General features: G+C 29.5%; 4 protein-coding genes across 4 annotated transcripts; all 4 read right to left on the bottom strand.

The window, feature by feature from the left end:
- Positions 1-15989: 15989 nt before the first annotated feature.
- Positions 15990-16541, bottom strand: LOC147804070 (uncharacterized). Its single transcript, XM_087151407.1, has one exon. The coding sequence runs from the start codon at positions 16539-16541 to the stop codon at positions 15990-15992; it is 552 nt and encodes a 183-aa protein (XP_087007533.1).
- A 2881-nt stretch (positions 16542-19422) lies between these two features.
- On the bottom strand, positions 19423-19926 carry LOC147804069 (uncharacterized). The gene has a single exon (XM_087151406.1). It carries the CDS (start codon positions 19924-19926, stop codon positions 19423-19425), a length of 504 nt encoding a protein of 167 aa, XP_087007532.1.
- An 18756-nt stretch (positions 19927-38682) lies between these two features.
- Positions 38683-39489, bottom strand: LOC147804068 (SCAN domain-containing protein 3-like). Its single transcript, XM_087151405.1, has one exon. The coding sequence runs from the start codon at positions 39487-39489 to the stop codon at positions 38683-38685; it is 807 nt and encodes a 268-aa protein (XP_087007531.1).
- Positions 39490-39737: 248 nt separating this feature from the next.
- Positions 39738-40319, bottom strand: LOC139426443 (zinc finger BED domain-containing protein 5-like). Its single transcript, XM_071185341.2, has one exon. The coding sequence runs from the start codon at positions 40317-40319 to the stop codon at positions 39738-39740; it is 582 nt and encodes a 193-aa protein (XP_071041442.2).
- Positions 40320-72089: the final 31770 nt, after the last annotated feature.

Below are 72089 nucleotides of genomic sequence, written 5' to 3'. Positions count from 1 at the left end.
ACCTAGTTTTGAAAAGATGTATTCGTATAATAAAAATAATTTTCCTGATAAGGATATTTTACTTTAAAACGCCCCAAATTTGAAGTTTACGACAATTAATGTTCAACTCCGTAGCCTTGAACCCAATCCAGAAGACAGGGAAACTCCTGGATTAAACATTATGACAAACTAGCTTTCGATGAGGATCTTGAATGAAAACTCACTTTTGCATTACATGGAGAAGAAAACGATGAAAACCACCCATGGTTAGCTTGGTGGAAGGGAATTTTAACCTTTGATCTGTCTACCACTGAGGATATTTTATATCAGCACTGTGTTCTGTGCGAGCCGGGAGCAGAATTCGTATCGACCAGCTAATGCTGGGATATGAACCTGGGTCGCCTCATTGGGAGGCAAAAGCCCTATCCATTGAGCCCCCACGGCTCTCTGAGAAGGATGGGGATTTTTTTGGTGTTCATGACAGCATTAATATTTTACCAACTTGTAATGTACATCATATTCAGTCCAAAGAGTGAAATATAAGCTAGTTATTTGAATCACCAGTACTTTTCTTGCCACCTAAATTCAGCTTTAGTTATAACAATTACTTCAGGTGTAATTAGGTATACCACGTCAAGAATAATAGATATAAGAAGCTCATTTGAAACCTATATTTAATTCAACAATCCAGAATAAAATAATTAAAATAACAGGTATTTGAGGGGAAAAAGTTCATGGCAAAGATTGGAAAATTTCGGACATTACTGCTTCTTGAGCATATGTAGGATTGCCGCTGTTAGCTGGTGTCTGAGCAAGTCAGATAAAAGTTTGAGGGATCAAAAAACTGGTTGACACATATTTCATGCAATCATGTCACTTGAAAGATTTTTTAAAACTTCTCGAATCATTTGTTTGGATAATAAATCAACTCTACAAAGAAGAAACGCAGAGATAAACTTGCTGCTGTTCGAAGTAAGAAAGGAAAAATGGTTCGAAATCCTGCCAAAACAGTACTATCTTGACAAAATCATGAAACTAGACAAACAAATAGTTTTGTTTAGTTAGGTTTTTCGATAAGACGATGTCCATTTAAGTTAAGCATGCCAAGTAAACCAGCCATATGGAATAAATGTGAAATAACGATTTGAACTTTAAGTGATAGTTCTTTTGTTAAAAGAATCAGGCCCAAAGACACGAGACTTGTAAGTGACCTGACATATGAACTTAAAGAACATCAATGTTACATGGGATAACTTTTTCACTTCATACAACTTAAAGACAACTTCTTCTAAAACACTACGCTTGGAGTTCTTAGAAACGAAAGCTGGAACTCTCCAAACACGAAACAAATAAAGACGGTTACAGTTCAAACTTTTACTGATGATTCCACTATTGTGAATTTCTGAACGAAAAAAAAAAACATTATTCTTTTAAGTACTAAGCATCACGGTGAATCAATTAGTAATGGACCAGACAAGAAGCGGGATATGATATTGGATTATATTACCAATACAAGATCTGAGGATACTTTTGATCGACTTTTGAATGTCTATGCTTGTAAAAGAAAAACAATAGCTGGCCGATGATTATATTTCATAATGTGCTTGATTGGTCAGCTTAAAATGGATTTATTTTTTGAACAAGATCAACTATCAATTGGAATTAAAACAAATTGACAAAAAGAAGGCTCCTTTTAAAACAAATAGGCAAAGAGTTAGTTTGGCAGTAAATTCAAGCTAAGGCAGTGCCACCCCAGAAATATAAATTTAAAAAAAAAAAAAAAGAAAAAAAAACCCTACAAGATAAAGGGAAAAGTGAATCAATATCCAATCCCAATGCAACCTTCAGTTATAAGCGAGCTTTGTGTAGATTTTGTTCCTCCATTAATGATCATAAAAGAAATGTAATTTAGACAAAAATTTCATTTTATAATGCAGCCGCCGTTGAACAGCTGACCCGAATTTGAGTTTACGACTACAAAGGTTCAACTCCGTAACCTTGTAATTTTGAACCTAATACACTAGACAAGGGAACTCCTGAATCAATCTTCTCAGAGGTATTGATTTGCTTCGAGAACTCAAAGGACTTTGTGATCCCGACAGATTTAACGTGCGCCAGTCACTATTTAATACACGGGTATTCTTCGGCTGGTAGGATTAGAATTCCTGTTTCCAATGCCCTACCAACCAGGCTATTCTGGCCTCTTTATACATAGATTGTGAAAAAACACAGATTTTTTACATTGTAAAGTTATAAAAAAATATTTATCAAATGCATTTGAAAGAACTTTAATGCATGTTTTTATCGCCCAAATTGTAAATAAAAAGAGATGAGATTTTAAACTTTGTCGTTATCATATTTATACTCCTTATAATATATTTCTATAATTAAAGTGATTTTTGATTAACAAAAAATGCTCTTTACATGTCTATATATTAAATATGATAAAACGAAGGAAAATATTAACTCCTGTTTTCCTCATTCTCTCTTCGGGTCACATTAACCTGAACAGACAAGTGCGTAATAAATATGCGAACAGAACAGCAAGTTTAAAGATCGTAATGCATAGATAGTTTTTACAGTCTTCCTACTAAGACTTTTTGACTTTTTGAAAGGATACTTCTTATGCGACTTCCAACAAGGTTGCGTTAAAGGTTTAACGCTACATTTTTATTGGCCGGGAAATCACGTGGTAGGATCCAGTTTTCCCTCATTCATTTCCGTATTGTTTTGGTTCTCACTAGTATAAAAGTCATAAAAGTATTGTTTTTCTATAAATATTTTAGTTTGATTTGATACACATATAATTTAATAGGGTAGTATTTTTTATTTTCAAACTTAGTGGATAACATGTGTAAAAAATGAGTGAAAACAATCCCACGGACAATGCGACGGATTTAAGGTTATGTCAAGGTACGTCTCTTGTGAATGTCAATTGATTGTTAGGTTTTCTCTTTTGTAATTGTCATTTATATTTCCCCAAATGCAGCCATGAGGGATATTAAATTATTTATTGCAAAATCTTTATTGCCACTATCCACTGCAGGTTCACAAGCTCTGGCAGACGTTACTGGTGAAGAAATTGATTATTGTGAGCGGCCTGTGATCCTAGCAGGAGATCTTAATGTGAATTTCTCGTTACCCGAAGCTGAAACCTTCCTTAAAGACAAATTTGGATTGGAAATGATAAATGGTAGGAATGATCCAACAACCAAAGGGGGAACTACCATTGATGCTGTTTTTGCAAGAAATATTGAAAAAATAGAACTTAAGCACTTCGTATCTTACTTTAGTTATCATAATACCATTGTAAATGTTATAGATTTGGACATTTCTCCACTCGAAAATGATAATTAAAAGATGCGATCAATTGTGAATTGTAAGCAATGTTAATAAAGTTTGTCTTAAAGAAACAATATGATTTCACTAAAAATCAATTTCTACCCCTTCCTATTTTCATTTCCACATTACGAAATTTCATTTCTTCCGCGCGGAGGGACTCCACACATTATTTTTTTCTTTATTAAGAGTTTTGGACAAGAGTTCGAATCTCAGTGACAGAAAAACAAAAGTGTAGCAGAAAGAAATATATTTTTGCCGGTTGAAGGGAGCTGATTGTCATATCAACGTCTAGTACAGGAGACAGAGATTTGAATACCAGTGAACAAACAGCGCAATTTAAAGTTTGCTGTGTAAAACTTTTTTTTATTACTGTATCCTGGGATGGTCATCACCATCGATTTTTGGCGATATATCTCGTATCATGTATTGGTTAGGGCGTCACTGATGAGTTTCTGTGACATGATGAGTTTCTCGTACCATGTTCTGGTTAGGACGTTGTTGATGAGTTTCTGTGATATGTTTCGTACCATGTACTGGTTACGACGTCGTTGACGAGAATTGGTAATCTGTATAGTTTAAAGTATTGGTCAGGACATTTCCGAGTTTCAGTGATGTGCTGATTAAGATATCGCTGACGAGTTTCGGCGGTATGTCTTGCACCATGTACTGGTTAGGATATCGCCATCGAGTTAAGGTGATATGTCTCATGCCATTCACTGGTAAGGACGTCGCTGCTGAGTTTAAGAGAGAGAATACGAACACAATGTAAAAGTGGGATATTCATTTATCAATTTAGCATGATTCGACGTTTCATAAATGGAATGTAGTTATAAGTTTAATCGTAATTTAAACATTTCTTACGAATAATTGATTAAAATTTTTGAATGAAAGTTTTTTGAATAAAATAAAAGGTCGAGGAATATTGGTTTTAAAAAAACTAATAAATTGTATATTGTAAGACATAGATAAAAAAGACGTTTACATGCAGAAAAAATTCTGGTAAAATTAGAATTATATATAGTTATAACTTTTCTGGTAAACATAATTATGGTTGATAAAACTATAACATGCGATATTTGAATAACTCATTTAGTAATTTTTTCTTTCATATGATAATGGTATACTGGAAAATCTGGTTTTTAAAATTACAGATCTCATTGCCCCTCATTTAGTAAAAAATACAAAACTGAAAATTAAATTTAATCATATGAGTGATTTTTATGCTATGATTTAAGCTATCATAATAAAATTACCAAATTTTAACATGTTTACGGAATTTTATCATGTCAAATTTTATCACACATTATAAAACCATATTTTCTTGTTCATTTCACTAAAATCATTGCTTAAGCTCTCCGATAAAAATTACCGAGTTTTTTGGTGTTCTCATTGAGGTATAAACATTGTAAATTTCACCATATTCTGGTAGCTTGGACCATATTTTCTTTATCAACGTCGAAATACTTTTTTGCATTAAAAATAGTATAAATATATATTTTTTGCGATTCAGATATCATTTCAGATGCGACGAATTACTCAGTGTTGACAAAAGAAATCAAATTAAAGTAGTTTTGTAAGTCAACAACCTACATTTCATTAAATTTAAATTAATTTACCTTTTAATGAATTTTATGATTGAAAAATCACTAGACTTTCATTAAAAAAAATTTTAAATGCGAAAACAGACGCTTGATTAAAGTTTGAGTTCATTGAAAACGTCGAATAGTTAAATAATCTGATGTAAATTTAATTAAAAATATCATGATATATGAAGATTCGCACTTAAAGTTTCTATAGTGGGCATAAAATGCAACAGAAAACTTAACAGTTCTTATTAAACGAGTGTCCTTATATTGCAAAATAAATGATTTTATAATAATGGGTTCTCAAAATATCCAAGAGGTTTTACCAAGTGTTTAACATGGAAGTTTTATTAAGTCTCCCTCAAGGGTATAAAGGAATACAAATTACTAAAATAAAGACGTAATTGCAAGAATAACGAAAGGCGTAGATTTTATTATAAACACATAAACAATAACTTTTAAAAGGAATTTAATTAAGGTTTTTTCATTTAAAAGCATCCCAGAGGAAATTTTATTGAAGTATTATAACACTACATGGAAATAGAAGAATTTGACATTAACAACAGGAAAATAGCTTATCAGTTGAGCTATTAAATATGTCAGAATTACAAAATATATCTGAAAGTAATCATATAATATATATGCTATCAGAATTACATTAAAGTGACTTTATTATAATTGCATCAATATACAGTGTTATAATGATTAAAAATATTGGAATCAAAAAAATTTATTATTATGAAAAATGAATTGGTTTTTATGTTTAAAAACGAAATAAAAATCAATTAAAATATACGGAATGTCGAATATTTTTTTGCTGTAATAAATGCTTCATGTTTATTAAATATTTTTGCAAGGAGTAACATGAAGTTCCGATACAGTCCTCTATGCATAATTCATTTGTTTTTATACATAAATTTAATTGCAATAGAATTTTTGCATTTTCTGTATTTTATAATAAAACTAAATTTTGATGAAAAAAATGAGAATAATATAAAAGTAAATAAAAATCTTAAGCATTATGTTTTTTAATTGGAATAAGAGGAGCAAAATAATTACATTTTTGTCTTTCCTGAAAGGAAGATTGGCTGTAACAACTCTCAAGGTTTTGATTACAACATTTCACCGTCACAAACACATAATAAAAATTTAAACATTATGATTTTTAAGTGGAATAAGTGGGTCAAAATAATTACATTTTCGTTGTACTTAAAGGAAAGACTGTGCTCTAAGAACGCTCAACATTTTGATTACAAAATTTCATCGTCACAAACACTTAAAGTTAACAATAACGTAGTTGTTGAAGTGCTAACAAGTTAACATAACTTACAGCTCTTGAAGTGCTCTTTATGGAAGTAAGCTTAACTATTCACCGAGTAATGAATTTTTTGTTGTTTTTTATTTATCATTTTTCATTAAATTTATGAAATTCATTTATTTATGTCACTGACTTATGAATCACATGAGTTATGATAGTGAAATGCTTATACGCAATAGCAAAAAAAAAATGAATAATATGTGCTAAAAATAAATTCTGTCTGAACGAAAACTTAAAACTTTAAAATATCCCATTTAGCTTTTAAATCTCACCCATGTCTCTTATGTTGATATAAACATAATATTAAAAACTAACTGTTTAGATTTGTTCCTTTATGAGTTTAATTTTCAGCTACACTGTGAAAAACAGTTCAGATAACTTAGTTATTTCCACTATTTTAGAATAATAATTGATTCTAAGCGATTCCGTTACAATTTAATGTTTTTTTGAATTTGCAACTTAAAGTTAAATTTGACTTGAAATCAATAGCTTAAACTTATTTAAAAGCAATTTATTTCACTGAAAGATTTGAATATTTTCCTGTAAGCATTAGATAAAGATAAGAACGTAAATTCTACAGAAATTTCTCCTTTTATTTTTCCCATTATATATTTAATGAGTTTTAAAATAAATTTCGTTTCTCTTTAGAGAATCGTCGTAAAATATTTAATGACCATTGTAGAGTGAGTTTTGGAAAATTCAAAGCAAAAGATTTATCCAAAGAAAATAAAGATATCTTTAATTAACATGCTTCACATATTAAACTTAAAACTCAAAAATATCCAACTATGGTTTTGATCCTCACCCATGTCCTTTATGTTGATATAAACATAATATAACAAACCAACTGTTTAGTTTTGTTCCCTTATGAGTTCAATTTTCAGTTGCATTGTGAAAAACAGCTTAGATAGCTTTGTTATTTCCACTAATTTAAAATAATAATTGATTCTAAGCGATTCTGTTACAATTAAATATTTTTTTTTAAAAATTTACAACTTAAAGTAAAATTTTACTTGAAATATATAGTTTAAACTTATTTAAAAGCAATTTATTTAACTGGAAGATTTGAATATTTTCCTGTAAGCATTAGATAAAGATAAGAACCTAAAATATTACGGAAATTTCTCCTTTTGTTTTTCCCATTATATATTTAATGAGTTTTAAAATAAGTTTCGTTTCTTTTTAGAGAATCGTCGTAAAATATTTAATGACCATTGTAGAGTGAGTTTTGGAAAATTCAAAGCAAAAGATTTATCCAAAGGAAATAAAGATATCTTTAATTAACACGCTTCACATATTTCCTCAGAAATAAATATGCTTACGAAAGTTATAATCTAGTGTTTAGTTAACAATTTTATAAATTAACTCATAAACATTTAAAACAGATTATTTAACAAATTTTCAGTTAATCAAGTTTAATATTTTTAGTTGATCTTTAATTAGACTTCGAAAAGAGTAATTTTGAGTTCTTTTATTTTAATATATGGTTAAATTTACGATTGTAGAATTTAAGGTATGATCAGTTTATAGTCAAAATTAGTTTTTTTGAATTAGTTTCAAATTATTTAAATGGTTTAGAACAACTAATAAATCTTTCAGCTAAACTATAATGGTCTCATTTAATTAAAGGATAATTCTTTACTTTTTGAAAAATGGTTTTGTACGACCAATAAACCTTTCAGCTAAACTATAACGGTCTCATTTAATTAAAGGATAATTCTTCTTTTCTTTGAAAAATGGTTTTGAACAACCAATTAACCTTTCAGCTAAACAATAACGGTCTCATTTAATTATAGGATAATTCTTCACTTTTTGAAAAATGGTTTTGTACAACCAATAAACCTTTCAGCTAAATTAAAAAGGTCTCAGTTAATTAGAGGATAATTCTTCACTTTTTTAATCGCAGACAAATCCTAAATAAGCGTTTTTTTATTCACAACAGCTAAACTCTTAAATATATTGCATTTTTAATTATAAAAGTAAAGGAATTTTCTATGTTGTGTAAATTTAAAAAAGAAAATTGTAATTAATGTCAGATGGTATTTTTTTAAAAACATTTTAGTATGCAATAAGACAACACACGGAAGTAAAAAAAAATATACGCGTCATATAAGAATTTTTTTGCCTGATTGTTTTCAAAAAATATTGGTATTAAATTTTAAATACAAAAATTAAAACATGTAATTTTGAATCAAATCTTTTTGAAATTAGCCATTTGTTTAAATATTCTATCTAAAGTATTTAAACACAATTCATTGTAGTATTTTTTATTATGTATTTATGTAACCGTTAATATAAGAAATGCCGACATTTTAGACAATGCCATGTCATTGCATGAAATGCGTGATATTTTCATGCAATGTAGGAAATACCACAAATATTATAATAAGCATGGAGCTTCTAGAAAAGCCAAGTGCTCATAGGGCAAAATATGAAATACGAAAATTATTATATATTAGCTGAATGCCGCTTCTTCGCAAGGCCGAATAAATTAAAAAGAAGAAAGAAATCAATAAATAAGTACTGAGCAACCCTACGAAATCATGTTCAAAACTGAAAGGCATACACATACAAAATTGAAAAGCTTAGTGGAAGAACAAGGTAAGTGACATTTTTAGGGGAATTAATGAATCAGAGAAAAATAACACAAAAGGGTTGAAAATAATTTGTATAACACATTTTTTTTTCGCGCCCTGATTATAGCCTCTCTAAAAATGTCACTTATTTGGTTTTTCTAATACGTTATTTGAATAATTAAGCTAAAATAAGTTATTTATTTTCTCATTTATTATTATTTGTTGCCCTTTCAAGAAATGTTACATTATTTAGCAAAGAAAAAAATTGGGATTAACTGTATTTTGCATCACTATGCATGATGCTATTGTTCTCGGCCAATTAATGATAGCCAAAATTTATCATCATCAAGAAACTTTCCTCAATTCATATCCCTTTGGAGAGGCTGTAAAACATTTTTTTTTACAGTATCGGTATTAAAACTACTTATTATAGGTGCAGTTTAAATACTCTATAAAAATGTAAATATAATACTTTATACTTATATTAGTATATTTGGTATTTGTTATATAACCCATCAACATTTGAGTTTTGAGCGAAATATATTTATCAATCTCATCAAATTAAAGCCCAAAATTTAAAATTATAAACTAAATTCTTATTAGACCTTGATAAGGACTTTAGATCATTACCATTTCTCTAACTGACTGTTAATTTACTGTTCAAAATATTTATAAGTAGGGGGGGGGATTTAATAAAAAGGCTTAATCCAAAAAAGTCTACATCTTGACTTTGCACACGTTAATTTGCAAAGGTAATGTTTACATTTATTTCTAAACAATATAAACGAGTTTAATAAAAGTTAAAAATAATACGCAGAGAAACGTAAACTTTGCAACAAAACAGTAATTTCAAAATATGTAAATTAAAATTTAGTTAGTAAGAGCTATTATGAACAAAATTAATTAGAAAAATTAGATTACTCTAATTATATACTCGAATTTAAATGAATGTCATATTTATTTGTTGAAAATTTAGTGAAAATTTAGCTAATTAGTTTTAGCTTTAAGTTTAATTTCGAACACTTAGTTAGAACACGCATCTTTGAATGAAATTAATAAGAAAAATCAAATTACTCATACTTTTCATTTAATTTTTAAATGAATGGCATATTTATTTGCTGAAAATAAACCTTGATTTCCCATTTAAATTCTTAATAAGCTTCATATTTTAATAAGTATGCATGGAATAAATTAACACACCTCTTCACACTACATTTTTTCAGATAATTATTTTATTCCTCAAACTGTGTCTAAACGAAATAAAGCCTAAAAATTATGATTTTCAAAATAAAGAGGCACTACCAGAAAATAAAATGCGCGTAAAATATTTCATGCTATATATTTTGTTGAAACAAAGTATGATTTATGAATATGGAATTTAGTGATAAATCATTCCTGTTGAAGTAGACGTAAGCAAGTTATGTGAATAATATATACAAAGCTATATCATAAAATATTGTAATATTTCAATATTTCAATTTTTCAGCTTTGTGTAAAGGAATATTTATTCATAAGCAATGTTTACTGAAATTTTTTTTTTTTTTAATTTCGCTTATTCTGCATTTTTAGTGTTTTAAAAAGTTACGAATTTTTTCTATGGAAGTTGTTTATCTTATTGGTTGCCAGGTAAATAGGTTTAATTTGCATTTGATTGATATTTGAAATAAACTTGAAGCAAGCTAATAGTTAGAGATAAAGTGATTGTGACGAAACACAAATTGTAAAACAAACCTGATTTATGCTTTGTTGTTTTAAATAATTGCTTGTTTAATTCATAGCTGAAGTACATTTGAAAAAGCTCCCACAATGTTTAAATCGAAATTCGATTGTTTGAAATGGCTTTTTATCAGTATTAATTATTACTATTTCAGCTTATACCAATAAACCAATAATTCCACATTTACGCTAATTTCTAATTATTTTTGATCACTCGATTAATTTACGATAATAAATAAATACGTGATTACCTAAATGCTTACAATTATTAATAATTCTATTATTGAATTAACAGTTATAACTTACTCAAAAGAGTAGGAAATATTTAAATACCTAGAATTGTAGACAACTAAAGAAAGTAAACATACTTAGATAAAAACAGCTTTCCATTGAACAAAAAAAAAAATGGCTCGGTTTTGCAAGTTCTGTTCATTATCGGTATGCTTACGTAAGTAATCCAAAGTGGAACAACGATCGTTGTCTAGCTTTTCATAGACGTCGAACTAACTTATTACTTATTTAAAAACAGCTTTCCATTGAACAAGAAAAAAAGGCTCTGTTTTGTAAATTCTGTTCATTATCGGTATGCTTCCGTAAGTAATCCAAAGTGGAGCAAAGATCGCTGTCTAGCTTTTCATAGACGTCGAGCTAACCTATTCTTATCTAAGAACAGCTTTCCATTGAACGAGAAAAAAAAGGCTCAAAGCTGAGTTTTGCTAGTTCTGTTCATTATCGGTGTGCTTACCTAAGTAGTCCAAAGTGGAACAAAGATTCGAACAAACATTTTAAAGAATTAGTCTTTTAATGCATAATTAATTAGTTTTTCGATAAATTTATAAATAATCATATAAAATTATTTGAAAAATTTATAAGCAGGGATGACACACAAAAAAAACTTCAGATTTTTCCGGAGACTACTGAATCAAGCTATAATTTTTTTTTTCTTCAAAAGATACATTTTTCTCGTTTTTAAAAATATTCAAAAACATTTCTTAAATTTTTCAAAAATGTAAACAAATTTCTACAGCCTCATTAAAAAATTGGAGTTCTAAACTAATTTTTAATCTAGTAAATTCTTGCGAAAAATAATTCAATTTACTTTACTGCTCCACTAACCTTAAGTTTCCTGAAGCTTTTAACTTCCTTCTATTTCACTTGTTGCAAAACACGAATCTACCAGAAAAGAGAACTGATCTCAGCTCTCACACGTCGCTTTTCATTCTCCGCCAAAATCACCGAGAGCACGTGACAGAGGGGATTCCGATGCTTGGGACAAAAAGAGATGAGTAAATATACTATAATGTCCTTTAGTGGTTGAACTATAACGTCTTCCAGAGTTTCTGCATTCAAAATATTGAGCTATGAGAGCACACACTTTACTATGGGCGATTATGCTACAAAAATTGCAATGCTCACAAATACAATTAACAATATATATATAACAAAAATTAAAAAGACAACTATAATCCCACCCCTCCACACTGTTAGAAGTTTCATGAAATGAAATTTCTCGAATGGTTAAATAACAATTTATTTCATTGCTATTTTATCATATTCAAACAAAACAATCAAATAACAATAAATAGGATGGTATTTAAACTGTTAACTGTGAGAAGTACCGCTTATTAACTACTTCCATCTAATATGGTTAAATAACCAGAATTTTTTTCACCAACTAGACACACCTAATGAAGCCACCTGGTACCTTGCAGATGGGTACATATTATAGCCCAGGGGGCTAATCTGTCATTTTCGTGACGAACAGAACTGGGGTTCTAGTCGCAGCGTTGACATAATGGTATGTCCTCGCTTCCCTTCAACATATGAATAGTTTCTAGAGTCCTGTATGCCCCAATTTGAGACCCTGGACTATTAAAACACGATACTCCTATTCACAAAGAGGTTGCTGTGCCACAAAACTGCTTAACACAAAAGGTCTAGTAGTGATAAAACACAATAAATTAACAAATGTGTTTACCAAGTATATTTGATAAAGCACAACTCAACCGCAACATAACTCCTATTCCGATTACCTAACGAGAAGCCTATCTCCAATCTCCAGTTAAATTTCTTTTTTAAGATTTCGAAAAAAATTAAAAAATGTATATTTTTGCGTTATAGTTGCTAACGGTTACAAAACCGTAAAGGTAAAAAATATTATTTATCTTAAACTTTATTGTTAATTAGATAGACAGAGTGCTATCAGTAATTTTACCGTAGTTTCAGAATGAAAATTCTAACAGTACAAGGGAGAATGCGTCGACTATAGTTTGTAGAGAGATGCACCTTCTTATACCTTAGGACTCAAGGGGTTCAATCTTGAGATAAACCTTATGCTTTCAGTGCTCACGAACACAATTAATTTTAAGTGAATAACAACAATTAAAAGACAATTCCTGTTCAGAACCTCTATGGGGAGAATGCGTAGATCGTAATCTTCACAGAGATACATTTTGTTGTATCTTGGGACACAAGGTATTGTATTTTGGGACACACTGTGCTCTATCTTGAGACATTCCTTATGTTTCGGCTAACAGAATTTTTTAAATCAATTTTGTCTCAACAAGCAAAGATTTATTTTTTCAAGAGACTAAATTTAGAAAACATATTGAGGATTTATTACCCAAAGAATGGAAATGTTGAGTTCAAACCTCACACATTAAAACAGTCTTTCCCGAATCGCGGTATAAATAAATAATAAATGAGACATATATGAGTGTAGGCCATTTAATTTTTTAAAGCATTAATTGCAGGAAGAATAGGTGACATTCATGTCCCAATAAGCCATGTACTACTAAGTCTTGTCTTAATAACCAATTTGATTGCATGGAATAATGCTTGTTAGGGGTAGAGAAAGACAAAAAGAAGATTCAAACGTTTCTTTGACTGTTTTTAACTAAATAGAAATTTCATTAAAATTTGTTGAAACAAAGACATTTTATTTTCATGTTAAACCAAAAAAGCAAACTGTTGGAAAATAAGAAAGAAAAAAAATTTGAACTAAAATGAAAGTCCGAAAGTGGTTCTCTCCGACACAAAAAGTCATATAATTTGTTGTGCAGTTTCATCTTCTCAGTATATTCTGTTACGATCTAAAAAAAGTCTGTAAAATGTCAAAAAAAATCTTTGCCACATAAAACTTTCATCAGAATATTACATAAAATTCATTAATGTGAGAAAAGCAGACTTTTTTTTGTACCGTTAAAAACAGGTTCTAAACTACAGCTCTAGGATAACCGTTAAATTTCTTTTTCTGAGATGGTAATCATATGCAAGAAAATTTTCTTCAAATTATCTTCCAACGACGTGCTTCAAAAAAAATCTGATTCTTTTGTCTCCTGAGTTGGGTTATTAGTCACAGGGTAACAACAATCAATGTCTAAGTAATTTAAGTCTATTACGTAGACAAGTAACTTATTACTAATAAAAAAATTAGATATTTTTATCCACAAAATGGCTTTGAATTACTACAAACGGAGCTGCAATTAAAAAATTTATTTCAATAAAATTTCTGCAAAAGTCATCCAAAATGCCAAAAAAAAGAAGATGCAATCTATGCCGCATAAAACTTTCATCAGAACATTACTCAAATCCATTTACAGCGAAAAAGCAGAATTCTTTGACTAATAAAAATATTTTCTACTGTACAAACAACTACGGAGATAAAGAACAAATTCAACAATAGCTTTAAATATAAAGCCTCGTAAAACCGTTAAAACGACAGCTATTTTACGATAAGAAAATTACGTAGATACTCCATTCAATAAAGATACAATCTCACCTTATTTTATGAACACGGTTTTCGGCTTTAGGGTTATTCGACAGACACAGTAACTGCGAAAATTGAACGTTCTGGAAAGTGACAATATTTGGGCTTAAATCCAAAATTAAATTTCCTTTTCCAGTCTGTTCTCGTATATCTTTCTATTCGTGTGAAGATATGTGTACATTTAGCTCCTTAAATTGAGAATAAGACATGTTTTATGGGCAACAATGTTTTGTGAAGGGAGAGAATTATTTGATTTGTATGTCCAGAGATCGTCTGATAAAAATAATGTTCTGTATATAAAGCTATTTTTATGAAATATTTGATTGAAATAGACGCCTTTTGTAAAACTGATAGAGCAAGTGTCTTTAAAAATAAAAAATACATATAGTCTGCAAGGTATTTCGTGTTTGCAGGGTATATGGAGTTTTGTGAACTTTTAAAAAGACGAATGTTAGTTTTATTTAAATAAGTGATATGCTATTTTATATTTAAGGAAGTACACTGTTAAAAATTTCGGATCAAATTACCGTCAACAGTACCGGCATTCAGGATGACAGTACTTTTAACTATGAAATCCATTTTTACCGTAAAATTTTATAGAACAAAAATTATCATACGCCGTGATTTTTATACAGCTATATTTACTATTAAATAACTATATATTTGCTATTAAACAAATATTAGTTTTGAAATTACGTTATAAAATTTTACGGTAAAAATTGATTTTATGGAGAAAAAAATTGTATTTGTGGTAAAATTGATTTCATCGATGCTGCATTTAAGGTGCCTGTACTTTTTTTCTTAATTTGATCCGGAATTTTTCACATTCTAGTAGAAAGACGAAGGAAGTCCTAAATGAATCTGGGTTCGTTCCAATTTTCATCGAGATATGTTTTAAAAAATCCTAATGTTGACGCGGCTGGTTGAACTTACAAAGCTAAGGACATGTGCTGCTAGGGGTTAAAATTCATTGTTGGACTTCAGGGTTACTATTTCGGATTTACTTTCACTCCTATGTTTGAAAAAGCGAGCCATCCAATATTATTATGCTTGTAGTGTTTACAATTTATCTAGTTCTTTCAATTTAACTTTCATGAAACAAACAACCAGCGAATTCGGAAGACTCCTCACAGTCAGCGAATTTGGAAGACTCCTGAGATGCTACTCAGGAAATAGCAGGCGGTGATATTTTATTTTAATTTACACCAGTCGTTGAACAGCAGACCCAATTTTGGGTTTACGACTACTAATGTTCAACTCCGTAGCCTTGTAATTCTGAACCAAACCAGAAGACTGTAGCGGCTTACTATATTTAAAGTAATAATATTCTTTAAAAACTGCAAATAACAAGAGACAACTTTTTGTAATCACATCTTTTTTTTCCCCCAGTTAAATCGCTCACTTGAGTGTTTACATATTACGGGGAATCCCCGTCTGAAGTGTAAGTAGTAGTTATTTCGGAAGCGTTTCTTGATTTTATCTATAGGTGTCACTACCACAGTGTGACGAGGTTAAAAACCCGACATCACTACCACAATGTGACGAGGTTACCAACCTGACATCAATCTCCTACCAGTAACGAAGTTACGTTACTTTGAAAACATGGTAGGAGTAGAATACATATTAATACACTTATTTTTATATACAAATTATGTAAATAAAGATGGAAAACATAAAGAACTAAACATAAATTTTAAGTAAATATTTCAATAAGAGTCAGTAAAGTCTTTAAATCGAACAGGAAGTCTAACTCGTCTTCCACAACGTGTTCTTTTCTCAGGTTGTTGTTCTACTTGTTTTTCTTTACTTGGCACTGGAACGGATGCAGGATCATTTTCTGAAGTTGGAGGCAAAGTTTCATCAGGTTGCAACACATACGCAGGTTTTAGTCTATCTATGGAGACATTAACTTGCTTGTTTTTAATTGAAATTAGAAAATATTTTGCGTTTCTTTGTAATACCAAAAAGGGTCCTTCATATGGGGGTTCAAGTGGTTTTTTTACTTTGTCGATCCGGAGGAACACATGCGAACAAGTATGCAAATCTTTCGGGATGAAAATTTTTTGTTTACATTTTAATTTGGATTGATAGGGCTTCAAGAGTGCCATCTGATTTCGAAGATTATTAACAAAATTATCATTAGATATTGGCAATTCAGATTCTTCAAAAAATTCGCCAGGTAACTTAATGGTTTTACCATAAGCCATTTCAACTATTGTAAACTTACAGTCATCGTGCATTGCAGCTCGCAAACCCATTAGAATTGTTGGCAATGTTTCTGTTCAGCGGAGAGAGTTATGACACCTTATAGCTGTTTTTAATGTGCGGTGTAAACGCTCAATTTTTCCGTTACTTTGAGGATGGTAAGAAGTTGTATGGTTTATCTTTACACCACATAATGAAGCCAAATTTCGAAATAGTTCTGAAATGAACTGAGTTCCTTTGTCAGTAATAACGCGAGAAGGAACACCAAATCGGGTAATCCAATTTTCATAGAATGCTCTTGCGATACTTTCAGCAGTGATATTTGATAGCGGTACCACTTCCATCCAAGAGGTAAACCTATCAATACACGTCAAACAGTAGGTATATCCGTTAGAAGGTGAATAAGGGCCAATTAAGTCAATGTGCACTACACTAAATCTTTCATCCGGTGCTTGAAATTGTGCATATTCTGATTTTGTATGTTTTGTGATTTTATTTTTCTGACAGTCAATGCATGTTTGAGCCCACTGTCTAACATCTTTTTTTATTTCTGGCCAAATGAATCTTTTAGTCATTTCTTTTACGGTACTGCGGATTCCAGGGTGAGCTAATCCATGAATTGCACTAAACATTCTCATCCGAAAGTTTTTAGGTATGAATGGTCTAATATTTGAAGTAGAAATATCGCAATATAAGAGTTTTCCTGATGGTAGCTGGTGTTGTTTAAATTTTAATGATTTGGAATGTAATTTTAACTGTTGCAGTTCATCATCATTAATTTGTGCATCTGCTAGCTGGTCAAAATCAATAACAGGTGAATCGATGTCTTCTATTCTAGAAAGCCTGTCTGCAACCACATTGTTTTGACCACTTATATGGCATAGGTTAGTAGAGAACTGTGAAATATATTGCAAATGTCTTAGCTGTCTTGGAGAGGCTTTATTATTCTTTTGTTTAAATGCGTATATTAAAGGTTTGTGGTCGGTATATATTTTAAAATCACGACCTTCAATAAGTGTTTGAAATGTTTAATAGATAAGTATATACCCAAAAGTTCGCGGTCGTAGACGCTATAATTTTTCTGGGCATCATTGAGCTTTTTTGAAAAAAATGCAATAGGTTTCCAACCATTTGGTTCTTTTTGCTGAATTACTGATCCAATAGCCCAATCAGAAGCATCTGTGAGAAGAGCCAGAGGGTAATCCGAATTGGGATAGGCCATTAACGCTACTTGAGCAATATTTTGTTTACATTTTTCAAAACTTTCTTTGGTTGCATCAGTCCACGGTACTTTGCGTCGATCCTTTTTTGTAGATCCCTTCAAAAGTTCATGCAGAGGAGCTTGAGTTTTTGCGGCATTCTTTATGTAATTTCGATAGAAATTAACCATTCCTAAGAAGGAACGAAGTTCATGTATAGTTTCAGGCAAGGGATATTCTACAATAGCTTTAACTTTTTCAGGTAGAGGTTTTGACCCTTCAGCAGATATCTGATAACCTAAAAAGTCTATCTCAGGTACCCCCAAAATTGATTTACTAATATTAATTCGAAGACCATATTTGTCTAAACGTTGAAAAACTGATTCAAGATGTGAACGATGTTCTTCCTCGCAAGAAGAAGCGATCAAGACATCATCCAAATATGGAAACACGAAGTCTAAGCCATAAAAAACTTCGTTGATAAATTTTTGAAAGGTTGCTGGGGCGTTTTTTAGTCCAAAACTCATTACATTGAATTGGTAAAGTCCAAAAGGTGTGATGATGGCAGTTTTTTCTTTATCTTCGTCCGCTACAGGAATATGGAAATAAGCCTTAAAAAGGTCAATTTTAGAGAATATAGTTTTATGACTTAAAATATGTTGAAAATCTTGAATTCGAGGTATGGGATAACGATCAGGTACAGTTAAATCATTTAGCCTTCTATAATCGCCACACGGGCGGAAGGAACCGTCTTTTTTTGTTACTATATGTAATGGACTTGCCCATTCTGAACTAGAGGGACTAATGATGTTATTGTCCAGCATATATTTGAATTCTCTCTTTGCTATTTCCAACCGTTTAGGGTCTAATTGTCTAGCTTTACAATTTACAGGTTGTCCTTTAGTTACTATATGATGTTTCACATTATGTTTTACGGTAGAAATAAGAATATTCGGTTTTGTTATACTGGGATACATCGAAAACACGTCATTATATTTACTCAAGCTGTTTGTTGTATTTACACTTTCATTTATAGAGATGGATGCAATGTTACCATATACTGCAAGGTTCGTTACACCATCAATTAACCTTCTATGCTTTATATCAATCAATAAATTGAACTTGTTTAAGAAATCTGCTCCCAATATAGCTTTACTTATTTTTGCGACAACAAATGGGAATTGAAAATCACGGCGCAAACCAAGATCAAGAATCAAAATTTCTGTACCAAAAGTATCGATTTCGGTATTATTTGCTGCATATAATTTATAGTCACTAATAAGTTTGTGTTTGGAAGTATAAGGAATAAGGCTTACGTCAGCTCCACTGTCAACCAGAAAACGTAAACCCGTTTTTTTGTCCGTGACAAATAAGCGGAATCTACGGCAATTTTCTTTATTTTCAGCAGCAGAGCTTGCCGATAATTCTACTGCTGATTTTGGTTTTCCGATTGATTGTTTTTCCATGCACAAGGGCCTTTGCATTTATCAGGAAAGCATTTTTCACGATACCGAAAATGGTAATAGCAGTATTTGCCACCTGGATTATAACGTTTGCGAGACTTACTGCGATCAGAAGAAGATCGATACATATTTCTTGATGGAGAACGAGAGTTCCGAGTGACACTCAATTTTTCCAGTTTATTATCCAAAGCTGCAATTTGTTGTCTTAATTCAGTAATAGCATCTGCTCCTGGAGATACGATACTACTTGCGCTGTATAGTTCTTGTTTTGGTTACATTTCAACTATACGATCGGCCATTAGTGCCAGTTTTTCAATGTCTTCATCGCTAACAATTAATATATTGCGTACAGAATCCGGCATTTTTTGCAGAAATAGGGTTTTAAGTACTTTATCCGAAATACCATCAGTAGCAAGATTTCGCATTTTTTGCAAAAGCTGACTAGGTTTTATGTCTCCTAAATCAATGCCTGTAAGCAGTCTTTGTAGATGCTTATTTTCACTCTCTTTAAAAGTGTTCAGAAGACGTTCTTTGGCAGCAGTATATTTCGATTTGCTTTCGTCACTTATAATGTCCCACAAACTTTCAACAAATTTTGGTTCTAATTGGGAAACTAAATAATTAAATTTCGTTTCCTCTGCAGTTATTCCACAAATCGAAAACTGTGCTTCCACTTGGTAAAACCATATTTCGGGCTTTTCCGCCCAAAACGGGGGTATTTTAACACTTACTCGTGCTATTTCATCTTTGGTTGCCGATGGTTCAGAGTCCGTCATTTTCGTTAATAATTCCGGGTCACCAGAATGTAGCGGCTTACTATATTTAAAGTAATAATATTCTTTAAAAACTGCAAATAACAAGAGACAACTTTTTGTAATCACATCTTTTTTTTCCCCCAGTTAAATCGCTCACTTGAGTGTTTACATATTACGGGGAATCCCCGTCTGAAGTGTAAGTAGTAGTTATTTCGGAAGCGTTTCTTGATTTTATCTATAGGTGTCACTACCACAGTGTGACGAGGTTACCAACCCGACAAGACAAAGAAACTCCTGGATGAGTACCCCCAGAGGTATTGATTTGTTGTGGGAATGTGGAGGACTTTGCGACTCGGCAGATTTACCGTGCACCACACGGGAAATCTTCGGCCGGCTGGGATTGAACCCTCGAACTGTTGGACGTGAGCCCAGTGACCCACCAACCTGGTTATCCTGGGCTTAAACGGTGATATTTAAGACAAATATAACCAACTAGGATATTATACTGAGAGCATATCGCACCTTACGCCTTGAGTTATGAGGGCTTAGGGGACAGAGTGCCTACTTCCCATTGAGGTGGCCCGGGGTCGAATCCCTGCAATGACTTGTCGATACGAATTTCGCAATGACTGCAGTGTTGACGTAAAATATTTTCAGTGGTAGACGGATCATGGATTGGAGTCCTTTTGCCGTTAGGCTAAACGTAGGAGGTTTTCCTGGTTTACCACTTAGTGTAACACAAATGTGGGTTAGTTCCATCAAAAAGTCCTCCACGAAGGCAAATTTCTCCCAATACTTGATCCAGAATTCATTGTCTTCTAGATAGGACTCCAAATTACAAGGCTAAGGAGTTGCACATTGGTAATTGTAAATTCAGAATTGAATTGACTGTTAAACACCGGTTATATGTATATATAAATAAAAAAAACGTACACTTTTTTGAGGTTGTGATATAAATTTTCTCAAATTCATTTAGGGCTAACGACGAATTTATAAATTACAGAAAACTATTATGTAAAGATAAAATTACGTGTAAATTTAAACACCAATTTCTGTCATAAAACTTTCTAGAATATCAAGTGCGTTCACGCATCTCCTTGTAAACATAACATAAGCAGAGGGATACAGAGGAAGTTTTCTAGATTTTTTCGGGTTTTAGGAAGCTTGTTATTGTTTACATTCAATCACCCGTCCTTAGCAGTAATTTACTACTGTTATGTTTTTATTTAAAGGTATTGTTTTTATTTAACACGTTGAATGCCACGCTAATTTTACTTGGCTTGACCATCTAGCCAAAGTGATTTTCTCAGTATGCGTTGCATATTTTGATGAAATATTATTTACTAAAAAGCAGTTAATTTTTGTAATCATTCGTTACGCATTTAATTCACTGAGGTCAATGGTGACCCCGTGGCATTCAACATGTTAAGGTTACATGTTATATATGTATTTAAATAAAACTATTTTCGTGTGTTCTATATTGCATTAATTTCCTCAATACACTTTAGTAACCATAATAATATAAAAAATTAAAAGTATTCAAAATTTACTCTAATTATGCGTTTCTAATAATCTTGGCTTTGCCGGTCACCAGTGACCTCTGTGACACTACGAACAAATTCAATGCCGGTCACCGGTGACCCCCTAGGCATTCAAAGTGTTAAATGTATGTTTTTATTTATATTTTAAGTAATAAAATATTCATGTTTTATTATATTGCATTTTATCTTCAATCATTGCTATGCTTAAATGCTTTAGATTCTGTGCAGAAAGAACACATTACTTAAGAAGATACTCTGAAACTTATAATGAAAGTATCAAGTTTAAAATTATACAATTTTAATAAGATGAATTAAGTGCTTTTAGTGCTAAATTTAAAAAATCACAGGTATACTAAGGAATGACAAATTTAAGTTATAGTGATAAAATAATTAAGGGAATTAAAATAAAAAATTTAAAAATAACAATATTATAATAGAATAAAAAGTAATAAAATAAAAAAATATATATTATAATAAAAAATAATGGTATATTGAAATAAATAAAAAAAACATAAAGGTATGTTATACAAAATGTCTTTCTCATTTAAGGAATTTGATTCTAAAATTTATTTTACAGGATTACTCTTAAGCAAAGATATTTTATACCCTCAGAAAAAAAAAATCATACGGTCAAAATGACCAAAATATGATAAAATTCCTCGTGTTTCTTACTCTATGGGAACACCAAAAAACTCGTTTTTTTTCACCAAATCACTTTGGTAATGATTTTGGTTAAATTAACAATAAAATATGGTTTATAATATGAGAAAAAATTTAGTAAAAGTGGTAATTTTATCACGTTACCTTAGAGCACGGTATGAAAAATAAGTTATTTAGTTAACTTTACTTTTCAGTTGTGTATTGTTTACTAAACATGTGGTAATAAGAATAGTTGTTAATTTGAAAACCGGAATTTCCCCCTAGAAAGTTACCCTATGAATGGCAAAATTACCAAATGAAAGATTTAAGTATCGCACATTTGGTATTTATTAACCAGAATTATGTTTTTTTTACTAGAAATGTCATTCTCATCCTGTACGAAATTTTACCACAGTTTTTTATCTCCGTGTGGAAATAAAAATTTAGTCAAAAAAATCAGCACCACAAATTTTATGTTATTGAAAAAAGTAGTCAAAATTTGCTGAATGCTACGATTCAGAAATTTTTGGAGACATACACCGAAGAGTTATTACATTATGACCACCCTCTATCTATAACAATGAGCTCACCAAGGTTCAAACGGTAATATTTTTTACATTTGTTTGATGGACTGGTACAAAATAAATATTCAAATGGTCATTTAAATATTAAATGACTTAAATTGATTTATATTTTAAAAAGTTGTGAATTAAAGTTAGAAGTATTGATGAAATTATTTGTTCTCACCATGACTTAAATTTATAGAAATATACATGCATTGAACAAAGAAAACTCGAGTCAAATAAAAAACATGAAACTAAATATGACGCCGCAGCAAAATAAATTAAAACTACTTCAGTATTATTCTTTATTTCTAAGTAATAGCATGCTTCAAGCTGTGTGAACTTAATATAATGATATCTAATATCAATAGGTACCCAAGGAAATCTTAATTCAGGATTTATTATCTCTTAATGCATCCAAAAATGCTTGATTTCATAAAAACCTTTTTAAATTCAATTGGAAAACAATAATATGACAATTATTGGAATTCAATATATGAAATTGAAGAGCTTCGTTATTAAAGCTTTTAAAATATTCTTCAAATAAGAGCTTTTATTGAAATAACTTAAATTGCCTTTTTCAGAATGCAAGAAAACACTTTATTTATTATTAATCAATAAACTTTACATGGATGATTACTTCCATAAAAATTTGATATAAAAGTGGATATTTCGTGGAATTTCATGTAAGCGGACTGTTGGATTATGAAAAGTTACCGCTTTTATTCTTTATTCACTAAAATCAAGTGTGATACATATTAGATAAAAAAACAATTTCACGACATGAAGTGATTGATTTACAAAAAACTAGAATATTTTTTAATTAATTAAGTACAATACCCCTAAAATGGTTTTATTACAATCTGATAAACGGAAGACGAATTTGGTTTCATTACCTTTATGAATCCTGAAAAGATCGAATTTTTAAAAAAAGTCGCATGTTTAAAAATTCGATTTCTCAGGTACTATTCGATCGATTTCGTTCTATTTTTGTATTTTGTCATATAAATATGTATTCTATAAAATGATAGAAAGATTTTTATGCCTTGCGATTCAAAGGATTGTACCTTACGATTAATACTTTCTGAAATCCGTGATTGTTAAAATTTTAAAATCAAAATTACTCTAAGATACTTGCATTCCACAGTTTTCTTCATATTGCATTCAATACTTTGGAACTTCTGGCAATATAATGAAGTACACCAGTGGACAAAATTAAGAGATGGAAGACATTTTTCCAAATATCTAAAAAAATATAGATTTTAAATAAATTAAATTTGGTATGGATATAGCTTATTCCGTGATAATAGAGAATGCAAAGCAAAAATGAAAGTGCCATTCACTGGCAAGACCTATTGCCAATAAATCCAATGTAGTCTGAACTTAAGGATAAAAGATGACAATAAAAGTGAGGCTTGCACAGTGTGTGTTGCCTCTAGTATGGCGTACCCCTGACAGACAAACAAGCATGCACAACGAGTATGCATGCTGTTAATAACGGAAGAATGGGAGGACTTGTGGAAGACCCTCCCATTCTTCCACCAGAGCAATTTTTAACTCCAGAATGGTTCTGGGGGGAGGTTGGCACATCGCAAAAGCTCTCTCAAGAGCATCCCAAGCATGTTCAATAGGATTCAGGTCAGGGGATTTGGCTGGCCAATCCATTCGTTGAATATCCTCGCTTTCCAGATACTCATCAACCATGAGAGCCCTATGTGGTCGCGCATTGTCGTCCATAAAAATGAACTCAGGGCCAACAGCGCCCCTGAAAAGATGCACATTGGGCTCTAGGACCTCCTGCCTGTACCTCTGGGCATTCACGGAACCATTGTCAACCACATGGAGTGGTGTGAGGGTATCTTACATGCGCGAAAATGCTTTCCATCTCTTAAGTTTGTCCACCAGTGTATATACACTGAACTTCTAGCATTAAAGTATTTAGAAAATTCAAAACTATAAAAAAATCATAGATAATTCAATTTGTAAAATTTTTACTATAAAAAATACATTTAGTTCGTTGGGAATTTTAGGATTACAAGAAATATTTGCATGGGTTTATGTACATACGCCGTACACGTGTTTGGAAGAATTGTGAATTGTGGTTTTCAGCTACGTTTGGAATTTTGTTTCAATTACATAACATTAGTGGTGACTGATTGTTTTACAGAATTTTTATTTCTGCACTGCGATAAGAATTCTGATAAAATAACTGTACTATATGGTAATGATATTTCTGATAAAGAAAAAAAAAACATAATTCTGGATAATAGAACCAAAATGTACAGTATTTTAACCATTCATATAGTAGTTTTTCTGTTTATATAATAATGGATTACCTGAAATTTTGATTTTCAAAATTATTGTTTTTTATGTCGCACACTTTGTGAAACAATACAAAACTTAAAAAGGAAATTTAAACAAATAAATCACTTATGCCATGCTCTAAGGTATCATAATGAAATATGAACTATATATTAGTTAAATTTTTCTCGTATTTAAAAACAATATTTTATTGTTAATTATTGGTGCTCTCATACAGCCAGAAGCATAGTATATCATCATACCTGTTTTCTGACTCTTCGTATTGTGTTTTCTTAAAAGCTTTATTTTAAAATTGCTTAATCTTCTAGAACGTGAAAATAAGTTCTTAATTTATGCATATTATTTCTGTAAATTTCTAAAGATAATTAAACTTTAAAACAGGAATTCCGTGTTTGCTACATTTATACAATAAATCATCCATACAGTAAATCATCTATGCAATAAATCATTACACAGCACATTTAGAATTATAAGTAATGACTCATTCGTTGCTATTATATACCAACGTTAAAGTTTATATATATTTCACGGAAAAATATTTCTGACTCATTACGTGCCATTTGGAGGACGGAAACCCTCGAATTAACATATTTCATAACTATTACTTGGCTATCACATTTCAAACCTTCTTGCATATTGCGGTGGGAGGAATTCGTAGTTTCATAAGCGGTATTCATCAATTAGTTAAAATTAAGTAATAGTTAATTATAAATCATAGCTTTTTGAAATTCAATATTTAATTTCTAGACATTCAAGCGCATTGGATATTTCTGCTTTCATGAATTATGAGGCATTTAATTGTAATTTCGGGCATATGAAATTCATAATTCCAGAAAGATAAAAGAAATTTATAAGAAACTGCGAATTTAAAAACTCTTTATTCAAGAATAAACTTCTTTTAAGTTAATCTTAAATTTTAATATTTCGCTATTTTAAAATACTAATATTTTATATGATTATAACAACTTAAAAGCGAAGGTTTCTGAAGAAAGCATTAAAATTTGATTTTCTGAAAATTATTTGTCGAGTAAGAAACATAGTAGGTTAAATATATTATTTATCCTCAGCCATATGTATCTAAGGGCATTATTAAACTATTATACCTCATGTCCTTAAATTAAAGATAACTCAGAGTTACACGAAAATTGAACTCTAAAGTAAAAATTTCACACAAAGAAGTTTCACACACATCTTCAGAAATAAGATAAAAAAATTACAGGAAGCCACTAAAAACGCCGATAATACGTTACAATGCAAGGGGGGGGGGGCATTGTAACGTATTATCGGCGTTTTTAGTGGTTTCCTGTAAATTTTACAATGCAAGGGGGGGGGGCATTGTAACATTGAATGCAAGGGAGGGATATGTGAGGAACGGTGGCGAAAAAGTCAAATTGTTCAGAAGCGTTTTGTTCAGTGCCATAACCAAATAGTTATGATACAGAGGGCACATGTAGATAATTTTTTACATGGTATAATTATCGGCCACCTGGAATATGGGCATGCTCAGATGGAAGCAACCTCTAAGCTTTGGCAACGATTACAAGTTGATGGAAATGTCAGCAGACGTTACGGTACAGGTCACCACAGAGTCATCACAACGAATGAAGACCGGCCGTAACTGCCAAGAGAAACAGACGTAGCACAGCATCTAACCTGTCACGTCAGCAATCTATAGCCATCTATACCACAGTTTCAAGGAAAACCGTGTACCAGACGTTTGGGAAATATTAATCAATATGTGTTTCGCTGACGGTTACTCACTACAGCCAGCTATTGGCCAGGAGAAGATAACTTGCAATGTCGTCACAGTGGGCTTGTGCGATGCTTTCTTAAGAGTCTAGGTTTAGCTTTCCAACTGCTTCACTTCGGAATTTCATATGGAGAATGCCAGACACTCTTTACCACACAGACAACTTCATTGAATGGTGATGCTGGATTGTCGTTTGGGATGGGATTATACTATGCTCCATAACTGATCTGCATGTTCACATCAGAACCATGATAGGTCAAATTTATCGGGACATCATTTTGGAACAATTTGTAAATTTGTTAAGGGTGCCATGGGCGCAGTATTTGTGCTTATGAATAAAAACGTCAGTCAGCACCAAACAATTATGGTAAACGAATGTCTTCATTCTGAGAATAACAGTGTGGAATGGCTAGCATTCTTGAATCCGACAGAGCATGTGTGGGACATGCTTCGCCAACGAGTTGTAGCCCACCAATCACTTCCTACATTTGTAATGGAACTTCGAAGAGCATTGTTTACTGAGTGAAGTAACCTTCCCCAAGACATAAGCTCGATAATTTGATACTCAGTATGCCTTGGTGATGTATGGATTGTATTTCATTGAATGGGAGACATACAATGTATTAACCAACACACCAATCATGTAGTCTCACGTTTTTGTAAAGGAAATATTTTTTTTATAATTTCTCCTGCCAACAAAAATCGCAGTTTTTATGAATAGTATCAATCATACAAAATCGTTTTAGTTCTTTATCTTTTGCTTATTAAATGGGTTTCATGAATGTTGGGTCTTATGAAGGGTTATGAAATATGGGTTTTATTAAGTCACGTTTGTTTTGTTTTTGAACCTTTATTTGCCGGTGCTGGAATGTCTTAATTTATGGACATGAGTAAAATTTAGCATGCTTCTATCGGTCAAACTTCTTCACAGATAACACATTTTTTTTTTAACTTAATGATGGGTAGTTTTTAATTTGTATTACAATATCCATATATTAGATCCCGGAAATGTATCAATATCCCCAAAAAAAGTATGTTAGGATTTATAACTCATATTTATCGTTAACGGATAGTTACTTTAAACTAGAAATCGAAACGTTTCAAAAGTTTTTAAAATTATCTAGACAGAACGTACTGCTTTACAAAAAAGTTCTAGTAGCTATAGTTAGCTTAACTAGTTATGAACTATAAAATGCGATAAATTCATATACAGAAAAACCAATAAAAATATTAGAGTATTTCTAATATTTTATTTAAACTTATAGTGTTTTATATATTTTATTTTAAAAAGAAAAAAAGATGAACGAGACGTTTTTCTTCTTTTTTTGACAGTTCACTAAACTACATTTCAAAAAAGTATGTTCCAGCTTAAGCTTCAAATGAAGCGAGAAATTTATCTGACAGCTTTCATTTCTAATTTGAAGAACTTTTCGTATTTTCTGTTTGAGTGACATATGTATTAATATCTTATAAGTTTAATATGTGCTCAAAATTGTACAAGTAAGTGTGAAAGAAAACTATCTCAGTATTTTAAATGTTATTTCATAGAAGGGATAGAAATATTTAAAGCGGTCTTTTTGCTTAAAATTAGTGTCAGTAGAGATTAGATTGTGCCACTAAAAATAGTTAGCCAAATCAATAAAAAATCCTGTCACTATGATCACATGTAAGTGGGACTACAATGAAAAGTTTCTTACTGTAACAAAAAATAAAAAATATGTATTTTATTAAATTCGAAAATATTTGCATTGAGAAAATATATCTTCAAAACTTAAGGGTAAAACTTAACGTGTTTCTGACTGTAATGGGACACCAAAAAGCTCGGCAATTCTTTCCAAAACGCTTTAGTATTAGTTTTGGTAAAAATAACAATAAAATATGGTTTTATAATATATGATCAAATTTGGTTAATGGTGAAAAGTTTGGTAATTTTATCTTGTTGTTTTAGTTTGTATTATCGTATTTGTATTTTGTATTTATTTTGTATTTTTAGTAAATGTGTGGTAATAAGAACTATACTTTCTAAAACTACAATTTTCTAAAAACCGTTACCATATGAGGGGAAAAATTAACAATTAAATTGTTTAAGTACAGTGTGTTTAGGTTTATCACTCAAAATTACGTTCCTTTTTTTTAAACCAGAAATGTCATTTAGGTACAATACGGTAATTTTATCAATTCTTTTTCTCCGTGTAGGTTAACAAAATTTTACCAAACTATCAGGTATTTTGTCGATTTTTTTTCCTCCATAGATAATGAAAATTAACCCAGAGCAAATTAGCAACGTAGTCATTTTACCTACTCAAAATCGATTACAAATGACAGCGGAGGTACAGTATAAGATATTGCTGACAGATAGAATAAATCACACACTGCTTTCGATATTCTAAATACATTTCGTCATGCAGGACTATATAAAATGAAACAAAAATAAGAATATTCAACTCAAATGTTAAATCAGTTCCTTTAAACGGAGCAGAAACAGGGTACAACTTTAAAACAAATGCAAATAAGTTTCAGGCTTTTAACAACAAATGTACCAGAAGAATTATCAACATGAAATGGCTTCACAATACATCTAAAGGTCTGGTTTCTTAAGACAAGCGCCTTATCCGGGCGTCAGCGGGACGTCAACGTCCCGCTGACGCCAACAAAATACTGGTTTGTTAGCTCAAGGCCTGGTTTCTTAGAACTAGCGCCTTATCTGGGCGTCAGCGGAGAGTTGACTGAGCTGACGCCAAAAAAAAACTTTTTTGTTACCTCAGCGTGAGCAGTTGCTCCAACGCAGACATTATCTCTCATTGCGCATGCGTTAATAACATAAACAGATATTTATTTTAAATTTATATTGATTTTGTTATTGTCGACCAGTGTTTTAGAGAACAAATAATGACTTTGTCTAAGATAAAACACATTATAGCTGAGCTAAATGAAGAGTGCTATGTTTAATGAAGAAGCTATGTTTAATGTCAAAATTAAAATCTTGGCTGATTTCAATGTGCTGCTGGATGTTGTCCGCCATTGATTCTGTGAATAACGTCACGCTGTAATCCAACTGCAGTTGAGTTGGAAGGCAATTGTAGTTCAAGATGAGAGTTCGATGACGTATACTATCAAACTCACAAATGGACCAATCAAAGGTTAGCGCTGATTTCCAGCTGACAGCGTCCTGTCCTAAGAAACCAGGCCTTAACGATGAATTATTTAAGAACAGTAAGCAAAATCCAACAGAATTAGTAATCATAGAACGCAAATGGCGATGCACTGGACACACTCACCGAAAGCCGGAAAAATTCAAAGCAAAACGGCGCCGGACTGTACAGTCCGCAAAAAAAAAACGAATCACCCTGAATAACTTTCGTTCTAATGATCGGATTTTCACGAACTAAGTGTCAATCTTAATGGTTCCCGGGGGTGACCTCAAATATGCTAATTAATTAGCGCTAACTATTAATTAAGTTACGAAATCAGACACAAAAACGTACTTTCTCTGAATAAACATGCATTTTTTTTTACATATTTGGATTTTATATCTTCAAAATATAGGGGGTAGCCGCAATCTGGGAAATGTGGTCCCCATAGTTTTGTCAGGAGAGCGATTCAAAGTTCGTACCCCTTAATGTTAATTTCGCTTTTTGCGTTTTCAGTCATATTTTCAAAACTAATGAAGCAATTCAAAAAAAATTGCACCCGCTCATAAAACTCATTTACCCAAAGATAATTTCATGCAAAAAATAATTTTTAATAATTATTTATTATTTTTTATTATTTAATTAAAGTGAGGATGAAAAAATATTGAATTATAAGGTATGAATTTTTTTATACCATATTAATCTACATATTTTTCAATTGAAAAATCTAAAGTTTCAACTGTTTTTATTTATTAGAAGCTGAGAAAAATTAAAATTAATTATTTTTAAAAAAATAATTTGGCGACAATAAAGAAATAACTAATTGGGGCGATTAATATTAAAATGTGATAAACTTGGGAGGAACTTGACTTCGCGCGCGTAGCGTAAAATTTCATTCATATTTTTTTCGCTAATAATCGTTTGCTAATCTTTTTATTTTTATTTCTTTCACACTATAAAATACGATGTTTCTTTTTTAGTCATTTAATAATTTATTTGAAATTTAGTAAAGAATTTTGAATAAAAAACACTTTATTCAACAAATGTCTAGTTTTAAAAAAGCGTGCTTTTGATAGAATACACCAGATTGTGCTTATTTAATGTGATTATTTCTTATTTTTTTTATTTTGTTCTTCAATAACTGATACAATTTCAATAATATACATACGTATGCATAGATTTGGAATAATATATTTATCAATTTCTTGAATATATATTTTATAAATATTAATAAAAATACGTAGTCAACATTTTTAAACATCTCTCACAACATCGCAAATTTCTCAACATCTTATAGGGTAAACTAAACAATGAAGGAACACTTAAGCTTAGCTTGCCTTTAAAAAAAATTCATAAAAATTTCAAAATTTGTAATTTTAGCTAAATGATGGTTTCGACATATTTGTTATTAAATGCAAATTATGTAAAAAAAGTTAGATAACTTACATAATATTGTTTTAAGCTTTTGGTGGTTTAAATAATAAGTAGTAAGATGACCAAGTGAAGGAACAGTTCTTACCAGTGAATAAGCACTAAATTTTCCAGAGAATGAACACTTAATTTTGATAATGTTTGATGCTCGTTAGGAATCCATAGGCCACACAAATGTCTAAAAAAGATTTTTCTTGGAATTACGACATATAACCATAGCTAATGTGGAAAATTTTACTTTTTTTTCAGTCATGGAATGGAAAGTAAAATATGTTTGAATACATAATTTTAAAAAAATGTTTTTCATTTTTTTCTCACAGTTTAATAGTCCGTTCTAAATTATGAATGTTTATCATTGTGTAATCTGATGATGTTTTTATTATTATTATAATTCGATCATTTTTTTGTTTAATCTTTTCCTCATATTTTTCAAGCTTTTTTTTAAAACTTTTTAAGTATTTTTTTTCTCTTCGTCATGAGTAATTTATTTCTTTTTCTTTTGATTTAACCTTCCTCTTTTTTCCAAATTTTTGGCCAATGTAAATGTATCTTCGAAATTTCTTTTGATTTTCCAGTTCCATTTCAAGAATTCCTCACTGGATAATAAATGAGAAAAAGGAGTTTCGAAGTTTGAGTAAAACCCATCTCTCATTGACTTATATCTAGTAGTTACTTATGAAACCAATCGTTTTTGCAACTAACAATGCCTCAAGAGGATTTATCTCAAAATCGGTTTTCAAGATACTTTCATTATTAATGTTAGTTGTCTCAGCTTCAGAGCCAAAATTTTATTATACAATTGTTCTTTTTGAAATAAATTCTTCAATATTGAGAAAAGCGCAGGCTATTGGATATTTGGGAGATTAAACTTTTCTGTCAATGTTCCTTTAAAAATTTGCAACATAACTTGTGAGATTTCCTTCTCAAGCTTCTGAAGAAATAGCGCATCGTTACTCTCGAAGCATGTGTTTTGTTGATAAGTTGTCTTGCTCATTAACTCTTGGTGTCTGTTTTGCATGCATTTGTTACAGTCAACGTTTTCTACATCGAATGAAAAAATATCGCATTTCATAAAAGCATTTTAACTTCATCAGTTGATGCCTCAAATCTTATTTAAAAATGGATGTAAAATTTTCTAGACATATTATTTTACAATTCTTTTGTTTTCAAGATCTAACGAGATTTCCAAGAATTACGTAGAAAACTAAACCAGAAAATTTGTTTTGAGGAACAAAACTTGCTCAGTTTCAAATTGATATGAGATTTATACCTATCCAGAAGAAGCAAAATTAGGAATTTGATTGCATTTTTAATTAGCCATGAGTAGAAACATTTGCAATATATTTGTAAAATGTTGCTGCGGTCATCGTTTCATTTCATGAATAGCTTTTTCCAATGAAATATGTAGCAGGGACTGATTCTGTAATATCTCTACGAATTCTTCTGTAAGGAAAAACTACTAATGGAGGTACTTTTTCTTTCCTAGGTACTTTAGAATATAAATCCTTATAATTTTTAAGGCCGCAGATTTTTCCCGTTTAAGGGCAGTATTCAACTCTTGTTTCATTCGCATTGTAAATGCAATCACTTTATAAAAGGATGCCAGGGCTACTTCCCTCCTAAAGATTCTCTGAAGTTCTTAAAACCAGTATTTCGAATATTATTCTCTAAGGGAAGTTTTGCCTTTTGAAATTATCTTCGCATTGCACTGAGTTATCGGTGGATGTCACCTTAAAAAAACTTCACCCATTTTTCACCTAGATAATTGTCTTTAAATGGATTTTTCCTACCAGTTCCCGTTAGGACATTAAAGACGGCAATAGGATAATAATTTAGCTAATTATTGGCACAAAATCCTGCAAAGATTCCATTCAAGCTTTTATTATTATATTCAGTTGTTATATTTAGTTAATAAACATAGTTTATTAAGGAATCTAAGGTATGATGTAATAACTAATCACTACATTTATAAAGATAAATAATAAATTAATTATTATTATAATTCTTTAAATAAATTTAGCAATTAAATTTGCATATTTAAATGAAATAGTTATAGGAACTATTCATACAACATTTAACTGAATTTTAGGAGTCCTCTATGTCGCTGAACTACTAATTATCCAACTAATATCATATTTCACACATACTATTCATTCACTGGGAAATCTATTCTCAGTGAAGGAACATGCCTGTTCCTTCACTGGTTAGAAGTTGTTTTTTTTATTTTTAACATAATTTTGATTTATAATATGACAAAAGGTACAAGAAAATTAAAATTTTTCTTTTATTTTCATTAACTTGAAAAAATCCCAGTAAAGGAACACTTGTTTATACATTGGTTTTTCATCGTTCTGTAATCCAGTTAATAAACACCCCCTAATCTCAGTACTTGCTTATGTTATGTTGCTTAAAATAAATAAAACGTAAATTCAATGACCTTATTTTGAATTCTTTTTTTCACAATGAAAAGAAAAAGCATTATTATATGCAATTAATTGTAGTTTAAACGGATAACAACAAACACTGACCTTATAATTTTGTCAAAGAAACAAGGCGTTGAACAGATACTAACAAATTCAAAACTTTTTCCAGAGAAGACTCAAAGACCAGATAACTAAATGCATTGTTAAAGAACTTCTTATTGTTAGGTAGTAAGCTACTCTTACCAATCAATCTAAATTAAAACGTTTAAAATCTTATTTCTAAGAAATATCTATGAAATGCTCCTTCATTTGTTGGTTTACCCTATATCATCCTAATCTTAAAAGAAATTTCCGGAAGTGTATCGCAGAACTATTTTACCAACTATTTAATAAAATTTTAACATTTTAAAATTCTTATTTTTTTCCATTTTACGTTTATTATTTCTTCATTAATATACTAATAATTTTTTAGAACTTTAATTTAGATTTTCTTTAATTCAGGTTTCCTTTTCAAATTATAGTCAAGTTTTTTTTAAAGAATTATTGTCTGCTAGCTAAGAATAAAACCTTGTTAAGAAATTAAAAACATTCAGCTGTTTAAAATTATTTAATGCAAAACAGCTGATTATTTACTTAGCATACTATTTTTTTGAAAAAAGAATATAAATTATTGATTGTCTTTTTTTTTGTTTCTTGTGACTTCAACTTAGATTATCTAAAATAGTGTTGATGTTTTATAAGTCACTACAAAGAGGATAAAGATACCGAACATAAAAAGCTGTGGAATACGTAGCCAATTTTTTTAGTGTCTTAAAATATCTCAGTATCTTAAATGTCGTCCTACTATCTTAGTTGTGAAATTAAATTTTTAATTTTCTGACCAAGTGTGATTCACTAATTATTTCATTATATCTTTTACTCTTTATGATACCAAGTAGATTTTTTTTTCTGATAATACACTAAACTATTTAGTTTAATTTTTTACTTTAGCATGATTTCCAAGATATTATTGTAGTATAATTTGTTATCAGGAAAATGCCTTATTTTGTTAATCAGGAAATACTAAAAATTGAAATTTGTAAGGATTCCGAAGCTGTGCACACAATACACAATTTCCGACTTTATTTTAATTAAAAAAAAATTTTAAAAAAAAACGTGGCAAGTAGGCTAACATACTTTTTACAGAAACTGTGAAAACTAATTTTTCCTATATTTCGTCAAAAGAGGATAAGAATGATATTGCTCCAAGAGACCTACTCAATAATTTCGCTATTTCCAGAATGAAATCTGTTTGATCGAAACATATTATTCCTTGAAAATTACACGAGGGAAAAATTAACTTTTATTATTTATCTAAGCTTATTCCATTTATTTAATGATAGCGGTATTAAGGTTAAGGATATGCGTCGGAAGCTCCGTTTATTATTATACTATAAATGCATTAAATCATGTAGCTTGAATAATTTATTTTAAGTAAATTATTTAATAATTTTAAGCAAATAAGGGTGTAAAAATAAACTCGATCGAAATACTCCGAAATTATACCCTGAAATATATGTAGAATAAACTTTGGAATCGATATATAAAAAATACCTTTTCAAACAACTTCGAGTAGGACGGAAACGCTAACTTGTTTAAAAAAGTTGTCCTTGTTACTATTTAATTTCGATTCCTGGTACTAGGGGGCATTCCATTTTCACATTCGACTTTTGAAATTTCAATTGTAAACGGAATTTTTTTATGACCTTAAACTAAAATGTTAAGGCTTGCAGCAAAAAAAAAAAATTTTTTTTACTGCATTAATTTTTTTACAAAGTAGTGAATTATTATTTTTTCAATCTGAGAACCTGTGCCTGTAACATATGTAAAACTTATTTTAATATCGAGTGAAATAATTTTATATGTTGTGTAACTAAATGGATAATCCCAAGAAACTGAATCGAAAATATAAAAACTTCATTGATTTAAAAAAATAATAGATGATAATAAAAATAGACATGTTTTGAGTGTCCAATAATAAAAGTCACAAGTTATCCAAGCCTGACAAGTCTTGAGAATGGGCGATTATATTTGAAAACTCGAAACATGTCGACTTTTACTTCCCTCTTCATATGTTTTGAAGCCAGTTGAGTTTTTATCGTCAATTATACTGTTTTACATTTGGGTCTTGATCATTATTTTGATAAGGATTTTACACTAGTTAAAGTAAACATATTCATTTTAATATTTTATCAGGATTCATATGGTCTTTAAAAATGTAAGAACATCAATATTGTAAAAGTTATATTTAACTTAAAAATTAACATTTTGACACCAGATATTTTGAGTTAATGAAATTAAATATTTTATCTCTTAAGTTTTTGTGCCCCCATTTCAGTATCTTAAGGATCTTACGAGCTCTGTTTAAAAAGAGATCATCAGATATATATAAGAAAGCAAAAATAACCATAGTAGCAGTATTAGGTGGTAAATGTAGCTTATCGTAATTGAAGAATATGCTGTGCGACATTTTATGGCGAATTTGCGAACGTATAAGTTTCAGAATGTATCGAAACATGAGGATGCTATTTGCTAATCATATTTATCCAAAGGAAACGATGTAACCTAAATATCTAGTAGAATGAAGCTATTTTTTAAGCAATGAATCCTACAATTTGCAACATATTATTTCAATATCTTATTCTTAAACATAACATATTTCAATCTTTTTAAAATGCCACTAAACATTCAGCAATTCCTTGAGTTATAGAAAAAAGAAATATCGTATATTATAGAAAGCCTTGTGAATGTGCATTAGAATTATTATACAATCTATATTTTATTTTTCAAGCACTTTTTTTTTCCTCAAACTTTCTTGCCTAGAAGACTCGATTAAAACTGTAAAAATGATTATCCCTAAAATTTTGTATATAGCTATAATAAGTTATGCTCATTTTATTTTAGTATAAAATCCTCGAATAAATATAGTAAAAACAGTGTAATCTAAATAATATCAGATAAAAAGTTCATGTATTTAAATTCTAAAAACTATCATAAATAATTTATAAATCGATTCAAATTTACTTTTCAAAGGAGATTAAAATAATATTTTTTTTGCTTTTTGGACAGAAATCCCCTAAAAAAATTGTTTATGGCCTGGAAACTTCGAGATATTTTCTATTAACAATAAATTAAGCCCCTCCGAGCAATCACTGAACATTATTTCAATTTTTTTACTATTAGAGTTTGGTTGCGTAGCAACCTAGTAAAATTAAGCACTCCTCTTTTGAATTAGTCAATGGGTTATCTTAAAATATTTATTTGCGCAGGCGACTTTTTTTGGCGGTTTTCTGGACTATCGCCAAATATATAAACCTTTATTGCGGCCCAATTTACCACCCAATTTTTTTAAAATTTTGTCTACCCCCCCCCTAATTCAAGGGTCTAGATTCCAAATATGTAAAAAAAATTATATGTTTATTCAGAGAAAGTACGTTTTTGTGTCTGATTTCGTAACTTAATTAATAGTTAGCACTAATTAATTAACATATTTGAGGTCACCCCCAGGAACCATTAAGATTGACACTTAGTTCGTGAAAATCCGATCATTAGAACGAAAGTTATTCAGGGTGATTCGTTTTTTTTTTTGCGGACTGTACATCCCTAGGTAAACGAAAGAGAGGTAGACCTTAAATGGCATGAAGTAGAACTATTATGTGTGAATGAAAGACAACAAACAAAACATAGTACAAACATACATACAATAAACACACGTGATGGCTCACGGGATAGAGCTTTCGCCTTTCAATGAGGTGAACCGGAGTTCGATCCCGGTGATGGCTGGTCGATGCGAATTCAGCTTCCGGCTTGCACCGACCACAGTGCTGACGCGAAATATCCTCAGTGGTAGACGGATCATGGGTTAGAGTCCCCTTGCCGTCAGGCTAACCGTGGGAGGTTCTCGGGGTCTTCCTCTCCATATAACTCAAATGCGGGTTAGTTCCATCAAAAAGTCCTCCACGAAGGCAAACATTTCTCTCAATACTTGATCCAGGAGTTTCCTTGTCTTCTGGATTGGGTTCAAAATTACAAGGCTACGGAGTTGAACATTAGCAGTCGTAAACCCAAAAATTGAGTCGGCTGTTCAACGATGGTTATAAAATAAAATAAAACAGTATGCTTCCTACGTAGTGAAGAGTTCTAGTCCAAATTTCTTGGTATGAGGCAAAAAATTTAATGGTTGGAATGAAAATGTAAATTTTATTGTTTAAAAATAAATGTTTAGCGTTTGTTTTAAAAATAAAAGTTCAAAAATATAAACTTAGAACGAAACGCAGTGAAAATCTAGAGATTAAATTTAGCATTTAAGGTTTCCAGAATCTGGATAAAAATCTACTTAATTTTTATTTATAAATATGTATCAATTTCAACTCCATCTTTCCGTTTCATTTGAATGTAGATTCTAAAAACTGCTCCGAATTTACCGAACTTTACCACATTCTATAAAATTATAAAATATTGTTAATTATACCAAAATCATTACCATGGCATTTTTGAGTGTTCCCCTAGAACCAGTTTTTCATAGAAACAGAGTTTCCTTATGACCGGTGTTCCTCTAGAGCAGTGGTTCTTAACCTTTTTAAGCCGCGACCCAAATTTGAGAAATATGTTCATGTCGCGACCCAAAAAAAAGTCAAAATTTTTTCATTGCTTTATTTTAGATCGTATTTTTAAAAAATCTTCAATCCTGCGATGATGATTTTTTTAACTTATAAATTTTTTATTTATTTTTTTAATAATAAAGATAAGCAAAAGTACTTTTCGATCCAAGGAAAATTTAATTAATAATCAAGTGCTTTTATTAATTTTTATTGACCAAATTAAAATATATTTATAACTCTTTGAAAATAATTGACATTTTAACTTATTCCTAAAAAAAAAAAGAAATATGAATACATATGTTAAGTCTTTTAAATTTTAAATGCAAGTCATACAGTTTTAATGAGAACCTTGTGCTTGAATACATTTTGAAAGATCTTGAAACCTCGGTTGAATGCTTGTCAAGGAGCACCTTATATCTATTTCAGGATTGAACTTGTTCCGGTAATTGTTTGTGATTACACACAGAGCCGAAAAACCAGCCTCACACATATATGTTGTTGAAAAGGACAATAATACTTTTAGGGCTTCTTTAACGATTATTGGCTTTTCGGTTTTTAACTTTAACCAGAAAGCACATAAAGATTCAGTGTTTTTGTAGAAATTGTATCGAAGTGCTTGGTCACTTTGTATTTCTATTAATTGTTCTTGAAATTGATTAATATTAAAAAATACCTCATGCAAATCACTTACATCAAAATTAAACGGCATTCGAACCCAATTATATTTGAAAACATCGTCTGCAGGGAAATATCGATCAAAGTCTGCTATTAGTTTTTCTAAATGATTAATAATAATTTTCTGTATTTCAAAATCTGTGATATCAATATTATTGTCTTCAACAAGTAAATTAAGAGTCGGGAATGAAGCAAGTTTCTTTACTTCAACCTTATTTCTCCATAATTTGAGTTTATTTTTAAAACATGTAATTTTTTCAGTTAATTCAATAATAGTATGATTACGTCCTTGCATGGACGTATTTAGATTATTTATTTCAAATAAAATATCTGACAAATAAGCAACTTGAGTAATCCACTTCAACTCGGAGAATTTAGATGGTAATGGGTGTTTCTTTTCTCTCAAAAATAATTCGACTTCTGTCCGTAATGATAATACTCTTTGAACAACTTGCCCCGGGACAGCCATCTAACTTCAGAATAATATAATAAATGTTCGTATTCAGCACCAGATTCGAAACACAGTTCGCGGAAAATTCTACAGTTAAGAGCATATATCGGGTGATAATGTTTTTGAAGCAAGATCTTGTCTATGTAACAAACAATGAATCGATATAATTTGTGGATTCATTTGTTTTGCTCTTGTCGAAAATCCCTTTTGAGATGTTGTCATGGCAGCTGCACCGTCGGTGCAAATACTGAAACACTGATTCCAATTTAATCCTTCTTCTTTAAAAAACGAATCGACCATAAGAAAATATCTTCACCTCTAGTTGTTGTTGACATTGGTTTGCAAAATAAAATGTCCTCCTGTATATCTGTTAAACCTGGATACCGCACATAAACCATGAGTTGAGCATCTTTACTTACATCTGTCGTTTCATCCAGTTGAATACTAAATAAACCAGCAATTTTTATAGCAGAAATAAGTTGATTCTTAATATCAAATGACATATCATTAATTCGTAAACGAATTGTATCATTTGATAATGGTATCTTTTGTAATTTCTTTGAACTTTCATCTCCGCATTTGATACGTGCCATGTCAATGGCAGCATGTTTTATAAGTTTTTCAGCAATATTATGGGGTTTCTTTTGTCTTGCAATATGCCAAGCCACATGAAAAGAACCAAGTGTAGCTTGTTTGGCAGAATTTATTAAACCATTACTACTTGGTGCATCCAAACGCTGTCTTTTTAAATGGGCTTCTTTTCTTTCGAAAAAAGTACAATCTTTTCCCTCAAAGGCAAAATTTTTATGTTTTGCATCAAAATGTCTTTTAAGTTTGTTCGGTTTCATCGATTCATTACTTAATATTTCACTGCACAACACGCATTGCGGCTTGTTCACTCCTCGATCAAAATGCAAGTAAAACCTAATTCTAAAAATGCTTCCTTGTATTCACGTTTTGCCATTATTAGGGTGATTACAATTTTACAATACGCACTGCAGCTTGATCACTCTACCAAGCATCTTTTATACTAAGTATCTTTTATTCTTATATTAATTTTGCACCTTGATATGCTAAACTAATTTTGAGTCATGTGTCTTTTTTAATTATTATGAACGAGGATTAAGGGTATAGAGTTACCCAGGTACCTCATTAAGCCTAGGCTGAGTAAGCCACAATGACTTCTTCTAGAAGGTGTTGGTATTACTTATTATTTGGTGTATTACTAACTTTTTTGGTTCGACTCAGCACGACCCAAGAAATATTCTTCGCGACCCAATTTTGGGTCGTGACCCATAGGTTAAGAATCGCTGCTCTAGAGCGGTAAATTTTTCCATATTCTAGCTGTTATAAGCATATTTCTTCCTCAGTGCATGTCTATGCATATTTTGGCGAAATCATTATTTCAGTTCTCAAAACTTTTATTTGACTTTCACTATTATATCTTAATCTCAAAATTCTGCATTTCCAAGTCATGTTTCATTGTCTATGTGCACTGCATCGCTTGAAAAGTTTGAATCGTCTACTCATACTGAATCGAAGTTCCATACTGAAATTTGTGAGGGTAATATTCATTTAGTAAGTAAATAAACTTAAGAGTGTTTTTGAGTCCAATAAAAAGAAGTACTATTTTTTATTTTTATTTTCATGCAAAGTGCTTTTTAGGTTTTATTTATAGAACAAAGGGAGTATAGAGCAAATTCTTTACATCAAAGAATTTTAGAATGTCAAGTACTTTTCAATTATGTATACCTCTGTCGAAATTTCCTTCACTCTTAATTCTGAATACATTTTATAAACTATCAGTTAATTAAGATAATATCATACATATCAGTGTAAATGTACTTAAAAATGAGTAAAAAATGAAAATGATGAACCTTGGTCAGCTCATAAAAATATTAAGATGAAGGAAGCGCTCTAAAAACAGGTTCCCATTCTCAAGACTCATTGGATGTAAATGTTACTTATAAACTCGAAAATTTCTTTCCGTCCTTGTCACATCAGCGCAGATTGATGCTCTGGAATCTTGTTATTTCCACGCGATCTCCGATTTTCTAGTCAGCGACACTAGTTCTCTCTTTCTCTTGTAGATCTTAGAAATGCTTGGTCGACTGCCTGCATAATGTTTGGAAATGCATTCTGCCCTTATCTACTTCTCCCGGTAACCATGGTTATTCAATTTTTTCCTTTCTAATTCATTTTATTTTCCATTTCTATTTTGGTAACTTTGCGTTTTCTATTTTATCAATGCTTCGTTTTCTTCAAGTTCGTCTCTTGAGTCTTAAAAATGAGTGCCTGTTTTCGCAAGCTTGAAATATGCCGACTTTAAAAGTTTTTACGCTAAAAAAAGTAGTAGCATTTCCACGCATTTCCTTCCGCTTTAATTGTACAAATTAATGTACAAATGTTAGTGCATAGAACAAATTCATTGTATAAATGTTACTGCAGAAGATCGAAATTATTGAATGTCAACAACTTCCGCTGAATGACCATGTTAACGCAATCACTTGTGCGGATGAATGTATGCACATGTACATCAAATTTCATTATTTAACTATTTCTCCAGCAAATATTAAAGCTTAGCTTGCGCTGATGACGAATGGTGAATAAAATATTTCTGCAAAATAGTATTTTTCTTTATTTAGACCGGCAAATGTCAATTTTTTACATAATCTAAACAATTTCTTTTTATATAAAATTAACTGATGAATCTGGAATTTATGTTGTTTGTTCTTATTCTAATCATACTTTATAAGAAAAATTATTTTAGTTACAATATTAAAGAAAATGCATAGTTTTTAATTGACCATTCCATCTTTCTCCGACCACCTTACCTTTTTTTAAATGAACTTTTGATACTTTGAAAAATTATTATTTATTTTTCATGGTTATCTCGATATTTTCATCCTAACTAGTAAATGTATGTTTCTTGCTTTGCTCCGTAAAAAAACATCTTTTGCACATAAAATGAAAGTTTTTGTCAATTTTTCAATCAGCTAAGTTGTAAGGTACTTTAACAGTATTTTATAGTCATATTTCTTTGAAGGTTTTTATACTAAGTTAACGATAATGTTAACCTTATTTTCCACTCTTTAGCAGTACTGCGCATGTTCAGAAATAGCGTATTGCTTCACACAAATTGCGTAGGAACATTGATTTTGGTGTAGTATTTTAGCATAGCGCCTAAGTTGGTGCATAACCGATAAAATAATCATCCTCAGAGAAATGCTAGCTTTTGATTCTTACAAAGATTCGGAGAGTTGGAAGAATATACAGAAAAAAATTTATAATGGTACTAAAAAGGAACTTTCTTTTTGGAATGTACCGGAACACGTAAAGCTACCTCTGAAGCATTTTTTAAGAGAGGACAAGTTAAATTTGCAAATAAAAGTGCTTAACTTCGTATATCTTTTTAATTTCATTGAAAATGCGATCATAAATCTTAACTGAACTGCAATATAGGTATACTATATGACATATAGTATACCTATATTGCAGTTCAGTAAAGTAAATATAATAGTACATATAGTATATGTACTATTATATTTACTTTGCTTAATATTTGCTTATCGAGAAACACAAAAGCTCTCTATTACTAAGAAATAGTTAAACAATCGTATTATATATTTTTGGCCTGTTTTTTTGAGAAAAAAAAAAACTTCAATCTCCGAAAAATAAAGGAATGCCATATTATTGTACTATGTTGCACCGGTTAAGAAATGGATGCATCAATATGCGTTTTACCTTTCTTTTATATCTAAAAAAATACTTATTTCATGCATTGGAACATTTTTAAACTTTAAAAATAAAACATCACTTGAACTTGAACTGACATTTCCATAGGGAGCTTTTCGTCAATCTAATATTTCTCTTGAGAAAGATAGCCGAAAGGAACTGAGAATTCCTTTATGAATTCCGAGGAAATACATGGCGAAATTAATGCGCGAAGAAATACAACAAAGAATAATGTAACACTCTTGGGAAAAGCTGTTTGAAGTAGAGAAAGAAAGGAGAAACTTAATCGGTATAAAGAAAGTGAAGTGTTTCATTAAAATGGCTTGAACGTACGTGATAAAGAAGTAATGGTAATGGATACGGAGATTACGTATGCTATGGTATGCTATTTGGTGCTGAGCAAATAATATATTTTAAATTATTTAAGGAATACTTTGTTTTAAATGAATGCAAAATCAAAAATATACATTTTAAAGGTTGTGGACTGTAAAAACTGTGTAGCATCTTTCCGAATATGATGTTGCACAATTCAAAAAATGTGTTTGAAGAAACACTTTATTCAGGTTAACACGAAATCAAGCGTTCATATACGATTGAAAATGTGCAATTTAAATCTAAGCATTTAAAATTGAGTAAACTTAGACCTAACTCTCACACTTACTATTTTAACTTACGAAAACACCAATGTTGGTGCGGCAGAAGCTTGTTTGCAATCCAGAATGAGCTGTTCAGAGTTTGTTGCTCCTCCACTCTGATATTCATCACGCAGATGCTAATCAACTAAATTAAACAATTATATTTCTAAGAATTGTGTTATTGGATTTAATAATGTATAATATTTATCCGTTTCCTTTCTGTTAAGCGAATTCCGAATTCATTCGATTTCGTCCTACTATTTTCCCTGTGCTATGATCTTCTTTTGGTTTGCAAACTAATTTTATTTTTAGAAATTAATGCAAATAGTCATTCAAAATTAGTAATTCTTACTTTATATACTGTAAAAATAATTTTACTTATTCTTATGTACATCTTATTTTACTGTAATTATAAGTTTTAGTGTTACTGAATAGCGTCAATGGTGGTGGCAACTTTACACCAAGAAGTGTAAAAGAACAATGTAGTGAATCAACAAATTCATAAGTTACGTATGGTGTTTCGCTACACCACCTTTTTATAAAGTAGTTGCCACCATTGACATTGAGATACACCAAGCTTTTTACAGTGTAGTTAAATCTAAATACCACTAATGGTGAATATTTATAGTAAGTTCACGCGAATTCACACTATTCGTGAATTTTTTCTCGCTACCGGAAACGCCAATCTTGGCTTACTTAGGATATCGTCAGTAGATTGTTTGAACAAGTACGAGATGACGCGAGTTTTTCTATTTGCTTTACCACAGAAATTACAGTTCATCATCACCAAGTCATCTCTTCTGTGTGTCCTTACCATTTTCAGTTGTGCAAGTATGTTCTTGCTCTTCGTTCTCCAGAAAATTTTTCGGATGCCTCATGTGGAGGCTTGTCAATGTTAAGTTACGCTTTTTAAGCTTTAATTGTAGGACACTTGCATTTTAATTTTTAAATGTCTGTCAATTGTGTTGGATATTTATGTGATATTTAATTTCTAGCTGCCTTAAGCCTAGTTCGACTTCTTAATATTCTCTCGGTACTGTGTGTGTTTGATTGACAAATTAATATATTTCAAGAATTAGCGTGTGTATGCATCATTCTAAACTAACTATTATTACTTTAAACTATGTCGTAAGAATAACTTCACGTTTATGTGCAACTCATCTTATTGTTGCTAAAAATTTAGCACTACTGGACAGGATGCCAAGAATGGTTACTATTACTTTTCCCTAGCACAGTAACAGAACATTCCTGGTGTTTCACTACCTCAAAAACATTCCAAAAAATTACGGATCAAATTATGGTAAAAAGTACCGGCATTCAGGATATCAGTCCTTTTGAAGTAAAATCCATTTTCTCCGGAACATATTACGGAGCAAAAAAATCTGATGCGCCGTAATTTTTACATTAAGTATCATAAAATTACAGAATCGCTCTTATTAAATAAATCTCACTGTAAAATTACGATATAATATTTCACTGTAAAAAAAGATTTTGCGGATGATGCACCCAAATTGCTGGTGCTATATATAGTAATTCGATCCAGAATATTTACAGAGAAATATCCTTTGTGTTTGTTCTTTGAGTCTTCTCAGTGAAATATCCTTTGATTTTCCCAATAATTATCTTTGTTGTTTCATGACACTACTAAAATTTACTACTAAAGTCTAAAAGAGCTAATAAACAAGAGATTTTTTACAGCTTATAAATTGTTTAGAATATTTTGATCACTTTTAAATAAAAGATTGAATATTACGTCGTCTTCTTCAAAAGTGAATATCATCATCTAATTTAATTCAGAAATTTTGCAGGGAAAATCTCGAAAATTGATTATAGCAATGCAGTTGTGAGTTTGATTTCTAACTCTCATGCCATGAGTTGTATGCTTTAATTTTGCATTGATAACAATTATATTTCGAAATTTTATTTTGTTTTGAAATTCCTTATTTCCAAAACTGGTTAACAGAGGCCCTTAATGTTTTTCCACGAAACTATCAATGTGAATATTTCTGGCATTACCTCTATTGTATCATTGAAACAACTTGTATATCATTCGGTTAATCTGTTGATAAACCTGTGCATCAATATTTTGTAAACTATATAACTATTGTATGCTTATATACAACAGAACGTCATTAATTAAATTAAGTAACTTAAACTTTTTAGTCCACATTAAATGCTTTTATAATAAAAAAGAAATAAAAAAAAATATATACACTTTTACATTTTTACTTTTACTACTAAATGTTTTAGCTTCATAAGCTCCTTTACCTTAGACTTATGAAAGCTAATCACTAGCATATGTAAAACACTCAAGAACTAATGTTGATTTAAGTTTACCAATAGTAAGGATTTATTTAATCTAGAAAGATCTTTTTAGTCTTTAACATGCATGTTTTAAAATAATTTTATACAGGCATGCTGCAGACAGAAGATTTGTAACAATTTGCAAAAATTAATTTTTCTTGGAATTGTTTATGTTAGAAAAATTAAAAAAAATTATTCAAGTAACGATATAGATTATGACATGCTCGATATACCTGCCATCATTAGCTATGATATGGCTGAGGCTATCAAAAATTCTGCATATTCCTCTGAAGTGTCGAAACATCGATGCTGTCGATCACTTCCTGAATGGCAGTTTTCAGCTCAGAAATGGTTTTGGGGTAATTTCCGGAAACATCGTTTCTAATATAGCCCCACAATTAGTCAAATGTGTTCAGATCCGGAGAATATGGCGTCCAAATGAGTCTCATTTAGTGGCTTCTGGGTAACCCAGAGCCAGAATGCGGTCCCTAAAGTGCTCATCCAGGACATCAAATACTCCTTTTATGTGATGGAGTCGAGCTTCGTCTTGCACGGACCACATTTTATCGAAATCAGGCCCATTTTGGATAATGCGGATAAAATAATTTACCGAAACTTTCACGTATTGTTAAGTAGTCACCGTGCTTTCAACGAATATCGCACGACTTATTAATGTCTAAACATTGCACACTACATAGTCAGCCGTTACGGGTGGAGATATTTGGTCCCCCAAATTTGATTCTTAGTGGAGAATGAGGATTCTTAGTCCCCCAAATTTGATTCTTATTGGAAAAATGAGGTTTCTTAGTCCTCCAAATGAGCCAATTTCGTTTATTTACGAACCCATTCAAATGTGCTGTAGTCACAATAAGGCATTAAATTATAATGCCTTTTTGTGCAAATTGATTATATTTCAGATGTAAATTGATTCCATAGTTTAATCAAATGACAACATTATATTCAATTGATTAATAATCATGAAAATAAGTTCTAATCTGATTGGACTACTGTAGCGTTTTTGCAACATTTTGTGTACCCCTTAGAAATTATTAAATGGCTAATATTGCTTTTTTTCTTTAATTGGACATAAAGTCTGTAAATCAAGCTCGTGTACTTTCTGATCAATAGAAATTTAAGTGGTCTTCAATGAGTTGAAATTCTAGTTATATTGCATTCAAATGCGGAAATTAATTTGACCAGTTAGGAAATAATTTATCAAAAATGTCCTTAAATTGTTCATCAATTTGGCATCTGTGCACTATTCAGCAAAACTGAAGTAACAAAAAGTAAATTTTTTGCTAATATTTCGAAAGCAGTTTTAGATAAAACAGAATTTATCATTGCATCAACTAATATCATTGAAAATATTAAATTCATAAAATATTTTTCCTAAGAATATTTATTTCCCTTAAAGCTGAAACTTTAAGGAAAATTAATTAAGAATTAGTATTAAAAAAACCCGAACAAATATTTACAAAAGCCTCAAAAGCCTATTTTTGAGGCTTCAGAAATTTATATAAGGCATTTGTGATTTCATATTAAACTTCAAGGTGAAACAGTAATTAAGTATCAATTTTAAAATAAGCATAGTTGTTAAAAAGCTTTCTGATACATTTCGTTAAAATTGCCTGAAGCAATACAATTACAAAAATAAATGTATGCCAAAAATTAATTTAGTTTTTATACAAGATTGATTATATAAAATGAAACGTGATTTTTTTTCGTAATTATTTGTATGAAAATGACTTTTTTTTATGAAAACATGAAAGATACTTGGTAAAAAAATAAAAGTTTGCAGAAATATAATCAATTATTTTTTTTCCTTCCTTTAACTTTTATAAATTGAAACAAGAGAGTAAAAGTTTAAAATTATTTTTTTTACAAATATATAGAAATCTTCGGGTTTTCACTGATTAAAATTTAACTTGAGAAATTAATACGAAAATAATAGCATGTAGTAGAAAATGATAACAAAAGTTATAAAGTGTTACGTAATAAATATAATTAATGTACTAATATATTTATTGATATTTCCTTACGTACTAATAATTTATTAATTGGTGTTATTAAGTTTAAATATGTTTTTATATTTCTCAATAAATTTTCATTATGCAATGCTAAGAAAATAAGTTTAATTAGTTTATTAAAATTAATTTTGTGCTATTGGTTATAATTTTTAATTATTTACCAGTTATTATTGTAGTCTTAAGGTAGCCTAATTATCCTGATTTGTTATTTTTCAAAAATACACTTTTAGGTTGATAACGCATTAAATTTAAATTTTTTAAGTTCAATTTTTTAAGCACTGTACTATTTTGTATTTTTTGGGGTTTTATTAAATGAATGATTAATGAAAATTTTTAATTGGAGGAATATAATTTTACAAGTACTGTTCCTTGGAGTATGCTTTTATATTTTTCAAGTAATATCTTATACTGTCCTTTAAGACATCAATAGCAGCATTTGAATGGTCTTTTAAACAAATACTTGTTTACTATTAAACTTGCTCCTTATTATTATTTGGAAGGTTTTAACAAGTTCAAGACCATGGTTATATATACGTAATCACACGGTTCTCTCTTTACTGTCAATATTGCCAGACATGATAGACAAGCATTTTCGATTCCAGCAGTCCATTATCATTCGAGCGTGATTTCAGCTTGGAACGTTTTATTTCAATTTTAAACATTTTAATTAAACTTTTCTCTTAAATTTAATATTTTCTTTCAAGTTCATTATTATTGTTTCTTAAATGCGCAAAAATTTTACTTCACTATATCCAAGTACTATCAATGAAAATTAACAATACATTTTAGCGTATTTAGTTGCAGTAATGATTTTATATACATTATTAAATAAAATTTTATTTTATTTTATAACCGTTGTTGAGCAGCCGACCCAAATTTAGGTTTACGACTACTAATGTTCAGCTCCGTAGTCTTGTAATTTTGAACCCAATCTAGAAGACAAGGGAACTCCTGGATCAAGTATTGGGAGAAATTTGTCTTCGCGGAGGACTTTTTGATAGAACCAACCCGCATTTGCGTTACACGGAGAGAAAGACATCGAGAACCTCTCACGGTTAGCTTGACCGCAAGGGCACTCTAACCCATGATCCGTCGACCACTGAGGATATTTCACGTCAGCACTGTGGTCGGTGCATGCTGGATGCGGAATTCCTATCGACCAGCCATCACTGGGATTCGAACCCGGTTCACCTCATTGGAAGGTAAACGCTCTATCCCCTGAGCCATCGCGGCTCTATTAAATGATTTTTTTATAACCGTCGTTGAGCAGCCGAACCAATTTTTGGGTTTACGACTACTAATGTTCTGTAATTTTGAACCCAATGCTTAAGACAATAGAACTCCTGGATTAAGTATTGGGAGAAACACGAGAAAATTACACGGTTAGCCTGATTTCAAGGAGACTCTAACCCATGATCCGTCGACCACTGAGGATATTTCACGTTAGCACTGTGCTCAGTGCAAGTTTGATGCGGAATTCCTATCGACCTGCCATCGCCGGGATCGAACCCCTGCTCACCTCATCGGAAGGCGAACGCTCTATCACCTGAGCTATCGCTGCTCTATTAAAGGAAATTAGGTTAAACGGAAAAATTCATCCAATCAAATACGTATATATACTTAGGAATCGTGAGAATCTGAAAAGTACTTCTTTCTCTTTTCGCCTGCCTCAAACGGGTTAAATGTTAAGAAATCCTGAGGAAAATAGAATACTAAACTTAGGCCATTATATTTCATGAGAAATAAATATTTTTACTTTAAATTTCATAACTTTGTTTCCTCTCGAAAACGTCCAAACATTTCATATCAAATAAAAAATTAAATATACTTCTTCTCTAGACCAACATTAATTTTAAAACTGCAGTAGAGTTTAGACGCTTTCTCTGTTAAAATGAACGTAAACAGTCATGCATAACAACATAAAACTAAGTACAAATAGAACATGAAACAGCTTTTACTCGAAACGAAGATTAATCAATTTATTTTAAAAGTTACGCATTCTTTTCGATTCTATACCCTTAATCCACATCCATTAAGAATTCTACCAATCCTTTCATTTAGAGAGAATAGATTTTGAAGTTTAGCAAATTTGCAGACACTTTCGCCGGAACAAAGTTCTCTTTTGACATTGTTTAAAACAATGCTATTTAAAACATCGGTTTAATTCTTTGATTTTAATTTTAAATGTTTACACTTCTGGTGAACTAATGCGAATTGTAAAAATATTTGAAGGCAAAAAGTTAAATTTTTCTGAATTTGTATTGGAAAAGTAGAGACAGAGATATTAAGAAAAATGTAAAAGTATTTTAAGTGATAAAACTGAGACTTTCAAATGCTGTTAAATATAATTAAAAAGAGAGAAATTACTTTGATAAAAGTAAAAATTCTTGATTTCAGTTTGAAGTATGTTACAGTGTTTAATTTTGGAGCTAAATATAATAGAATACTTCTACATTACCAACTATTCAATGAACAAAATACAATATTAGAAATAAAATTACTGTCAATTACAAAAAAATAGGAGTTTAATGAAATTTGACTATAAATTAATAATAATTTTCTTTTGCCATTCATATATGTTATCATAGTAAATAACATATATATTTGTTATTATAGTAAGAAAAAACAATGTCTAATTTTATATTTTTATAAACCATTATTGTAGAGTGATTAATAATAAAAATATTCATGTGTCATATTTTTTTAACAAATAAGTATGAGATCAATGGATTTGAATCAAGATTTAGTATTAAATAAAATTCAAAATTTAGTATACTAAATATGTTGTTCTAGTAAATAACAAATCTAAATGTTATTATGTTAAAAAAGCAATTAAATTCAGTTTGTATGCTTACAAATTAATGTAGAGAGATTGATTGCAAAAGAACTTAAATGATTATAGAAAACCCCTATAATTGATTACGTAAAACATTCTTGATTAATTATTTATTTATAGCATTGATAATTAATCATCAAAATAAAAAAATAGAAAGCCGTTCTTAAAGTGTCTACCACGATGAAAAGAATTCTTTTAAAATTACGGTAGTCTATGGTAATGACATATCTGATTAGAAAACAAAAATTTGGTAATAAAAACCAAAATATACGATATTTAAACAATTTATATGGTAATTTTTTCGTTGATATGGGAATGATTTACCGAAATTTTAAAACTATAGCTCATATTATTACATATTTAGTAAACAATACGAAGCTGAAAAGTAAATGTAACTTAATAAATGTTTTTTAGATCATGTTCTAAGAAATCATAATAAAATTACCAAATTTTATCACCTTTTATAGAACCATATTTTATTGCTAATTTTAACAAAATCATTACCAAAACGCTTTGATGAAAATTACAATTTTTTTATATAGTCAGAAACACGATAAATTTTAACATATTTTGCTAGTTTTAAACTTAAATTTTTTCTCAGAGAAAAATACAAAAAAAAGAGTTCTTTTTATGTAGTATTTTTGAATAAAATAGGAATAATTACAATTTATTTTACAATTATCATTCGAAAATCTAACAATATTCCTTACAGAATATTTAAGTGAAAGATTTTATCATTTTGCATAATTATGTAGAAATAACCTCAAAATAGAGGCAGAAACACAGTAAAATTTAACATATTCTGTTAAATTCGACCACACATATTTTTCCTCAGCGTACTTATAAATTCATTTATACAAAAAATAGTGTTCTTATGCAATATTTTTGAATAAAAAAGAACAAATTAAAGTTATTTTACAGTAATCATTCAAAAGTTTCGCAATATTTCTTACGGAAGATATCGCATTTTGCATAATTATGAAGAAATATCTTCAAACATAGACACCTACATATCTCTATCATAAAATATCAATTTTTAAGATTCATTTATGTGTAACCACTCTCCGAATGTGAAATCCAATAAAGATCATGCCTCTTAACCACGATATTCTTATCTTTGCTTCAATAACCTCATTAAATCTGGGGGCATTGAAGACTTAATTTCATTATCGGTACTCAAGCAATTTCCCTGGAGTGCAACCTTTTCCTTTTTCTTTTCCACTTCAAGCTCTCAAGATTACCTGTATTTCACGCCTTTAGGTGTGTTAAGAACCCCCTCAGAAAGCAAGCCTATTATCTATTTGCTACCATCAAACCATGTAGTAAAGCTTAGACAATGCCATAGTATGGAAACTTGAAGATCTTCAACTAAATTAGCAGTTTTCCAGAGGAATTGCTTTGGGAAATGAAAATCAGAATCTTTAATGGAATCAGCGGGAAGGAGTTAAATGGATAAGGAAGAAAGGAATATCGATAATACCTTGAGAGAGGCAAGTTTCGAGTAAAGAAGGTATTTGAGGTACTCGAGGGGGTGGAGAAGTTAAATTGGATCATATAGATGAGAAAAGGAAGATACATTGTGGAATGCAACTCCATACTTGAACTTCAATATGGGTAAGTATTCAATGAATGGAAAGATGGATTTGAGGTTCAAGGCGCGAGAACAGCACTATTTATTTCTTACATAGCATAGGCTATAGAATAATAATGTCTTATATTTAGAAAAAAACAATATGTTTAATTTTGTGTGAAGGAGAATACAGAGTTTTTTATTCTAGAGTTCACCAACCTTCTCATTTACGTTTGTTTTTTCTTAAAAGTCGATAATACATAAAATATATAATGATTATGAGAGAACAATTTGTAAACATGCTAATCGTAACGAGATGTGAGCTTACTTGGATTTGAAAATAATTAACTAACATTGCAAAATTTTCTTGTTTCAATTATGGTATAAAGTACCGGCATTTTGGGTGAATCATCCGCTAAATCCTTTTTGTCGCAATTTTTACAGTGATATTTATTTAATTACAGTAATTCCGTGATTTTGCTGTAATTATTACTATGAAAATTACTGTACATCAAATATCTTTTATTCCGTAGCAATTCCGGCAAAAAATGGATTTTACGGTAAAAAGTACCGGCACCCGGAGTTCAGTTATTTTTTTCGATAATCGGAACCGGAATTTTTTGCAGTGTAGAAAGCTCCACTTTTAGATCACTCTCCTCATTGACCGTAGAGTTTGCTTCGTATTAATTTTTGAAAACATGTTAATCGTAACAACATTGATTTGAAAATGATTAACTGTATATAATAGAAAATTTCAGAACCAATTATGGTATAAAGTACAAGCACTTTGGATACAACATCCGCAAAACCCTTTTTCCGTGAAATAATATACCGTAATTTTTACAGTGATATTTATTTAATTAGAGTGATTCCGTCAGTTTGCGGTAATTTTTACTATAAAAATTACGGTATATCAAATATCTTTTATTCCGTAGCATATTCCGGTTAAAAAGGGATTTTAAAGTAAAAAGTACCGGCACCCTGAGTTCAGTTATTTTTTTCGATAATCAGAACCGAAATTTTTTGCAGTGTAGAAAGCTCCACCTCTTGATCACTCCACTCACCAACCGTAGAGATTGCTTCCTATTCGTTTTTGTAAACATGTAAATCGTAACATGCTAACATGTTAATCGTAACATGTAAACATGTTAATCGTAACGAGATATGAGATTACTTTGATTTGAAAATAATTAACTGTGCATAGTAGAAAATTTCAGATCCAATTATGGTGTAAAGTACAGGCACTTTGGATGCAACATCCACAAAATCTTTTTTATCGTAAAATATTATAGCGCAATTTTTACAGTGATATTTATTTAATTAGAGTAATTCCGTGATTTTGTGGTAATTTTTACTATAAAAATTACGGATTATCAAATATCTTTTATTCCGTAACGTGTTTGGGTAAAAATGGATTTTACGGTAAAAAGTACTGGCTCCCTGAGTTCCGGTATTTTTTTCTGTAATTGGATGCAGAATTTTTTGCTGAGTAGAAAGTTCCACCCTTAGATATCTCCACTCACCGACGGTAGTGATTGCTTTTTTATGCATTTTTGATTTTTCTTAAAAGCCGATATTTTGTCATTATTCCTTAAAGTATATAATTATTATACTTTCAAGCGTGACTACTTGAATTTGAAAAAAAATCAACTGTACTTGAAGTAAATTGAACATAGATTTTCAGACTCTATAAGTTTGAGTAAGCGTTAAGATTAATTTTTCTCGTGAACGATACGCAATCAAAACTTTATATCATTGTGACAGTTTTTATTGGTTTTTGTCTCTCTTGAATGAAGTGTTTTTACATTTTCATAAATTTTCACATAAATGGTAAGAAGTATTAAGATTCGAATTCTTATTTATTTTGTTACTACTTAAATGAGCTTATAAAATAAGGAACTCGAGTTTGATACATTTTTCCTCAAAGAAAAATGGAGAAATAGTCATCACTTGAAGCAAAAATGGTGAAATAAATAACTTTCTTACAAATTCGAGTTTGGAAAAAAACCTCCTTTTTTAGTTTATCAATGAAAATGATCCCGTTAGCATCTTAAATTTCATTTATGTTGTTGCATTACAGCAGGCTATAGATCAGCCAGCATGTTACTTTTTTCTACAATTTTAACAGTCATGATTCTTGAACTGACTTGAATTGAAATCACTTCGAAAATTTAAAATAATTGAAGTGTAAAATAACATTATTCATTGTTTTCTCTCAGAAAAATTGGTTCAACGTGGAACACTAATATTATTTCCTTAAATTGTACTATCATGTAATTTTGCTGATGTCAGAATAAGATATTAAATTGAAAATTGTTTCTGAGCAGTTTGAACTAAACTATCGTATATTAAAGTTTAAAGAAGGATTTATTGACAAATAATCCAATTAGTAAGGATTAATTCAACTCAAAACTATATTAATGTTGCAACACTATATTAAGGTTTTAAAACAATTCAGTTCTCATAACCTTCTAAACCAAAATTTTCTTAATAAATTTCGAAAGATATTTTTATTTTATTTAAAGCGACATTAGCCCTACTCTCAAAGCAACATTCCCGACAGAAAATTTACTTTCTTAAAAAGATATTCGATGCTCTTAAAATTAAGAATGGATAACTTTCAAAATTTAATATCGATATTTATCAGCATTTCAACCATGGATATAGCAATTATTAGGATTATTTTGATATGGGCTGACTCAGTGGAGTCTGATTTCTCGCAATTAATGAAAAGAATTGGAGATCAAGGGTGAATCAGAAGAAATCTTCAGGGGAAGGCATTGGCTCACATTGGGCTGTCTGGCCAACTATGATGATGATGAGTATTATTTTATGAATTAAATAAATATAATACATATTAAAAATTACATAAAACCTATCATTTTGTTTCCTGCATGGAGGAAAAAATTTCCGATGAAATTACCATGTTCATTAATTCTGGTATTCTGACCTTACTACCGTTATGACATTTCTGTTGAAAAAATCATAATCCTGGTTAATAAAATAGAAATATAAAGTATTTAGACCATACCTTTGATAATTTTTCCATTTATATGGTAGTGGTTTTTAGAAAATTCGGGTTTTCAAAATTTTAGTTTTTACACCACATATTTAGTAAAAAATATAAAACTGAAAACTAAATTTAACCGATTAAATGGTTTTTATGCCAAGCTCTAAGATATCACAATGAAGTTATTATATTTTACCACATTTATTACACTTTATCACATATTATAAAGCCATATTTTATTGTTGTTTTTGCCAAAATCATCACCAAAGCTCTGCGGTATAAATTGCAGAGCTTTTTGGTATTCCCATAGAGCATGAAATAAAAAGAATTTTGCCACATTTTGGTAGTTTTTACCTTACTTTTTTTCTTAGTATATTGCAGAATATCTTTGTTTTCATTTAATTAATCGAAAACTTAAACAACTAATAGTTCGTAGAAAATTAAACAAACAGAAAAAAAGTAGATTTAGATCATTGAAAATAGATGGAATTAACCTTAAAAGAACTTCTCTGAAACCTATTGTCTTAAAGCAATTTTTAAGTGTTTTATTTTTCTTCTAGTGAAAAATACTTGAATGTACTTAAGTGTAGTTTATCCACTTTAAATTATTTACTTTTTTCGGGAATAGTTTATTTAATCCTTCCAGCTAAAAAGCATATAAACAAAAGGTTTTAGTTTCTAGCTCAACAAAATTGATTGATTATGATAGATTGAATAAAGCTTTAAAGATCACACTTGTTATTTTCCTCGAATTTATCAACTCACAAAGTTTTAAAAGCCTTAAACCTTCCGTGACACCCCCAAATGTACGAAAATGACAAAATGAGACAAATGACATATTTAAAGAAAGTTTTTATTCTTATTGACAACATTTTAAAAACTTATTTTATTTATAAATATTTTTATACATTTTCGACAAAGACAAATCAAATACGCTTGAAAAATCTTTTTAAAATCTTAACAAATAAAATTTTATATGACAAACAGAACCAGGTAAAAAAAAAACATTTTACTCGTAGTTTTCTCTTTTAGTTAATAACTTGGTTCAAACATATATTGAAAGGAACAATTTTCAATCACATGTAAAAAGTGTTTTATTCTGTTTCTCAGAAAGTTTTATTTCTAAAATTCCAGATCTTTGTAAGTTGTTAGTTGATTTTATTACCCATTGTGATGAATGAAAATGTATTGATAGATTTTGGTGTTGAAGTTATGAATTGAGAAACAAAATACAAAATATGCTGTCTAGTTATAATAATTATTCATGAAAAACTTCTTCATACCCTTCTTTTTAAATAAGACATATAAATGGAATTACATAAATGGAATATATATAATTATATAAAATATATATAAAAAATGTAAGTTCTTTGATTCGGATGTTGGTTTCAATATGCTGTAAGGGAGTTGGTTAATCTCCAAATAATCAACGAATCCTTAATGTGTAAACGAAATTTTAAAGGAAAATAAAGTTTAAAAGAAACAATTATGAAATTATATAAGAAATAAAAGGTATTAAACTAAAGATTAAAATTTTGTAATAAAAACATTAAATAAAACTGAAACACTATTTTGTTATTGCACTAAAACCCATTTTATATTATTCCATTTATTACATCGATGAATTCAAAAATAAAAAAGAAACCCATCTACTTGGATTTGTATATTGGTAAAAATAATTTGTATAAATGATTGATAATTTTTAATAGAGTTTAAACAAAATAATTAATTCTTGAAGTATAATAAAATTTTGGAAGGGAGGAAATTATAAAGAAACAAAGTTGAAACTAATGTAAATGTAAGAATCATTTAACTAAAAATTAAAATTTTGTAATAAAATAATAAAGTAAAACTTGAAGCACTATTTTGTTATTGCTGTCAAGCCCATTTAATCTGCTAATAAATTTTAAAGCAAAAGGGAAACTCAGTTACTTGGATTCATGTGTTGCGCATAATAAATAATGTAAATGCTAATTAAGTTTTTGTTGAATATAAACAAAATAATGAATCCAAAAAATATAATCAAACTTCAAAAGCAAGTATTAAAAAAACGAAACTGAATCTAATTCAAACCTGAGAATCTTTAAATCTGGAAACCAGAGAAACTTTGAATTTGGAAATTTTTTTTTATTTAAAAACTTAAAGGCATTAATTTAAACTATTTTTATAAAACCGCATTAAATAGTGAGCTTTATAACCATTTAAAATATTAAGCATTTTCAAAAAATATAATTAAAAATTATAATTACCATGAAAATATGTAAGATTCGTATTTATTAAGAGCAAAAATTTTAATTTTAGTTCATAATAAGTTCAGAAATCTTTTGTCAAATTATTTATTGCATGAATTGATATCACAATGGAAAATTTTAATAATATGTAACGTATTCATATTACCTGCTTTGTTATTGAAAAGTATAAATATTCCTTTAGGCAATATAGTTAAGGCGAGGCAATATTTAAATGTTGCCCATAATAATAGTTCTTGGTCAATTTACAAAGTTATAAATTGTTACATTTCAATGGAAAGATACATTCATTTAAAGGGTTCAAAAAATTATCCCAAGTATTGCATTTTATTTTATTGAAATATTCAGTGCATATAAATGAATAAATTTAAAACTTGAAAAGAAGTAAAAGTGCAAAAATGTTATAGATGAAATGTAAACTTTGAAAGTAGGTTATTATTTCAAAATAATTTACTCGTTTAATGTTTGTTTTAAATTTGAACAAAAAAAAACCATTCTAAAATACTCAATTAAATTTAATTCAATTAAAAGGTAACTTGCAAATAATTGGTTGAAAGAATTCGTGCAAATTATTCATGATTAATTCTCTTTCTATCATGATTAATTCTCATGATTAATTCTTCATGATTATTCTCTTTTTGTTATTAAAAGAAGCTGCTGTTTCAAAAGGAATGAAATATTATTTTTTTATGTTTATCTTTGATGTCTGATGGCAATTCAACAGTGAACGATAAGAAATTGTAAATATTTTCCGTTAAAAATGACTTTTAATTCCTAGTTTCATTATTTTATTTGTTAATTTATATATATTTTTTGAAAACTAGGATAATTACGTCACATTCTTTGCTTTGAAATGTAGGGTAAATCTAATCTTGTGTTAAAGAGCTTTTTTTTCTTTCTTGTTTCAAATAAAATATACAGATACAATGCATCAAGACCATTTATTTTAGTCAAGAATCAAATGAACGGCAAAATTTCATTTTACATTCGTTTTGATTGCTCTAGAAAAATACTAAAATAAACATTACATCGCTTTATGGTAATGGCTCTTTTCCTTTTTAGTTGTTTTTAAATTTGACAAATGATTAAATGTTTTGTTTAAACTGTATTAAATCTTTCTGGAATATTTTTAATTCCTTAAAATTGAATGGATTTATAGAGTATGCTGTTTATCAATATAAAATGATTTACTTTAAAAATAAAGTTGAGAAATCGTAATGGTTTTTTAACTTTTATACACATTAATGAATCATTTTAAAATTATAAGTTGCTAGAGAAAAGTTATTTACGCAAATTTCAATGATTTATATTCATAGATAAAATAATAAAAAAGTGAATAGTAAAAATATTTTTGTTTCTTTTCCTCTTGGAATGAATTAGGGCCAATTAAGCCTTAAATGCTCTAATAGGTTGTCAAATTTATTGTAGGCACATTTTTTTCTTCTCAAAATAATATTTCTCAAATAAAATTTATTCCGCTTCTTTACATTCCATATTTGTTCAACATGATAAATCGAGTACACTGTAAAAAATTCCAGATAAAAATACGGTAAGAAGTATCGGCACTTCTTACCGTAAAATCTATTTTTACAGGAACATGATTCGGAGAAAAAAATTAGATATTCCGTTTTTTTAGTAAAAATTACAGTAAAATCACTGAATCACTCTAATTAAATAAATATTACTGTAAAAATGACTGTATAATATTTTACAGAGGAAACGGATTTTATGAATGATGCGTCTAAAGTGCCAGTACTTTATACCGCAATTTGATCCACAATTTTTACAGTGTAGCAGAAACCCTCCATGGCAGCGCTTACTGCAGAATAATTACAATCACTGATTGTTTTCCATTTTTCATCAAAACTTTCTATTTATGTAACAAACAAGCAAATGGGAGAAAATTGCTAAGAATCCTATTTAAATTATCTCGAAACGTGTTTCTAATAAAAATTAAAAAAAGAGGAATTGTGAAAATTATATCATTAAGAACAAAAATTAAATATTTTTTTGTCGATTGATTGCAAAAATAACTGTATAACTGTTACTTTGTTGATTGATAGCAAAAATAAGTGTTGTACACTGAGAAAAAGTTTGGAAAGTTTTATAATACGCGATAAAATTTGGTAATTGTGGTAAAATTTGCTAATTTTATTATGATGCCATAAAGCATGGCCTAAATACATACATTTAGTTAAAATACCTTTTCAGTAAAAGCATGGTAATAAGAACTCTAATTTTGAAAATTATAATTTTGTTAAAACGTCGCCATATGATTGAAAACCTTACCAAATAAATTGTTTACCGTATATTTTGGTTTTATTAACTAGAATAATAGATTTCTTTTACCAGGAATGCCGTTACCCTACAGTACGGCAATTTTACTAGATTTTTTTTCTCTTATTCAGAATGCTATGGTAAATTTGGTAAATGCCATAAAATTTGACAATTTTATCATGATATCTCAGAGCATAGCATGAAAACCTTTTATTCTGTTCCAGTTACTTTTAATTTTCCTATTTTTTCTAAATGTGTGGTAACTAGTACTATAATTTTGAAAACAGCAATTTCTGGTAAACGTTGCTATTTAAACTGAAAAATTGCGAAATGAATGGTTGAAATACCGGATATTTTTGTTTTATTAACCACAATTGTGGATTTTCTGTTATCAGAAACGACATTACCAAATAGTATAGTAACACTATCAGAATTTTTCTCCGGTTTCTGAGAACCACCTTTCCTGTATAATAGAAGAAAATTTTCAAAAAAAATTAAAATAAATAAATAAGACAAATAAAATTAAAAAATAAAATTAAAAACTAAAAAATAAGTAAAAGAATAAAATAAAATAAAAATAACAGGATCAACACGTTGTATTTGTCCTAGTTTTATTGCAAGATAAATTTTTTTTCATCTTGCTATATGGAAAATACTACAAAATTTAAACTCGTGATTCGAAACTAATTACTAGAAATATTAACAGTGAACTCGATCGATAAATATTTCAGAAATACTTTATTGCATGTGTTCACTATTTAATATTCTAAGATTCCTTTTGTCAAAATTAAGAACGCTTAATTTTAAACACGCTTTGGATCTAAAACTCATTAAAATTTAGTATAAACATCGGACCACCTACGAAAACCACCACGCAGATTGCTAATATCTAATTATAACCAATTATTCCGTATCACCGGTTGTTCTCGCATGCATATAAGCTTTAATACTCGCTTGTCTAATATTAGAGTAATATTTATGAATAGGCAGAACATCAATTCGCTCAGGAATATTTCGAACCAGTGATGAATTTAATAAATATATATTCTAAAATTTTAGCATATGGTGTATAACCAGACTTATTCTGGAAAATATTTATTATTCAACCATAAATTAAGAAGAAAATAGTTATAGATCGACTGACGTATGGACTAAATTTTCGAAGATTATACTGTTATCAATATATATAATATTTCTCGTGTGTGGCATCATAAACTCGATATTTCACAATCTGTTGGCAACACTATAGTTATTTATGATAATTTATTAGGTTAGGTTGTCTTAAGTAATAATTTAAGTTGTGTTGAATAGTTAGTCATACATTAAGTATTGATTCAGGGTAATTTTGAATTTTATAGGAAATATAGGGGAGTGTCGGGTACCCCCGCCCACTGTCAATTTCATATGTATAGAATATTTTTTCAAGTCAATGGGCCATCGGACATTAATTGTTATATCAAAAAGAGATTATTTTCAAAGTTTCAAGTACTTATGATAAAATATTTGTGATATACTCAAGTATTTGATATACTCAAGTAATATTCAAGTATTTGTGATAAAAATGATAAATGAGGTTTATCCATTGTCAATACATTGGTCATTTTTATTTACACCTGAAAAAACAGTCAAAAAACATAATTTCTGTAACTGGGCGGGACTACCCAACACATTTTAAAAAGAGCTGAAAAACATGTTTTTTTAAATTTCTATTTTTTTAAGTAAAACTATTCTTTTTTTTGGTTTATTCCTTTTGCATTATTTAATTAGATGATAAAACAATAGAAACATACAAAATATTGATTATTACTCAATATTATACAGAAATATAAGCATTACTCCTTAAATGGGCGGGGCTACCCGACTCTCCTCAAAATATTAACGAAATAATTATTTATTTTTATTTCCAATCCTTACTGAAATTGCAGTAGAAATGTTTAACATAAACTGCACTATGGTTTCGCTTACTGCCATACCAATTATTGGAGTCAGAGTTTGCTTTTCTAGCAATAGCATATACTAAAGTTATGGCTGAAAGCTGTGTATGGCTAATTTTAAAAGCGTGTTTTGTAATAGTATAATTAAAAATAATTCTAATAGAAAAAGAATCGTCGCAAGATTCGAGTTAACGCCTATTAACGATTTTTTTCTTTCTTCCCATAACTTTATCATCATTATAATATATTTTGTGAACATTATGCAGTGTAATTTACTGCAGAAGCAGAATTTTAGGTTTTTACAACTTTTTAACCCTCAAGGTAACATTTTCGCCTATACAAGATTTTATTTATTGTATTAATTTGACTTGAATAATCTCTGATTAAATGACCCCAAATTTAATATTAACAATTAAAACTTCTAAAGCTCAAAATAACATCGCTGAAATATTTATCAAAAACTTAAATAGTTTTTTTCAACTTTAATTTATTGTAAATATGACATCATTAAGGCGTCGGTTTGACTTCCATTTTTAGGACTGCTCTAAGCCCGTACCATTAACTCTGATTTTACCAAAACAATTCATATTTCTTTATTTGATTTAATCGTAGGCTTGAAATGGTGTTTGACATGGGAATCGATTTGTTTACAATGTTGGGGAGAAAGGATTATATTCCTCTGTGGTAATCAGATTACATTATACTCTTAACAGTGGCGAAGAAAAAAAAAAGATTTCCTTATAATGTATTTGCTTGGTAAAACATAATCATAGAAAAGTGATTATATTTAAGAAAAAATTATATTTGTTATTAAGTTCGCTGAAATAAGACTTATTAAAAAATGTTCTTTTTTTAATCTCCTAAATAAACTGTAGATATTCTGTAGAATAATTGACAAGCTAGAATAATCCATATGTCTTCAATTGTATTTCTTGTTTATTGGTTTTTAAAATTTTTTTTGAATGAAGATCCAAGTGATTAAGGATAATAAAATGTGTACAATTAATTTTGCCATGCAATGTGGAAAATTAATTCCCAAGGGATTTTGTAAGACATGGGGATATTTAAATTTTGTTTTAAATTAAGATCCAAAGCAGTCTAAATATGATCGATTGATAGAGAAAATGATTTAATTTATTATTCATCAGAAATTAAGCTAATTGGAATATTTTTTAAAACGTAAATAGTTTTTTAGCGTACTTAATGTTAAAATTCTAATGAAATGCTCTAGTAAGAGCAGTATGTAAATTAAGCTGTAAGTTAATCAATATTTATAATAAATTCATAAATACTAAATGTGTTTTGAAAGATGTTTAAATCAGTAAAAATTATAAATTAAAGCAGGTTTTTAAATGAACTCAAATTGAGAATTGAGTATTGTATTGAGTATTCTCCAAAATAGGTTCTAAGTGGTATTCAGATTGGGCGTTTTGTTATCTAAATTGGATATTAAAAACCTCCTAAAATTGGTTCTAATTTGTGTCTAGAATGGGTTTTGAGATATCCAAAATAGGTTCATAGTGATAACCAAAACAAACACGGCCCATGATCCAAATTAGTATGAATCTAAATAGGATAACCACCTACAAAGCAATTTTTTAAGCCGAATTGGATTTTTTTACTCTATTTATGCTTTATTTCTTTCCAAAATGGATACACAGCGATATTCAAACAAACATGCACAGACCGATATTCAAAATAGGCATGGGCCATGGCTCAATTTAGTATGAAATCCAAAACGGTAACCTCATACCTACGAATCTTATTAGTTTTTCTGTGTTGGACTATGGTAATTTTGAAATTTTTTTTTATTTCCAATGGCAGGCCAATTTAAAAGTACCGAAAAGATAAAATAACTAGAAAAACAAGGCAAAAAGAGATAAATAGAATAGAATGCATAGTGACATGCTTAGCCCATAATTTTTAAATTTTTAATTTTTAAATTTTTTTTTATTTCCAATGGCAGGCCAATTTAAAAGTACCAAAAAGATAAAATAACTAGAAAAACAAGGCAAAAAGAGATAAATAGAATAGAATGCATAGTGACATGCTTAGCCCATACGGGCCCTAGCCTCCCAGTAGCGTTCACACACAGTAGTGGAGATGAGCCCAAGACAGACGGAAATATGGGGCACGTCCATGTCCTCCCCAAGGCTACAGAGCTTGCATTTAGGACAGTCAAAAATGTTTATGCTAAAAAGGTGTTTGGCCAGACAGTCATGGCCCGTTACAAGTCTAAAGAGAGCAACTGCCTTAAACCTGGGCTGATTTGGGATAGTTAAAATATGGTTGAACCAGGTTTTGTGTATATTGCTTTTACGGAAATTCTCTGAGAGCATGTTCCGGAATTGGTTTCGGAACAGCAATTTAAATGGGCAATTTGAATGATATGGTGAAATAAGAATTAAATAAATTGTTATTTAGCCATTTTTTTTCTGGGAGATTAATAACAGAGAGGAGGTGGAACAGTTTAGTAAAATAAATAGTTTCTAAACAAATCATGATTTAAGCAAAAAGATATATTATTAAATAACTTGTTCTATGAAACGTTTCTCAGCGACTTACAGTTTATTTATTTATTTTGTGATTTTCAATAACATTCTTAAATTTGTCCGAATTTGTTTAGCAAGCGAGTGATATAATATAGCGAGTGATAAAATAATTTTTTAAAGGAAAAAAGTAGAATCAAAAGTAATATACTTTACTAAAATTTAGAAATCACTAATGTAAAAATGAGTTTTCCTTATTTAACTAAGTAATGAAATATCACGTCGAAGATTTCAACTGACAGAAAATTTAAACTATTTACTTTGAAAATTCATTTCATCGAATCAAATAAAATTCGATTTGAAGAGTAAATACTGTATTGAAAAATACATAGAGTAAAATGAATTGATTTCAACTATGTGGAGTTAAATTCATACTTGATCAAAAGACTTCCGAACAATATTTAATTTAGAAAGTCATTTTCTAGTTTTCTCTAAATTTCTCCAATAATCAGAGAATTTTTTTTTGCATAAATAAAGAAAAGATTAAACATTAAATTGCAAATTACATAAAAATATCTATGCAAGATTTTATCAGATCAGGACATAATTATATTTTGATGATTTTAAAGATTGAAAACTATTATTGTTGAATTATTTTTTCTCATAGTGTTCTTATGCTTTTCTTAAAACTGATTGTATAGTAAAAAAAGTTACCCGAACTAAATTTAAACTATTTAAAGATGAAATTTCATTTCATTTGCTTATAATATTTTTAAACAGGTTATTGCAGGATATTTATTTAAGAATTTGGCTACGTTAATTATAAATAAGGATTTAAATTAGGTGGACGCATCCCTTTCAAAATATGTTTATTATATAAAATTAATGCAAAAATTGTTCTTTAGCTCTTTTAAATCCTGATTTCACTTTCATATTAATTTCTTGTAATATCTAGCACGAAACTTCAGATGAAAACTTTGATGGATGTATAATGTTTTTACCGTACATATATCATGAAAAAATAAAAGGACACTGGAAAATTCTATAAAATAAGCCTAGTAGAACAAAATTCTGTGTTATAATATGTAATAGTATCCTATATATTTTAATAAGTCGAATTCTTGGCCATAGATGGCGCCACTGGAAAACAAGAGCAATCGCACCCCCTCTGCCTCAGCAGAAGGGGTGCAATTGTTGCTTAGCAGGCAGATTATTGCTTACAGGTATACGCCAACAACAACATTGTACAACAATAAAGTTTGAAAAGTGTATAGAGCTAAGATAAAATATTTATGTGATTGATTAATTTAAAGCCTAAGTATAAACGCCATTAAGTCACAGTAAAAATAAGTTTTTCGGTCACAAAATGTTTCTCAAAGCATAACGAAACGATTTTCCAATACAATCAATGATTTTGCAAGAATCATATGATGTAGATCATATCTTATGATCTATATCATATCCTATGATCTATATATCGTATTCTATACCTTCGATACCCTTTTGTGAGCAGAAAAGTTTAGGAATTATAGAGTATTAAAAGAAAAAAATAATTTTGGTCGAAATTGTTCAAAACAATTCTTTGTTATAATAGTCTATATTCAACAAGTAAATTTTCTTTAGAATTATAAAAAGTGTTTTCATATAAATAGAAGTTGTCAATTATCTGCCGCTTATTAAAACTCCAGTAAAAACACTTACTTAATAGAATTTATTTATTTTAATAATATAGATAACTAGGAGTAAAAGATTTGAGTAAAATTTCTGTACTGTCTGGTAATGTTATTTCTGGTAAAAGATAACCATAATTCGGGATAATTAAAGGAATACATTCGGTATTTAAACCATTAATTTGCAAATTTTTTTCCGCTTATATAAACGATTTACCAGAGATACTAATTCAAAATTATTGTTCTAAATACCACACATTTAGCAAAAATTACAAAACTGAAAAGGAAAGTTAACCTAATAATTATGCCTTGTTCTAAGGAATCATGATAAAATTGCCTAAGTTCACCACATTTACCAAATGATATTGCATATTATAAAACTATATGTATTTGTTAATTATATCAAAATTATTACCAAATTGCTCCGGTAAAATAAACAAGCTTTTTTGTGTTTCCATTGAGATAGAAATACGGTATGTTCTGGTAGTTTTGCTCATTTAAACTCTTATTTTTTCAAAGAAAAATTTATAAAAATAAAAGATATTTCTAAAAAAGTATTTTAAAAATACTTTTAAAAGAGCTTAATAAGTTTTACTGACATACACTTAAATAAATTTTACTGACTTCGATGAAATCAGTACTTACATACTTTATATAAAAAATTTTTTTTCGATACCATGGAATAAAAATGTACCGATTAAAACTTAAATTACATTTTTCACTGTCCCTGCCTACTATATCTTCACGAAAAACAATATTTTACTGTATAATATTTAAACTTTCAATTATTTCAAATAAGGTTTTAACCTTCGTGTTTTTTTAGTTTTTCTTTATTAAGGGATTAGTTAATCCTTATCATGATGATAAAAAAGAATTATTATACGTCAACTATTCATATAAAAGCTGCCAAAAGTAAGCAGTTTTAAAAATAAATATTGGAAAACAAAAATATTTTTCTTAAATATATATTTTTTATACCCTAATTATAATGTCTTTTAAGCTACAATTTTTTAAAGAAAAACTTCAATTTGTTTAAAAAATGTGGTTGCAAATAATCTTTAAAACAAATGTTACTTGGAATTATTTCAAAAATTTTCATTTATGAAGAAAAAATAAAATTTAAATTGGTTACAAAATTTTATTGAAAAATTGCATTTCATTTAAAAGTAATTACATTTCAAATTATGAATCACATGAAACATTTGTTGCCGTATTTTTTCTCCTTATTGTATTTTTTTTTTAGATTTATTGAGCATTGTTTGCAACTAGTCATGAATTAACTTTCAGTTAAATTGAAATTTCAAATATTGCCAAAGAGTGTAATACCGTATAAATATTTTACCGTTCAAGCATAAATTACCACTTTACAAAATTCAGATTTTTTATATCAGATTTCTGTTCAACAACATGTTCCGGTAACCATGGATTTTATGGTAAGAAGTACCGGCACCCTGAGTGCCGGTACTTTTTTCAGTGCATATTACAAAAGTTTACAAAACAGACACAATTTTGCACGTGTTGTACTTTTGTTCGACCTGAATTAACGGTCAATAAAATAAAATTTTAAACACATACGAAGCAAATAATAATGTCTAAGTTTTTAAAAACTTTTTACTAACCATAATTTATTTATTTCGTATTATAGAAATTTTCAAAACTGACACGTTTTCTTATATTTTGCATGCATTGTATAGTAGTTTAATAAGATTTCAGATTAAGATTAAGATTTAAAAAAATTTCAGATACAGTCGAAATAGTTTTTTTGAAAAATTTAGCATCAATTTTATTGTGGTTAAACATAAATTGATACGTTGTCAATATTAAAGTCAAAGGTATAAAATTGCTTTTTTAAAGTTGTACATACATATAAAGTTGTATATTGTTTTGCTAGTCCGTTTTTTCACAATGTTATTTCTCATGAATAAGCCTTTAAATAAAACATAATTTTAAGTTTTCAACTCTATCAAATTTAAAATATTTTATGTCTTTCCTAACCTAATTTATTAATTTCATATTTTTTATACCATTATGTTATAAATAACTAATTTAGATTAAAAAAGTAAATGATAACAACAAATATGCTATCGGTAATACTTGACATTTTACTTGCTAACGATAAATAAGAAAAATGTCATTGTCATAACTGTCACTTTATTTGGAAATGAAAAAAAAATTAGGAAAGTTAATTAATGTAAAATAATACAGCTCATTTTTCTTGGTGATCATATAGCTGTCGTTAGCAGATGCCCAGTTTTTTCACTGAAAACAGACGCTATTGATTTCATGGTATTTGCAGGTTAATAAAGCCTAATGTACCAAAAGAGCATTTAAACTTTTTGTGCAAAATATACAGATTTAAAAAAAAGTGAAGAAGTGAGCTTTTCGAAGATCAATCATTTTTTCTGTGGATGGTCAAAATACTAATAACATACACAATATTGAAATTTAGTGACATACATGATATTGAGTAAACATATTTAATATTGAGGTTTAGATTTAGACAAATGGATTTTTAATGGACCCATGGATAATATTTACTTATTTTACATTTTAATATTGTTATTATGTACATTATTTATATGAATGTCCGTTTTGATAGTTGTGTGCTACCTGCTTAATTCACCTATAAGGAGTATATTTATTTCATTATAAAAAAAATTTGTTATAAATTATCTTTAAAATGGTGAAAAAGTTATTTCATTTTGAATTATGAAAAAATACTCTTAATAAAATTTTCATTTAGTCGAATTAAGCCTGGCTTGATAGGGCGCTAGGACCATGTCCAAGAGGTCGTAAGTTCGATCCCCTCCAGCCGAAGACTTCCCGTGTAGTAAATGGTGACTGGTGCACGTTAAATCTGTCGGCGTATCCGTGTGGACTCCGGGGATAGAGCGCTGGCCTTCCAATGAGGTAAACCGTTTCGAATCCCAGCAATGGCCGGTCGATACGAATTCCGCATCCGGTTTGCCCCAACCACAGTACTGACGTAAAATATCATCAGTGGTAGATGGATCATGGATTAGAGTCCCCTTTCCATCAGGCTAACCGTGTGAGACTTAAGTGTAACGCAAATGCGGGTTAGTTCCATCAAAAAGTCCTCCCCGAAGGCATATTACTCCCAATAATTGATGCAGGAGTTCCCTTGTCTTCTGGATTAAGTTCAAAATTACAAGATTGAGCATTAGCATTCGTAAACCAAAGAAATTGGATCGACTGTTCAATGAGGGTTATTAAATAAAATAAAATCTTTCGGAGTCGCAAAGTCCTCCAAGTTCTCCTGACAAATCCATTCCACTGGGAGCACTGGACCACAGATTGGTCGTGCTCTGATGCAGGTCAACATTATGACCAGCTGATGGATGGATTTTGTTTTAATGTAGCCTCCCTGTAAAACGGGCTGTGACGTATAAATATGCAGAAGTCGTATTTCTGGTCATAGATGGCGCCACTGGAAAACAAGAAGAAACTCATCCCTCTGCTTTAAAATAGGCTTGTTAGTATTGACAAATAGCCTCATACAACAACAACATACGGCTGAAGTGCAGAGAAATTCCACCATTTGGCAAAATAAAACTAATACGTATTAGTCTTATAGCTAGAATAATACGTAATTGTCCTATGATGATATTATTCATCATGAAAAGAAAGATAATTTTTTTATATAATAAATATAATATTATTAAATATACTTTTCTAAGCTAATAATTATTAAAAATCACCATTTTTAACCTTTATAATAATATTTGAATTAAAAATGTTATATTGTTAACATTTTTATGGAGCGTAATGGTTAGATAAAGATGTCTGACATTTTAGTGTTAATATTCCCTCTGTGCTACAAGTATGCTTTTACACGATTTATAAACTATATGATTTGCAGACTAATTTTATTTTGTGAATTATTGTACAGATTCACTCTAAATTAATGTTTCATACTTTATCGTTGAAATAACTTTACTGACTCCTTTGAATATTCTCTCTCAGTAATCCATTTTCGGTGTTAATATACGCCGATATTTTTCACAGAGATTTTCGGAGGAAAGAAAAGTGAAGTTGATAGGCAGTTAATAAAAACACCTTCAGGTTTTATTACGCAATCAAACTGGTTTTGATGGCTTTTGATCCGTCTTCCGTTACTGGTAATTTGACAAATTTCTATGGTGGTCTTGTTTCTTAGTTGCTTAAATATTTATTTGCTACTCCTAGCATTTATATTGCTAATGAATAGAAAAATGAACTTAAGGGACGAAAAATTCTTCGTGGCATATGGTACAGATTGCAAAAATATTTTTCACGAAGATCAATTTTTTTAAAAATCAGTTTTCAGTAATCACTTTTTGATAGTATTAGCAAGGGAAAAGAAAGTAGCTGTCAGCTTTTTCTCAAAAGAAAGTAGAACTGCTTTTCTAGAAATCTGTCTAAAGGCACTTATGTTGTTCTTTTAATTGTACGACAGTATACTTCTTTGAATTCATTATTAACTAGGATTCTATAATTATATATGAAGGACAGCAATTATGAAACATTCTGCAAATTTTTTTAACGAATTCAGTTCCAAATCTTTTTTAAGATATTTAAGGAGAGCAAATCAATATTGAGATAAATATACAATGTGCCTCTGTTAAAAAGATTACAAAGAATGAATAATGTTTAAAAAATACAGATTATCAATGCAAAGTTTTTTTTAAACTCTTGTAATCTTTAATACTAATTGAAACTTTAAACTTGAATGGTTTAATTTTACTGAAAGAAATTGAAATCGGAAATTTAAAATTTGTACAGAATCTGATCCTATGTTTTTCTTTTCTTTTCTGTACAATAAACATACTATGTATTTTTTTTAAAAATTTGATCAGTTTCGTTTCTTTTCTACAATTTGCTTTTGGTAGAAAATTAGTTGTTTCTGTATAGAAATATTTAAAATTGAGTACAGAAAGGAAAATCATTAGAATATATGAGAGCAAATTATTGACCGCAATTTGCATTTATTTAAAAAATAAATCAAGAAATTCCACAGAAGGAAAAAAAAATTTGATTACAACTTTATTCAAGTTTTAAATTTTTTTCCTTAATTAGTAAATAAGGGTGAATAATTAGACATTTTTTATGATTTTGTACTTCTGGAAATGAAACTTTAATTTAATTAGATTTCAAATAATCACGTACACTTCCTAATTACCAAAAAGTATTAGTAAAATTCATAATTAATGAGTTTTTTGATAAAGACAAATAAACAAGATTATGTTTGTTTTAGTCATTTAAATCAGATTACTGAGATTGTTGGATGCTTAAATTTAGCTTATCTTTGTTTTGTTTAGAAGCTTGCCTTAGAAAACTAATTACTTGATTTGACATAACCTATCCTTTATATTATCACCCCTTTTATGTTTTAAAGAAACAATAGAGGGCTTGATTTAAATATCTAATGAGAAAATAATGACTCAGATTTTAGACAAATTAAATAAAATTTACTTTAAAGTAACAAAGCGGTAATATTATATTGTTCGAAATGAATGTTAACTTTGAACTTTCATTTAGACTTGGAGTCATGAATAATAAATATTTCACAACAGTAATGATAACTAAATTACAGAAATTTTAAGAGCATGGAATTTAAAAATAATTACTAGCTCTAAATTAAACATTTAGGGTTGCAGTGTAAATTTTTTTCTTCTCATATACTTACTGTGTATATAACTGCCATTGCATGGTACACGACATTCTACACAATTCCTATACAATGTAGAGATTGTCTAAAATCGACTGGAGAAACATGAAACGTATAGTATTTTACACATTGCTCAGGAATTCTAATATTAAACCGGTAATGGATGAAATGCATAATATTTCCCAAATTGCATATTGAAAAACCAACAGGCATT

The sequence above is a fragment of the Parasteatoda tepidariorum genome, chromosome 9, assembly GCF_982258835.1.
Source record: "Parasteatoda tepidariorum strain Cologne lab strain chromosome 9, Ptep-v5.0, whole genome shotgun sequence".
In the NCBI taxonomy this organism is placed as follows: Eukaryota; Metazoa; Arthropoda; class Arachnida; order Araneae; family Theridiidae; genus Parasteatoda; species Parasteatoda tepidariorum.
The sequence above is the reverse complement of the archived record's forward strand: the minus strand, read 5'-3'. Positions and strand labels throughout refer to the sequence as shown.

Coding starts and splice junctions, on each gene's coding strand:
- LOC147804069 (XM_087151406.1), bottom strand. CDS start 19,926: ATGACGGACTCTGAACCATCGGCAACCAAAGATGAAATAGCACGAGTA.
- LOC147804070 (XM_087151407.1), bottom strand. CDS start 16,541: ATGGGTTTGCGAGCTGCAATGCACGATGACTGTAAGTTTACAATAGTT.
- LOC139426443 (XM_071185341.2), bottom strand. CDS start 40,319: ATGAAACCGAACAAACTTAAAAGACATTTTGATGCAAAACATAAAAAT.
- LOC147804068 (XM_087151405.1), bottom strand. CDS start 39,489: ATGGCTGTCCCGGGGCAAGTTGTTCAAAGAGTATTATCATTACGGACA.